The sequence below is a fragment of the Leuciscus leuciscus genome (genome assembly GCF_965113295.1).
Source record: "Leuciscus leuciscus genome assembly, chromosome: 6".
NCBI classification, from domain to species: domain Eukaryota; kingdom Metazoa; phylum Chordata; class Actinopteri; order Cypriniformes; family Leuciscidae; genus Leuciscus; species Leuciscus leuciscus.
Genome location: NC_138730.1, coordinates 10243740 through 10315828, shown reverse-complemented (window position 1 = coordinate 10315828; position 72089 = coordinate 10243740). Strand labels below are relative to the sequence as shown.

Genomic DNA, 72089 nt, shown 5'->3' with positions numbered 1-72089 from the left:
AGTCTTGGAAATAATATGTAAGCATGTGCAAATAAGCCTGTATAGTAAATCAAGTTCTGTTGGTCTTTGTGTTTAAGTGAGAAATTAATTCATTTAAATTGAAAGATCTCAATGTTTATAAGATCTTTCAATTATGTTTAACAGTTTTGAGTGTATAAAAGAGTGTATAAAAATGGGCTCTGAGTTTTGGCAGTGGTTGTGTCTAAGTGAAATATGTAGTTTGGAAGATGTAGTCACTGAATGCATTAATACAACATTGAATGACACAGACATTTGCAACACTTCTACAGTAATACCGTAGTAAAATATATTCAGAATCTAAAAAATTAAATACTATCAAAACAATTAGATGTAGCTGAACACATACAGGTATTAATCTTTCAGTTTCATCACCATCTATAAAAAGGGGAAACTTGGGGGAAAATGTGTACTGTACTGTAAACAATGACCATGTAACATATAATGCTGTGAATTCTGAACAACAGAAAACAGCAGAAATATTTTATAATGCTTCCTGTTATTTGTGTTTTTTTATTTAACGTGTGTTTTTTGGGGGTAAAACCTTTTCTAGTGTTCTGGAAGAATGAGTTGATCTGACACATGAATGAAGTTTCAGTGCATTTTGAATGTGAAATGAACTGCTGTCAAGCTGTAAGTTGGTTTGGAGAAGATATCATGGTCTTTTAACCTGACATCATTTAAGACATCATTTAAGACTGTGGTATAAATGATTGAATGATTTAACCATAACTCATTACTATCCTTGATTTCTAAAATAGGTATTTTTCATGTGTATGTAGACTAGGGTGTGTGATATTGAGTTGTTGCACTTCCCCCCCACACACAATTTACATATCAATGCAGGAAGGCCTTAAAGGCCAGTGTTTTTCTTAGGTGAGAGCCAACAACCCCCAGAGTCCTGTTACCAATATCTGTGCAACTTCTCAAATACACTAGAATAAACTAGAGAAAACGCTGGGATTTACCCTGCCAAATTTATTTTGTAAAGTTTTCTTTTGTAAAAATGTATTTAAAAAATAAATAAAACAAGAATTACACTATCTACTGTTCACTGCAGTTAATGTTACATTATCCACGTTTACAATACTGTACAAAAATATGAAACTGAGATTAACACTTGTATAGGTGTTTAGTTAAATATAATTTTTTTGTTTTTGTTTTTTTTAGATTCAGAATTTAAAACATCTGCAAATTGGCCTGTATAGAACATAAATGTCTGTTGGTGTTTGTGTTAAGTGAGAAATAAATAAACTCACATAAGCCCCGTTCACACAGAGATTCCGGAAAATACACTGATAATTTGTCCCGCGATTGTTTGATTTCTGTTCATTCACACTCCCAGGGATTTTCTGAAATCAGTATTATATATTATAATATAATATTTAAATATAAAATCTTGTTTACTTGTTTAGCACTATGTTCGCAATGAAACTAAATTAATGATTATTCCAAACACAAATAAAATGTAAGTTTCCCAATTCTAAAGTCACTTTTTCAAAACTCTCTTCACACAGTGATCACACCATCCGTCTATGTGAGCTAAACTGTGGATCACTGCTTTGAAAGATGTCATTGAATGCATTTTGTTCCATTTACATTCATTATTCTTAAACACAAACACCAACAGAACTTTATGTTCTATACAGGCTAATTTGCACATGTTTACATACTCTTTTTAAAACTGTTAATAATAATAGTACTGTTAAACTGTTAAAAATAACAAGTAATTTCAATCACATTGAAATAGATATTCTGATTCTAAAATATAATATAATCAAAATAATTAGATGTAAGTGTTAGTCTTTCATTTTCATCACCATCTATACAAAAGGGGAAACTTAGGAATATTTTAGTACAGTAATGTTAAAAAGTTAGTTTGTTAGTATACTTTACTTTATTGCCCTTTTTCAGGAAATTTGTCTTGGACTCAAAGCTGCATTAGTACACAACATATACATACACACACAAACCAAAAAGAGTTTTAAAAAAACGGCATTACTACATCTTGCTATTTAACATATTAATAGATACAGGAATAAATGATTTTTTTGTAACGGTTCCTCTTACTCAGTGGGACTCTATACCCTCTCCCTGATGGCAGAAGCTGATACATTGGAAATAAAACATGGCTTGAATCACTCACTATTGTCTGTGCATTTTTTTTAAAAATCCACGATTCGTAAATTGATTGAAGTGATGAGTACTCTCTTACACCCATAACTTAACATTGCAGTTTTCACAAGACGTACAAGCTGTGATTTTAATTGGACCAAAAGATTGCCATATGAAGTGTGCATCCAATAATTTAAAAGACTACCTAAAACGGCATAATGAAATAATTGCATAATTCTCTGATTTACACCAAACAGCCTAAGTCTTCTTAAAAAATACAATCGTTGCCGGAATTTTGAACAAAGATAATCAATGTGGGCTTTCCAAGTAAATGAACGATCAATGACCACACCTATATACTTATAGGTATCCACCTGCTCAATATTATCATAGATGATAACTGGGCTGTAATCAAAAAGGATCATGTAACATCAACTGCAGTGAATTATAAACAGTAGATAGTGTCATTCTTGTTTTATGAAAGCATTTTACAAAAGAAAACATTGTGTAATGCTCCTGTTGTTTGTGTTTTTTTTTTTTTTTTATGAGTGACAAAGTGTGTTTGTTGTTAAATCTTTTCTAGTGTTCTGGAAGAATGAGTTGATCTGAGACATGAAGTTTCAGTGCATTTTGAATGAGAAATTAACTGCTGTCAAGCTGTAAGTTGGTTAGGAGAACTGAGTGAAGAGTTTTGAAAATGTACCTAAATATTGAGAAATGTGTCCTAATGATTGTAAAAACCTGTAATTTAATTTAATTTGGCAGGGTAAATCCCAGCGTTTTCTCTAGTTTATTCTAGTGTATTTGAGAAGTTGCACAGATATTGGTAACAGGACTCTGGGGGTTGTTGGCTCTCACCTAAGAAAAACACTGGCCTTTAAGGCCTTCCTGCATTGATATGTAAATTGTGTGTGGGGGGGAAGTGCAACAACTCAATATCACACACCCTAGTCTACATACACATGAAAAATACCTATTTTAGAAATCAAGGATAGTAATGAGTTATGGTTAAATCATTCAATCATTTATACCACAGTCTTAAATGATGTCTTAAATGATGTCAGGTTAAAAGACCATGATATCTTCTCCAAACCAACTTACAGCTTGACAGCAGTTCATTTCACATTCAAAATGCACTGAAACTTCATTCATGTGTCAGATCAACTCATTCTTCCAGAACACTAGAAAAGGTTTTACCCCCAAAAAACACACGTTAAATAAAAAAACACAAATAACAGGAAGCATTATAAAATATTTCTGCTGTTTTCTGTTGTTCAGAATTCACAGCATTATATGTTACATGGTCATTGTTTACAGTACAGTACACATTTCCCCCAAGTTTCCCCTTTTTATAGATGGTGATGAAACTGAAAGATTAATACCTGTATGTGTTCAGCTACATCTAATTGTTTTGATAGTATTTAATTTTTTAGATTCTGAATATATTTTACTACGGTATTACTGTAGAAGTGTTGCAAATGTCTGTGTCATTCAATGTTGTATTAATGCATTCAGTGACTACATCTTCCAAACTACATATTTCACTTAGACACAACCACTGCCAAAACTCAGAGCCCATTTTTATACACTCTTTTATACACTCAAAACTGTTAAACATAATTGAAAGATCTTATAAACATTGAGATCTTTCAATTTAAATGAATTAATTTCTCACTTAAACACAAAGACCAACAGAACTTGATTTACTATACAGGCTTATTTGCACATGCTTACATATTATTTCCAAGACTGTGTTATTTAATTTAAAAACCTAAGCTAGACTGAAATGTGTAATATTTCTACCGTATACCACATTGATATATATTATTCTGAAATATTATTTTTTTAAATCAGAAAAAATAAGATGTAGCTAAACACATACACAAGTCTTAGTCTTTCATTTTCATCACCATCTATACAAAAGGTTTGTACATTAATGTAAACATGAACCATGTAACATAAACCTCATTGAATTCTGAACAGCAGAAAATAGTGCATATTGCTGCCTGTTGTTTGTGTGTTTTTTGTTTTGTATATTTAATTTATGTTTGTTGGCTGAAACCTTCACTAGAGTTCTGAAAGAATGCCTTAATTTGAGACATGAATGATGTGTTTTGGTAGTTTTATTGTATGTTGGTTCATTAATGTTAAGTAATATCACTTAAATTAAGTGTAACAATTTTTAGGTCAGCATTTTTTCACCATTCCATGCCCATTTCCACACAAGTTAGTGTACATGCTAAAGATAAGCAGCAGCAGTATGCATGCACATGTTATATTCATTTCATTACACAAATTTACTTATTTTGTCCACTGTTTGATAATAAAGAATGACACGTTTGATTGCTTTTACATTTAGCAGTATCTCTGAATGTGATGGCGATGTTCATAATAACACTAAAACACCAGTCTCAGACAGCTACATAGTATCGGCCTGGATCTGGCCCACATCTGGAATCCACACAGCCCGGATGTGGGCCGGATCTGGGCCAACACTATGTTGCTGTCTGGGTTTATTGCCCTAAAAAATACACTGTAAAAAAAATACACAAAGGTCAAAACTCAATTTTATGTTGATTGTTGCATTTAAAATATTCAGATGGTTCAACTAAAGTGCAAGTGTTAAAATACATTGAGAATACTATGACTAACCGGTTAACTGACAGTAAGAATTTTGATGTATTATTACAATCAGTGGTTTCAAGTTTAATTAATTTATAAAGTACATTTAAAACAGCCACAAGACTGGCCAAAGTGCTGTACAAGACAACTAAATACGTATCCTAAATATACACACTCTAATACACAAAAATATAATATAATATATACATTTAAAAAAAAAAAAAATCAATACGCCAGAGAAAACAAATACCTTTTTAAAAGAGACTTAAAAATTGTTAGGGAAGATTCGACTCTAATCTCTAATGGCTTGTTTTCACTGAGCGGTACGGTACGGTACGGTATGCATTTATTTCCGTTTCCACTGTCAAAAGTTGTGAATGGTACCAAAAAGCCGAACCTTAACACTTTTTGGGTACCCTTCCGTTGGGGTACCAGCACAGTGGTATGGTACTAAAGGGTGGAGCTAGACTAACTGCAGGACGTTGATTGGTTGACAGAGAATCGTCACTTGCGCGTGCTACAAGGGGAATGACAACATAAGAAGCGCCATCTTTTAATTTACAGTTGACATATAATACTACTGTTACTGTGTCACGAAATGTAAATTTAAGAGTTTTTCAGGCGAGAATGTAGTTGTTTAAAGCTCAAATCTGTGGTTTATTTATAAAGATTTATGAAAATTTGATCCAGGTTGTGAGATCCAGGCAATCACCATTTGTGTGGCTATAATGTTTAAGATTTCTTTAAATGAAAACGAAAAGAGGCAGTGTGGTGTTTTATAACATATTTTGTTTTATTGTTGCCTAAAATGTACATACAGAGATAACCGGAGTAGCAGAGCGAGCTGACTGACGCTTTGAAGAACGTGCTGTTCCATTAGCAGAATTACCGGACTCGCGTCCTCGGGAGTCATTCTCCTGAGCTGGACTTGGCAAGTCCAAACTGTGCGTACTTGCTATTGAGAAACGCCTAATGTTTCTGCTGATATGGGTGCTTGCAGCATTTTGGTTCTGCTAGACATTAGCGCTGCTTTTGACACTATATGTCATATCATCCTCCTTGACAGGTTGCGTGTTTTGTTAGGCACCTCTGGCATCTCTTTGCAGTATATTTATTTGGGGAAGAACAAATCGGAGGCAACATTAGTACAGCAGGGCGTCCCGCAGGGGTCAATACTAGGACCTACTTTGTTCTGCATCTATATGTTGCCGCTTGGTGACATTATTAGAAAGTACGGTACGGGGTTTTTCCTTGTTATGCTGATGACATGCAGATCTATGTTAGCTCACTCCCTGATCCAAATCTCGCAATTACAGCTCTTACCGTATGTCTGGAAGAAATAAAGGTATGGATGCATGACAACTATCTTAAGCTTAACAAATCAAAAATGGAACTGTTACTTTTTGGTATGCTGACAGATTTGCACAAACATAACTGTCTAAGTCTGTTTTCTGATTCTGAATTATTGTCTCCAGCATCACAAGTGCGAAATCTAGGTGTTATCTTTGATCCGCATTTGTCATTTGATGCCCATATCAAAATGGTTTCAAAATCTGCATTTTTCCATCTTAAAAATATTGCCAGAATGCAAACTTATTTATCCCTGTCAGATGCAGAAAGGCTTATTCATGCATTTAATACATTCATATGATAGCACTTTATTGCGTGTAATTCACCTTATTCCGCCCCGCCCACTTTTAATACTTTGCGCTTCCGCAATTTGTCATCCGACTTCCGCTAAACTGACACGGCACATCCGGGTGTAAATCGTAAAGTACACCACAACATTCCGATCGCTTTACATTGTGTTCGTAACACTGTTGGTTAAATTGTTCTATCCTCTTAATCCAATTGTTATGGCAGCCCCTAACTGACCATATAATACTTGACATATTTTACCGTTAGAACAATAGAATTACGTCTAGAAACTAGCGTCCTTTCAGACGGAAGTTGAGGTCCCTCTCAGCCCAAAGTAAGATGACAAAACGAACGTAATGGCGTCACCCTCGTGGAAAATAAGGTGAATACACATGTCATGCACCCTACAACACTAATCCTAACCAAACATATAATACATATTACATATTACACACCATTACTAAACCTACCCTAAACCCACCCATGCGTATCATATGCACACAGAAACTCCTTTTCGCGTATAAATTGCACAATAAACACAATGTGTGCTATAGAGACACATTTAGTGTGACCGGGTTGGAATGACATACCAATTTCACAAATTCACGTTTATGTTGTTTACATGCAGATGGTAAAGGCATCGTTTTCAAAACCTTGCACTTTGAAACTCGTTTTCAAAAGCTTGCATTGTCAGGTGAAAATTGAAAATTATGTCCTGAAGTGTCCATTCTTTATTGCACTTTAGTTTTGTTAATTGTTCATTTAAGTTGGCCTATTTATTATATATACAGTTATATATACACTTTTATTCTGGTTTACTGTGTTCACAGAAGCACTGCGGGTGCTTGATGTGTGAATCCTCATGTTCTGTTGTTTATGCTGCTATTTGCACATGTAAATCTACATTTTTTAGGTTTTTGAATTGGTCACAGACACCTATCTATTCTAAGTCCATTTAATTCTAATCTAACCTTCAAATCATGTCAGTTAACTGATGATGACTGGTTAACAACCATCAGCTTTCAGTCAGAAAACAAAATGTTAAATGAACATCCCTACTTCATATATTTCAACTGAACCAACTAAAAATGTTCAGTGCAGCAAGTCGACATAACATTTTGAGATTGACCTCCAAAATCTTTACAGTGTGTTTGTGATGGCAAGAAATGTACAAAGCAGCCAAACACGTATCGTTCTTTACCATCCAACTGGGGACGCGAAGTTCATTTTGATTAATAAAATCATTATTCACTGTATAAAGTATGCTTTACGCTATACTAAATATAGGTCACTATAGTGACCTGAAATCGTTACCTTAAAGAGCTATTTCTGTTTGATTAATCCTATAAACCCTAAAGGGACTGCATAACCAAGCATAGAAAGTAAAAAAATTATATTATGAATGATAAGAGGATATTCTCGCCTCTGCTTTTGAACTGTTGCTGCCGGACCGTCTGTATTTTTTACCCCGTTGTAGATTTAAATGGTCTTTCCTCAAGCAATTCAATTCAATTTAGTCTGTCTTTATTTTGTAACTATAGTTACAAAATAAAGACAGACTTAACTGTTCACACACACACACACACACACACACACAGTTCCATTGCAGGCTATTGCGAGTCCCCTCTTGTATAGGTAGAAATCGTTCAGAGATGATATTCCATCTTGGCATGTTTAAAATATTATTATTTTTTTGCATATTTGAAGTTATATTATGAAAAAAGACCTTAAAAGAAAATTGTGTATTTCATTTTTGTTTCTTCAAAATGACCAGATGCAGCAAGTCAACTCAAAAGTTTTGAATTAGATCAAGAAAGGTCCACTGTTGGATGGTAACGAACGACATATGTTTGGTTGCATTTAAATTTAGCAATATTTCAAACACTGAATATCTCTGTACATCAACATCCTAGAAACAAAGGAAACAGAAAAATAAGGACATGTCTATTGATTTTTTTTAAGAGTAGAAATTATGTTTTAATTAATAGGCAGCCAATACTATCAGTCACATTATTAATATCTTAATAATATAATAATAATTACATTATAATTATGACATTGAGTTGCAGATCCCCTCTTGGCATGTTTTTTTTTTTATATATATATAAAAAAATGCATATTTGAAGTTATATTATGAGAAATATAATATAATATATATGGTAACCCTTTATAATAACTGCATCCTATTAATCATTAGTTAAGCATTGGTAAACAGATAAATCATTATTCATAAAGCAGACATTAATAAGCAGTTTATAAATACACCTTTAAACGCTGTATTATTGAGTTAGAAGCATATCTATAATGTGTTTAATAATTGCATTTTCATACTTTATTAAATATTAATTATCAATTTATCATTTCTAAATGAAGTATAGCATTATTTACAAACCAGTTATTTAGGTGTTTACAGTGATTAATAAGATCACTTAGAAAGTGTGAGTAAATATAGTAGATTCAGGGAGTTATAAAGCATTTAGTAGTGGTCAGTTCACTATTTTGCGAGCTCATCTAAAGTGAGGACTAGTTATGCTTTGTAAATAATTTATAAAGGAGATTTAAAGACTCAGTTATCTTCTAAACAGAAAAAGGGAACAAACACACACAGTGATAGAGAACATAGAAATATTAACAGCCTTTAAATCTCCTTTATAAATGCTTTACAAGGCATAACTAGTCCTCACTTTAGATGAGCTCACAAAAACTCGTTTTCAAAAGCTTGCATTGTCAGGCCCCCAAAATGGCATTTTCGTTGAAATGAACGGCCAAAACGTTTTCAGTTTTCAGTTGAAAATGATGTCGTGTAAACAGACCCTAAAGCGTGTATTATTTATTGCACTTTAGTTTTGTTAATTGTTCATTTAAGTTGGCCTATTTATTATATATACAGTTATATATACACTTTTATTCTGGTTTACTGTGTTCACAGAAGCACTGCGGGTGCTTGATGTGTGAATCCTCATGTTCTGTTGTTTATGCTGCTATTTGCACATGTAAATCTACATTTTTTAGGTATTTGAATCGGTCACAGACTATTCTATTCTAAGTCCATTTAATTCTAATCTAACCTTCAAATCATGTCAGTTAACTGATGATGACTGGTTAACAACCATCAGCTTTCAGTCAGAAAACAAAATGTTAAATGAACATCCCTACTTCATATATTTCAACTGAACCAACTAAAAATGTTCAGTGCAGCAAGTCGACATAACATTTTGAGATTGACCTCCAAAATCTTTACAGTGTGTTTGTGATGGCAAGAAATGTACAAAGCAGCCAAACACGTATCGTTCTTTACCATCCAACTGGGGACGCGAAGTTCATTTTGATTAATAAAATCATTATTCACTGTATAAAGTATGCTTTACGCTATACTAAATATAGGTCACTATAGTGACCTGAAATCGTTACCTTAAAGAGCTATTTCTGTTTGATTAATCCTATAAACCCTAAAGGGACTGCATAACCAAGCATAGAAAGTATCTATGAAGAGAGAAAATAAGCGTTAAATAAGAAAAATAATGTTATGAATGATAAAAGGCGTAATATATAATATACTATATAATATACTATATATATATAGTTACATAATGAAGACAGACTTCACTGCCAGTTCACTTCACTGTTCACACACACACACACACACACACACACAGCTCCATTGCAGCCAAGTCCCCTCTTGTATAGATAGAGATCGTTCCGAGAGTCCCCTCTCGGCCAGTGTAGAGCGACATTGGTCTGTTAGTAATATAGATATGTATGTGTGTGTGCAATGACACATAACAATGGCAAGTAAATTGTTAGGGACTGCATAACCAAGCATAGAAAGTAAAAAAATTATATTATGAATGATAAGAGGATATTCTCGCCTCTGCTTTTGAACTGTTGCTGCCGGACGGTCTGTATTTTTTACCCCGTTGTAGATTTAAATGGTCTTTCCTCAAGCAATTACATTCAATTAAGTCTGTCTTTATTTTGTAACTATAGTTACAAAATAAAGACAGACTTAACTGTTCACACACGCACACACACACACAGTTCCATTGCAGGATATTGCGAGTCCCCTCTTGTATAGGTAGAAATCGTTCAGAGATGATATTCCATCTTGGCATGTTTAAAATATTATTATTTTTTTGCATATTTGAAGTTATATTATGAAAAAAGACCTTAAAAGAAAATTGTGTATTTCATTTTTGTTTCTTCAAAATGACCAGATGCAGCAAGTCAACTCAAAAGTTTTGAATTAGATCAAGAAAGGTCCACTGTTGGATGGTAACGAACGACATGTTTGGTTGCATTTAAATTTAGCAATATTTCAAACACTGAATATCTCTGTACATCAACATCCTAGAAACAAAGGAAACAGAAAAATAAGGACATGTCTATTGATTTTTTTTAAGAGTAGAAATTATGTTTTAATTAATAGGCAGCCAATACTATCAGTCACATTATTAATATCTTAATAATATAATAATAATTACATTATAATTATGACATTTAGTTGCAGATCCCCTCTTGGCATGTTTTTTTTTTTTTTTTTATAAAAAAATGCATATTTGAAGTTATATTATGAAAAATATAATATAATATATATGGTAACCCTTTATAATAACTATCCTATTAATCATTAGTTAAGCATTAGTAAACAGTTAAATCATAATTCATAAAGCAGACATTAATAAGCTGTTTATAAATACAGCTTTAAATGCTGTATTATTGATTTAGAAGGATATCTATAATGTGTTTAATAATTGTATTTTCATACTTTATTAATTATCAATTTATCATTTCTAAATGAAGTATAGCATTATTTACAAAGCAGTTATTTAGGAGTTGTCAGTGATTAATAAGATCACTTAGAGTAAATTTAGTAGATTCAGGGAGTTATAAAGCATTTAGTAGTGGTCAGTTCACTATTTTGTGAGCAAAAGTGAGGACTAGTTATGCTTAAAGCATTTATAAAGGAGATTTAAAGACTAATTTATCTTCTAAACAGAAAAAGGAAACACACACAACACAACACAGTGATAGAGAACATAGAAATATGAACAGCCTTTAAATCTCCTACATAACTAGCATAACTAGTCCTCACTTTAGATGAGCTCACAAAAAATAGTGAACTGACCTCTACTAAATGCTTTATAACTACCTGAACTACAGTAGAAATACATGTTAATAAAGCATTTATTAACACACTAAGTAACTATTACTATATGTCTGAATAATAAGTGTATGATGTATGAATGTACATTGAAATAGTTGAATCATTTACTCACACTTTCTAAGGGATCTTATGAACCACTGACAACTCCTAAATAACTGCTTTGTAAATGATGCTATACTTCATTTAGAAATGATAAATTGATCATTAATAAAGTATGAAAATACAATTATTAAAAACATTATAGATATGCTTTTAAAACAGGAATAAAGCATTTATAACTGCATTTATATACTGCTTATTAGTGTATATTAATGCTTTATAAATTAATTAACTGTTTACTAATGCTTAACTAATGATTAATAGCGTGGAGTTATTATTAAGTGTTACTGAAAGCTCCTGAACTAAGCAGTTAAACAGCAGCTCTACAGTCTCAGAGCCTCTCTAGGACAGCAGCCATTCAGACAATAGAGAAGTGTGAACGACGTGTGTTAATGGGCCACTGCAGTTCCTGCTCCAGCCTACAGGAGCGCTGCTGAGTATGGACTTAAACACACACACACATGTAAGTCCCCACTTGGTCAAAAATGTAAAAAATTAACCAGAGCGTGTTTTAGCTGATTTTAACATGTTTTAAAGCATGACCAACAGGGGACTTGAAAAATGTCCCCACTTGGCTCGACGGTCCCCTGTTAGTGAGTGTGTAACGACACCAAGGTCCCCTCTTAGATAGATAGACGAGTACACACACACACACACACACACACACACACACACACACACAACACACAACACACACACACTTATACACACAAAAACACACAAATGAACGCGTGTCATTCCAAAAGCTAGTTTTGGGAAATGTGTGAAATAAAAGCAATTATTCATCAATGTAAGAAGTGCACAGCGATGAAAGCATGAGACTGTAAGTCATCAAGGTTGCAAAATAGACACACTCACACACACAAACACACATAGGGAAATATGAGACTGGTGAAACTGTAACAGAGAAATGTGAAAATATGTGAAATAAAATCAATGAATAAAATAAAGGAGAGACATTGGATCCAAAATGCAAAAGTCACACACCATGTCTCTCTCTTGAACACACAGAGAGAGAGAGAGAGAGAGAGAGAGAGAGAGAGAGAGAGAGAGAGAGAGAGAGAGAGAGAGAGAGAGAGAGAGAGAGAGTAATATCAAAGGATGGCATTATTCCCTAGTAACCTCCAGGCCTATTGCAGCACCTGTTTATAAAAAAATAAGCCAATCACAGCATCTGTTGACACACACACACACACACACACACACACACACACACACACACACACACACACACACACACACACACACAGAGAGAGAGAGAGAGAGAGAGAGAGAGAGAGAGAGAGAGAGAGAGAGTAAGATCTAAGGATGGAATTCTTCCCTAGTAACCTCCAGGCCTATTGCAGCACCTGTTTATGAAAACAAAAGCCAACCACAGCATTTGTTTATGAAAACAAAAACTTGGGGTATAAATATTGCCACTTTGAGCCCAGCCCACAGTTCATTCTCCACAAATTACAATGGCTAAGAGATATAGTGCTCAGGAGACTCTGGATTATTTACTGCAAAGCAGTGATGAAGAGGGAACAGAGACAGTCTCTGAGGAGGAAGATCTGACAGAGGCTGACCCAAACTACATGGATGAGGATGAGGAGGCAGAGGAGGAGTCAGAGGAGGAGTCAGAGGAGAGAGAAGGCCCTGAAACTTTCCTATCAAAGAACAGGGAAATACTGTGGACTTCAATTCCTCCTCCACAGACCCAAGGGAGAGCACGGGCAGAGGAGGTCAGAAAAATTGCCCCTGGACCAACAAGGTACGCCATTGTAAGGGCTGAAGACATCAAATCTACTTTTGAACTTTTCTTCACAAGCTCTATGCAACAAAAGCTACTTGACATGACCAATTTAGAGGGGCAGCGAGTGTTTGGTGAAGGGTGGGCTAATATTGAACATGAAGAAATCCAAGCATTTATTGGGCTGCTAATTTTGGCTGGGGTTTTGAAATCTCACAACGAATCAGCTGCAAGTTTATGGGACAGTGAGATGGGAAGGGCAATTTTCCGGACAACCATGCAACTCAAAAAATTCAAACAGCTGACGAGGATTTTGTGATTTGATGACAAGAGGTCAAGAGCTGTGAGAAGGGAACATGACAAACTGGCACCAATAAGACAGATGTGGGAAGACTGGGTCGAAAGACTACCAATGATGTACCGACCAGATGCAAACATTACAGTCGATGAGAGCTTGGTGGGGTTCAGGGGCAGGTGCCCGTTCAAGCAGTATATGCCCAAAAAACCTGCCAAATATGGCATCAAAATATGGGCAGCGTGTGATTCAAAATCGAGCTACTGTTTGAAAATGCAAGTTTACACAGGAAAACCTCCAGGGATGCCACGTGAAATAAACCTGGGAAGGAGAGTAGTCCTGGACATGGTGGATGGATATGAGGGACATATTGTCACTTGTGACAATTTTTTCACTTCATACGCTCTTGGCACAGAGCTCCTAAAAAGAAAATTAGAATGATTGGCACAATCCGCAAGAACAAGCCAGAGCTGCCAAATGCTCTGACCAACACAAGAGGCCGGGCGTTACACTCATCTCTGTTCGCCTTTACAGAGACACATGCAATCGTGTCTTACCTCCCCAAGAAAAGTAAAAACGTCCTTCTGATGAGCACTGTCAAAAGCGATCCGGCACTGAGTGAAAGAGACGACCAGAAACCGCAACTGATCTTGTCCTACAACAGCACCAAAGGGGGAGTGGACAATCTTGACAAGGTATTTGCTACTTTGTAATTTTTTATTGATATAATATATATATATTATAAAAAATGATGATTATGATAATAATAATAAATATTAATAATTATATATATATATATATATATATATATATATATATATATATATATATATATGACATCCATTGATAGTTCAGTCCACTACATGCCATGTATCTTAGAATAAAAAAAAAATATTTTATGCAATTATTTATGTGTATATATATATATATTATTTTATTTTTTATAAATGTATGTATATATATATATATATATATATTTCATTTATATGAAAATATACACTGCTCAAAAAAATTAAAGGAACACTTTGAAAACACATCAGATCTCAATGGGGAAAAATGTCATGCTGGATATCTATACTAATATGGACTGGGTAATGTGTTATGAACGAAAGGATGCCACATCGTTTGATGGAAATGAAAATGATCAACCTACAGAGGATTGAATTCAAAGACACCCCGGAAATCTAAGTGAAAAAATGATGTAGCAGGCTTGTCAATTTTGCTGAAATTTCATTGCAGCAACTCAAAATGGTACTCAGTAGTTTGTATGGCCCCCACGTGCTTGTATGCATGCCTGACAACGTCGGGGCATACTCCTAATGAGACGACGGATGGTGTCCTGGGGTATTTCCTCCCAGATCTGGACCAGCGCATCACTGAGCTCCTGGACAGTCTGAGGTGCAACCAGGTGATGTCAGATGGACCGAAACACAATGTCCCAGAGGTGTTCTATTGGATGTAGGTCAGGTGAGCGTGGTGGCCCTTCAATGGTATCATTCCTTCATCCTCCAGGAACTGCCTGCATGCTCTCGCCACATGAGGCCGGGCATTGTTGTGCACCAGGAGGAACCCAGGACCCACTGCACCAGCATAGGGTCTGACAATGGATCCAAGGATTTCATCCCGATACCTAATGGCAGTCAGGGTGCCATTGTCTAGCCTGCAGAGGTCTATGCATCCCTCCATGGATATGCCTCCCCAGACCATCACTGACCCACCACCAAACCGGTCATGCTGAACGATGTTACAGGCAGCATAACATTCTCCACGGCTTCTCCAGACCCTTTCCTGTCTGTCACGTGCTCAGGGTGAACCTGCTCTCATTTGTGAAAACCACAGGGCACCAGTGGCGGACCTGCCAATTCTGGTGTTCAATGGGAAATGCCAATCGAGCTCCCTGGTGCTGGGCAGTGAGCACGGGGCCCACTAGAGGACGTCGGGCCCTCAGGCCACCCTCATGAAGTCTGTTTCTGATTGTTTGGTCAGAGACATTCACACCAGTGGCCTGCTGGAGGTCATTTTGTAGGGCTCTGGCAGTGCTCATCATGATCCTCCTCGCACAAAGGAGCAGATACCGGTCCTGCTGATGGGTTAAGGACCTTCTACGGCCCTGTCCAGCTCTCCTAGAGTAGCTGTCTGTCTTCCTGGAATCTCCTCCATGCTCTTGAGACTGTGCTGGGAGACACAGCAAACCTTCTGGCAATGGCACGTATTGATGAGCCATCCTGAAGGAGCTGGACTGCCTGCGCAACCTCTGTAGGGTCCAGGTATCGCCTCATGCTACCAGTAGTGACACTGACCCTAGCCAAATGCAAAACTGGTGAAAAACAGTCCAAAAAGATGAGTAGGGAAAAAAATTTCAGTGGCCTCCACCTGTAAAACCATTCCTGTTTTGGGGGTTGTCTCACTGTTGCCCATCTAGTGGACCTGCTGTTAATGTCATTAACACTAAAGCAGCTGAAACTGATTACCAACCCCCTCTGTTACTTAACTGACCAGATCAATATCCCAGGAGTTTAACTGACTTGATGATATTCTCTGATTAAAAAGTGTTCCCTTTATTTTTTTGAGCAGTGTATATATATATACACACATCATTTCATAAAATTCTTTTTTTTAATTCTAAGCAAAATGGCATGTAAAGAGAATTGAACTATCACTGGATGTCAGCAGTAATACTAAATGTTTGTGTATGCTTTTTTGTGATATTCCAGATTGTTGCAACCTACACCTGCCGGAAGAAGACAGCTCGCTGGCCCATGGCAGTGTTTTACAAAATGGTAGATGTGTCAGCATACAATGCATTTGTGATATGGAGGGAAGTCAATCCCAACTGGAGGCAGGCCGATAGCTTCAGAAGGAGGCACTTTCTGGAGAACCTAGGGAGAGCGCTCGTGTTCCCCTTTATTCAATCGAGGCGGCATATTCCACGCACCCCAGCCTCTCATCAACTCATGAAGAAAGTGCAGGAATGCGATGAGGATGCAGTTTCCTCCACGGCTGGTCCCTCCCGAGCTGGTCCCTCCCCAGCTCGTCCCTCCCCAGCTTGTCTCCCCAGCTGGTCCCTCCCCCACCTGGTCCCTCCCCCACCTGGTCCCTCCCCCACCTGGTCCCTCCCCACCTGGTCCCTCCCCAGCTCGTCCCTCCCCAGCTGGTCCCTCCCCACCTGGTCCCTCCCCACCTGGTCCCTCTTAATCCAAAAGGAAGAGATGCAAAGGGTGCTTGCCACAGGAGTTGAAAACGGGTTGAAAACAAATTACCATTTAAACCAACCAAACAAACAAAAAACTTGACAAAAATAGTCTTTGAGAATCTGTTATTATATATTAAAATCAACAACCTGAAAAAAATAGGCAAATATGTGCAAAAATCACTAGAATTCACAAGCCTTTCTCCAGAGAGCTGTAAATCCACTAGAGGTAAAAATGTGCTATTGCGTGATAAAAATGCTCAATGTGTCCACCGGATGGCACCAAACTCATTTCAAAAATTGCTTTGATAAGGCCAAGGCTGTACTTTAACATGAAATACAGCTTTAATAATTTGTATTATTTCATAAATATTAATTATTATCATAAAATTCACTCAAAACACCCCCCCCCCCCCAAAAAAAAATATTAAAAAAAATAAATAAAAAATTCATCGATTTTAATGATTTTTTTTTTAATCTTAATCCTGCCCTCCGGGTCATTTTAGACCCGAAGACCCCGAGTGTGACATAATATTGAGGAACCCCAGAGGGTTAATGATGTGGTGATGTAATTATTGTTAATTTGTTTGGTGTTATCTCTACTTTCATCAACAGGCCAACAGAGCAGGAGCAGGACCCAAAAACACCACATCATGTGACTTCTACAAGTAAGTCACAATGGATTAAAATTGTTCTCTTCATTGCAGTAATACTTTTGGCTCTGGGTTTAGCATGAAATATTGACTGCTGAATGTAATGGATTACAGTACCAAGTATAACACCTTTTTTACTGTAATTTCACAACCATCTTGTTTTAGTATTTCATTGTTCCTTTAATCCACAGCACATATACCAAGATCTATGCACCAGTTGTCATTGACAGCAGTTGCTCTGATGTTGAGGAAGTAGAGCATTTTCAGGAGGAAGACAGGTACTTTGATAGAAATAATGCTGTCAACCTTTGTTTTTTTTTTCTTCTTTCCCTCTAATGACATATTAAATAGTTCAAGCTACATTGGGCATTTATTTACCTGGTTTCTGTTGCCATACAATTATTAAAGTAAATATTTAAATTGTATATTTTTTTTACTTACCCCTTAACAGAAATAAAATCTGGCAGAAATGATTGAAAGCTTGCAATGTGTGCTTCATGCTTATGCCCATCACATTTCATCACACTCATATGGTGTTCTCACTGTAATGGGGCCCATAAAAGATTTATATTTTAATTATCCGCATAAAAGGCAGTGTTAATGTTTCTCTTTCTTGTGTTGCAGAGACACAGATATTGGACTGACGGCTGCAGACATTCTGTCAAATCTGTCATTCAACAAACACAAAAAGCTGTAGCAGGTTAAATATAAACCGTGCTAATGTCTGGGATGGTGCTCTGAGGGGATTCAAACGTTCCTCATTTGACCCCACCTGCAGCCTTTTGGTCAAATTCACTGATGACATCGGGCAAACAGAGGAGGCTGTGGACACAGGAGGGCCTACGCGGGAATTTCTGACACTCTTGATGGACGCCATTAAAACCAGTCGATTTTTTGAAGGCAAGATGATGGCAAATACCTGTCATTTGATAGCAAAGGTAATTTGCTTTTTGTCACATTTTGACAGTATTATAAATCAATTTGAACTAACCGTGGGACATTGCCATTGTTAGCTGCAGAAGGTGATGAGTATTTCCATGTTGGAAGAATGGTTGCGGTCTCCATTGTACATGGTGGTCCAGGGCCTCGATGCTTTTCCCCAAGCTTCTACCAGTACCTGGTTGGTAAAGTGAAGACCATTGAGGCCCCAATTGAGGATGTACCTGATACTGAAGTCAGGAATGTTCTCCTTGAGGTAATTATGTGTTTCTAAGCATATTCAAGAAAAAATATTTTTTTTATATTTTGATGAACAATCAACAATATGGACACCCCAGTAGCTTGAAAAACCATTGTGATACTGGAATAAAGCCAGTGACTTCCATGCTTTGTCACTAATATGTACAGTCTAAATGCCAACCAATACAGACTCCTGTCAAAGAGAAATTTTAAATATTCTATAGTCTCATCCTTTGTGACATGTATAATGTAATTTTGTATATTCAGTGTTTTTATTTTACTCTAGATTAAGAATGCTAGAACATTGGAAGAACTCGTGGAACTCGCAGATAAGCACTCCAGCATGCTTCAGACAGCAGGATGCTATCGATGCCTGAGGACACTGGAGGATAAGGAAAAAGTTGTGGATGGTTACATCCAGTGGTACTTCACCTACCGCAACCATGTTTCCTTCCAGAGGTAGGTCACTCTGACTACTTTGTTAGAATTCAAACAAGAATTTGAATGAAACTTAAATGAGTGTCTAACAAATGGTTAAGTCAAAAGTGAGTCCTACTGGCAATAGCAGTAATAATAACCCAACCCGGTTATAGGTTCAAGGATGGCCTGGCTACCCTCAACTTTTTTAACGCTCTGGAACAGCATCCCTCCATTTTCCTGCCCTACATGTGTTACAGTGCGGAAGACCTGACAGCCGAGAGTGTAGAGTCACTGTTCCGTCCACAAATGAGCCCAACTGGTAGCTCAAATCGCCATGAGGAGGAGAGAGTGCTTGGCTACTGGCTGGACTACTTAATCGCTGTAAAAGGTATAATTTTCTTTATGTTGTTTAAAGTGAAGTCCACAAATGGATGATAAATCTTAATGTGTTTCATTACTCCCAACCCCCACAGAGGAAGGGTCAGGGATGTCCCTGGAGGACATTCTGATGTTTGCAACAGGCCTGAAAGAAATCCCAGCAGCAAAATTAATACCACAGCCTCAACTCACATTCCAGAAACACTCAAGGTTTCCTGAGGCTAATGTCTGCGCTAACACAATAAAACTCCCGATCTTACCCTCATATGAAATCTTTGAGGAAGCCATGAATTATGGAATCAAGAACGCCCCTGGATTTGGGCTCCATTGAGATGTCAATCAGAAATTAACATTCGGTGGCAAATTTGCATTACTGTTGTTACTGTTTGCATTGCACTTTGCTGTTAGTACTGTTACATTGTTTACAGAAATCCAATGATTTTTTTATAAGAAAAGGTGCAAGTTTCTCTATTTGGAAACTTTTTGTGGCAGATTTGCATTGTTGTTACTGTTCGCACTTTACTGTTTGTACTGTTACATTGTATACAGAAATCCAATGATTTTTTATAAGAAAAGTTGCAAGTTTCTCTATTTGGAAACTTTTTGTGGCAGATTTGCATTGCTGTTACTGTTCGCACTTTACTGTTTGTACTGTTACATTGTTTACAGAAAAGGTGCAAGTTTCTCTATTTGGAAACTTTTTGTGGCAGATTTGCATTGTTGTTACTGTTCGCACTTTACTGTTTGTACTGTTACATTGTTTACAGAAAAGGTGCAAGTTTCTCTATTTGGAAACTTTTTGTGGCAGATTTGCATTGTTGTTACTGTTCGCACTTTACTGTTTGTACTGTTACATTGTTTACAGAAAAGGTGCAAGTTTCTCTATTTGGAAACTTTTTGTGGCAGATTTGCATTGCTGTTACTGTTCGCACTTTACTGTGTCAGTACTGTCACAGTTTAAAGAAATAAAATAATTTTTATAAGAAAATGTAAGTTTGTCTATTCTGAAACATTTTGCAAGGGCCGTCAGAATGAAGTTTATTTGTTGTTGCATAAATTGGTCATGAAATGTTACCGATCTAGCATGAAAGTCACCATTAGCTTCAGCATACCGTATTTATCAACACTAGGTTAACCCCAAAAACATACATTGTGATGGTGGAAAAAGTAAGGGAAAGTCATTGCAATCGATTAATATCTTTGCTTTTAATTTAACCATGTGTCAAACATTAAATGTGTCCATATCAGTACACCACACTGGAGGCAATGCTGTCTGAAAGAAAATAAACTGGCTACACGTCAGTCAGTCAGTCCTCTCTCTCTCTCTCTCTCTCTCTCTGTCAGTCCTCTCTCTCTGTCTGTCAGTCCTCTCTCTCTCTCTGTCAGTCATCTCTCTCTCTCTCTGTCAGTCCTCTCTCTGTCTCTCTATCAGTCCTCTCTCTGTCTCTGTCAGTCCTCTCTCTGTCTCTCTCTCTCTCTCTCTGTCAGTCCCCTCTCTCTCTCTCTCTCTCTCTCTCTCTCTCTCTCTCTCTCTCAGTCCTCTCTCTGTCTCTGTCTCTCTCTCTCAAAGACCAGCCATTTCCTTAAGTCTAATGTAGTTGTCAACAGCAGCTGGCCAGTTGATGGGTGGAGCGAGCTGGCTCTGTCTCTCCAAGTTGGCAAAATATGCTTGGAGGTTAGCATCTCCACACAAACTGTTTGTGGGTGGCAGAACGTCTTTGAACTCCTGTAACACTTGGGGATCCACTGGGAATCCACAATCCCTTCCACCAAACCTAAGGCCGCACAGAAAACACAACAGTGAACTCATTATGAATAGTATTTAAATCTCAAAGTGAAAACAACCAAACATTTATTGAAAATGACAATACAGGTGCTACATACAAACCTGTGAGACAGGTGGTACATGGTCTCCGGTTTCCCAGATGGACAGAGAGACTGACGGACAGGCCTGATTGTATGGTTATTCCAAAGCTCTCGGTGCTCATCTAGCTCTTTCTGAAAGATGCCCAGGAACACATACCGTACAAGGCACTTGTGTTCATGGGTGCCGTTGAAGTAGTGTCTCTCTCTCAGGTCACTGAATAAATCCATCCAGAACTGTGTCCTAATAATGGAGTTAAAGTATACACAGTGATTTCAGTTTTGTATAAATGTTTCTAACACGAATACTTAAAAAATTATGTGACAGTCTTGGAAAACAACATTCTGCACTGCATTCACCACACTGAAAAAAGTGATTTTGGAGAGTGGTAAATATAATCTGTGGAAACCATATAAAATGTACATGATTATTGCAGCCAGCCAACGAATTCTAAAGTAATGGGTAAATTCTACATATGCTACCCATTCGTCAACAGTAAGAACCATCACATAGAAAAATGCAGTAAAATATACCCCCAAACCGTGAGTTTTTTTTGCTTTAAATTGCGCATGCGTCAGCCCGCGTTTTTGAGTGAGTGTGGGCGACGCTGGATCCTCTCTCTGGCTGCCATCGAACAGCAGAAGTGAAGGTAAGCTATTTACATAGGAGTGCTGTATATTTTTAATTATGAGATATTACACTTCACTTGTATTCGGCTTTCGTTTGTTTAACATGCCATAACTTGAAATTAAAGTTTGAATCTGTCGCTGGCGTCACCATGGCCCGGGACACATCAAGCCAACGGTCGGCCGTTGGGCAACGTCGGACCGTCGGTCAGGCAACTTGGTTTATTGTGTTCCACGCGTCGGTTTGATGTGTTCAAATAAACAAATTGACCCCAGGCCAACACGCATTCTCATCCAAAGGCGTCATATACTGACGCTTTTGACATTTCGTCTACATCCGACGCACATGGCACCCTTTAGCGTCAATATTAGACGCAGATAAATATGGGCCAGAAGGCGCCTCCTAGCGGTCTAACCCTAACCCTACCCCAGACCTAAACCTACCCATAATCTGTGTCTCATATTGACGCTAAAGGGTGCCATGTGCCTCGGATGTTGACGAAATGTCAAAAGCGTCAGTATATGACACCCTAGGATGAGAATGCGTTGCAACGTCGCTGCGTTGCAAATGTGTCTGCTTTCGTCGCTGCTAGTTCTTTGCCATCGGTTTGTTGTGTCCCGGGCTTTCACCGTCTGCACAACTGCCGGTAAGTTGAAATGCCGTCGTGGTGTGCTTTTTACAAGATTAGTCAGCATGCATGACTGTGTCTGACCGCTGGTTTTAAGGTTAGAAACTAGTCAAAGCCAGCTTTTTCTAATATATTGAATGGGCGCAGGATTAAAAATAAAAACATAGTAACATTACCACTGTATCCCACGAGTGTGTGTGAAAACACCAACTGTTGCTGCACCTAAGTTTTTTAAGGAATTGTGGGATCACGTACAACATTTTAGAATTGATTTTATATTATATTTGTTATTGTTAGAACATCAGTGCTTAATAAATGTTTTCATAATTTTGTAATATGTTCTATGAAGCACATTACATCTATGAAGCTAATTATATGAAGCATGAATATTAATATATGTAATTGCAATGCCTTTATTTAAGTCAGTAGCTGCTACACAGTCTGTTATTTCTGCATGACCGGCCCTTGTCAGACAGACAGACTGCCCAGATCAGAGGAGCACTGATAAACTACCATATTTCCCCAATTAATCACCGGTCTGCAAATAGCCGCCTGGTTCTTTTAAACGTCTGGGGTTATAATCGATCACTGCGCATGCGTCGCGATTGAGTGCGTTGTTGTGTTTGGAGCTACGTCGAATTAATTCATAAACCGTGATTTTCTTCTTTACACTCTTTTACAAACAAACACTTTCATTTTTACAGCGTGTGAACATATCTGGAATACTATTCTATTTAAAAAACAATTGGATTGCTCTGATATCGCTACTTATATCCAACTTTCCGAACTTCCGCTACTAGCCTTAGCCCGCTAGCATTGCACGCGTGGCCGCGCCTATTGATCGTCTTTTTTACACCTGTATCACTTAAAGCTATAATTCGCCCTTATAGCACATCTGCTATAATGGCGAATATATCGGATGTGTGTCTAACGTCACCTTTGAGTGCAGGTGAGGACACGTTCGAGCTGCATTCTGTGCAGCTAGAGTTGGACTCGGTGGAAAAGCAGATCCGCGACCTACTAGAGAGACAAGCCGAGCTGCGAGATCGGCGATCAGCGCTTGAAACATCACGCGCCGATGCTCACAAGTCAGTGGTTAGTAACCTTTTGACTCCGACCTCGTCTACTCCGTGTTTTTCTCTGCACAGGACGCGAGCAACCAGGACGCGATCATCCCTGGTTTCATTCACTCCGGCACCGACACAACACCACGGACCCTGGGTGATTCCACAGCGGAAGACGCGAGCCAGGACCAGAGCAAGGACCTCTCCGCCCCTCCCGGTTTTCGAGATCTCCACCCGGAACCGCTTCTCCCCTCTTCGCGAGACGGGACGCGACGCTGTGATCATCGGCACTTCCATCGTCCGGCATGTACACGCTACCTCAGGTAAAGGTAAGGTGCGCACTCACTGCTTTCCTGGTGCTCGTGTTCTCGATGTGGCTGCGCAGGTCCCCGAGATCCTGAATGGTGACGAGCGCATCGGAGCTGTCGTGCTACACGCGGGAACGAACGACATCAGGCTGCGGCAGACAGAGGTTCTGAAGAAGGACTACAGGAGCCTGATCGAGACGGTACGCAGCACATCGCCTGAAACAACGATCATCGTGTCTGGACCGCTTCCCACGTACCGACTAGGACATGAAAGGTTCAGTAGATTATTTGCTCTAAATGAATGGTTAATGTCATGGTGTAACGAACAGAGACTGCTCTTTGTAAATAATTGGAATCTGTTTTGGGAGCGACCTAGGCTCTTCCGTGCTGATGGACTTCACCCCAGCAGAATCGGAGCGGCTCTTCTGTCGGACAACATCTCCAAGGCGTTGCACACCATATGACTAGTAAGTCAAAGTCCAAATCACACTCTTTGCTGTCCAAATTTAATTGATATAAGTACCAATGTAGAACATTATATTGAAACTGTGTCTATTCCTCGTTTAGTGAGGTCAAACATTAAATCTACTGTAGGATCTAGGAAAAATCTAATTGTAATTAAACCAGAAAATCTCAATATTAGTGAACAAAAACAATTTATAAAGCTAGGTCTTCTAAACATTAGATCACTCACACCTAAGGCAGTTATTGTAAATGAAATGGTCACAGATAATAGTTTCGATGTACTTTGCCTTACTGAAACCTGGCTTAAACCAAATGATTATTTCGGTATTAATGAGTCTACTCCTCCTGGATACTGTTATAAACATGAGCCCCGTCTGATTGGTCGTGGTGGCGGTGTTGCAACCATCTATAAAGACATTCTTAATGTTACTCAAAAACCAGGTCACAGGTTTAATTCGTTTGAAGTACTTGTACTAAATGTTACACTCTTAGATGTAAGAAATAAATCCCTATTATCTCTAGCCTTGGCTACCGTATATAGACCGCCAGGGCCTTACGCTGATTTCCTAAAAGAGTTTGCAGATTTTCTCTCAGACCTATTAGTCAATGTCGATAAAGCATTAATTGTTGGAGATTTTAACATACACGTAGACAATCCAAATGATGCGTTAGGGGCTGCGTTTACAGATTTATTAAACTCCTTTGGGGTCAAGCAAAACGTCACCGGACCAACACATCGTCTTAATCATACGCTAGATTTAATTATATCACATGGAACCAATCCAAGCGATATAGATATTATACCACAAAGTGATGATGTCACTGATCATTACATGGTAACTTGCATAATACGTACTGCTGAAATTTGTCATGTTGCGCCACGTTATCGACCAGGCAGAACAATCCTCCCATCCACCATAGATAGATTCTCAAATAGCTTACCTGATCTATCTCAGCTGCTCAGTGAACCCAAACAAACGGATGAACTAGAGGAAATGACTAGCACTATGAGCAGCATTCTCTCTAGTACATTAGACATCGTTGCACCAATTAGATTAAAAAAGGTCAGAGAGAAAACTAAAGCGCCATGGTATAACAGTGCTATGCATGTTATCAAGAGAGAAACTCGTAATTTAGAGCGTAAATGGAAACTAACTAATTTAGATGTCTTTAGAATTGCGTGGAAAGACACGTTATAAAAAGGCCCTAAAAGCGGCCAGGGCTGAGCATCTCCACAAACTAATAGAAAATAACCAAAGTAATCCAAGGATTTTATTTAACACCGTGGCTAGACTAACAAATAAACAGACGTCACCCGAACAAAATATACCGTTACAGTTCAGTAGTAATGATTTCATGAACTTCTTCACTGAGAAAATAGAAAGCATCAGAAACACAATTGTAAATGTACAATCTTTAATGGTGTCTTATGATTCAGCCTCAATTATCGCCCCGCAAGAACAATTACAGTGCTTTACAACTATAGGACAGGAAGAGCTAAATAAACTTATCATTGCATCTAAACCAACAACATGTTTATTAGACCCAATACCCACTAAACTACTGAAAGAAGTGTTACCTGTAGTGGAAGAGCCTCTCCTCAATATTATTAACTCGTCTTTATCTTTAGGTCATGTTCCAAGAACATTTAAACTGGCAGTTATAAAACCTCTCATTAAGAAACCACAATTAGATCATAATAATCTAGCAAATTATAGACCCATTTCAAATCTTCCATTTATGTCTAAAATATTAGAAAAAGTGGTGTCCGCTCAATTGTGCTCTTTCTTGCAAGAAAATGAGATCTATGAAAAGTTTCAGTCTGGATTCAGACCGCATCATAGCACTGAAACTGCGCTCGTTAAAATTACAAATGATTTACTTTTAGCTTCTGACCAAGGCTGTATCTCAATACTAGTTTTACTTGATCTTAGTGCTGCGTTCGATACTATAGATCACAAAATACTCTTAGATCGACTACAAAACTACACTGGTGTTCATGGACAGGCATTAAGCTGGTTTAGATCGTACTTATCAGACCGCTACCATTTTGTCTGTTTAAATGGGGAAAAATCGAAGATAACGTCAGTAAACTATGGAGTGCCGCAGGGATCTGTGTTAGGCCCTCTGTTATTCTCAATATACATGCTGCCGCTTGGTAATATTATAAGAAAACATGGAATTAATTTCCACTGTTATGCTGATGACACTCAATTATATATTTCATCACGACCGGATGAAAACAATAAATTATCTAAATTGACAGAGTGTGTTAAAGATATAAAATACTGGATGACGTGTAATTTTCTGCTATTAAACTCAAATAAAACGGAGGTATTACTTATGGGTCCAAAAAACTGCCCACAAAACCTCTTACAATGCAACTTCAATTTAGAAGGATGTCCTGTTCCTTTATCCACTACAGTAAAAGACCTGGGGGTTATACTAGATCGCAACTTGTCTTTCGAAAATCATATTTCATATGTTACAAGAACAGCCTTTTTCCACCTTAGAAACATTACTAAGCTACGTAATATGCTATCTGTCTCTGATGCTGAAAAGTTAGTTCATGCATTCATGACCTCGAGACTAGATTACTGTAATGCTTTATTAGCTGGTTGTCCTGCATCCTCAATAAACAAGCTACAGTTAGTCCAAAATGCAGCTGCTAGAGTTCTTACTAGGTCAAGAAAATATGATCATATAACACCAATTCTATCATCTCTACACTGGTTACCTATTAAGTTCCGTATCAATTACAAAGTATTACTAATGACCTATAAAGCCCTTAATGGTTTAGCTCCTGGGTATTTAACGGAACTTCTATCGCCCTACAATCCATCACGCTCTTTAAGATCACTAAATTCGAGGCTTCTGGTACTTCCTAGGATATCTAACACCACTAAAGGAGGGAGGGCATTTTCACATTTAGCTCCTAAACTCTGGAATGGCCTTCCTGATATTGTTCGAGGCTCAGATTCGCTGTCCCAGTTTAAAACTAGATTAAAGACGCATCTCTTTAGCCAAGCATTCACATAATACTTACCTTTTATACTACAGTTGAATCAGATTGAATGCATTAATATTAGGAACAGCAGCTACGCTAATTATTTCCCATCTGCTTTTCTGTTGTTATCTCGGGACGCTAGTCCCGAGGTAAATAGAGTACGTCAGCTCCAGTTTGTATCCAGCCTCTCATGGAAACTTCAGATGCCCCAACACCCATGCAGAGACGACTCGAAGCCCGTGAGGAGACGACTCCACGCCCGTGAGGAGACGACTCGACGCCGGCGATATGTTATGCCCTAAATTAATGCATGATTAACTAACTGTATTTTTCTATGTACATTTTTTTTAAATGCACTTTCTGTAAAGCTGCTTTGAGACAATATGTATTGTGAAAAGCGCTATACAAATAAATTTGAATTGAATTGAATAATCCATTTTGCGTATTAAACACCCACCCGAATAACCAAAGGGGGTGATTATTTGCATTATATTGAGGTAAACCCCAAATCATCTGTACAAAATCTAACCCAGGTACATGTCTGATAATTTGTTTTGTGTAATTTTTGTTTTTATTTCTGTTGCAGGCAGAGTCTGTGTATGTGGACACTCACTATTTGCCCTCTCTTAAGTTCCTCTTGTCTGTCCTCCACAAGCAGAGACTCACTGATAGACCACTGTTACCAGTTCTAGTGTTGACACATCCACCCACGTCCCCACCACAAGTGTATCCTGTACAGGTATGCAAGTTTTCCAAATAAAATAAAAACACATTGTCCTTAACCCTTAAAGACCTAGAAAATTTTTGGGGCGCCTGACTCACCTGTACTTTTCTTTGTTTTTCTAACCCATTCTAGCAGCAAGCATCAAGTGTCATATATCATTTTAAACAGGAGAACCTAATGTTTCCATCTAGCTCATTTAAAGTCCCAGTTTTACATTTATTTTGTCAGATAATTTATGAAATTAACAGAATTTTAAGAAAAACGGCAGCAAAAAATGTGGTGTTTTCAGTGTGAACTCAAACAGAACTTCCTGAAGTTTTTTTTTTTTTCTTTAGAAAGTTAGACTTGGTTGTTTTAGACTTCCAGATGAAATTTTGTCTACATGTAACAATCCCTCAGCAAGTTATAGCCATTTATTATAATATTATTCTAGGCGTTTTTGAGTAAAAACAGGTGTATTAAATTTACTGACAATGTAGATGTGTCCAAATAAGTTCAGGGAGTAAAGTAAATGGAAAAGTTGTTATATTACAACAGAACACTGACGCAAACATTTTTCTTCAGAAAATTATATTATAATTTGAACATGAACAACAAATGCAAACAATATAACAAGTAGTGACAACTGTGCAATATAAATACTAACAATACAATATACAGAGTGTAAATGAACAAATGGTTCAAATAATCTTCACAAACTAAATACAAAAAGGAATAAACAGTGCAAATGAACAAATGGTTCATTGAGGGTAATACTGAGTGCTAATGAACAAATAGTGCAAATAATCTTCACAAACTAAATACAAATAGATAAACAGTGCAAATGATTCAAACAATCTTCTCAAACTATATACAAATAGATAAACAGTGCAAATGATTCAAACAATCTTCTCAAACTATATACGTTACATAATATAATAACCAAACTGGATTTCTGTCGTGAGGCCTGGAGTAAAATATGAGGAGGACTCAAATGCAGTGAGGAGAAGTGAAAAGTTTATTAGAAAACTTCGTGAACAATATAATAAATTCCGTGACACAGTGAATAATCGTGAAGCCTCTCCGATCGGCGGTTCCAGAGAGAACAGGCCGCAATCCTGCGGACGTGAAGATAAGCAGAGACCACCGTCAGACAGAGAGAACCCAGGAATGTCCAGCAATAGACGAGGACAGGGACCAGCAGGTGAACAGTCCTGCACCGATCTTCACGTCTAGGAATCCTGAACACAGATCACTGGTAAGTAGCACAGCTAACACCAGCAGACCAGAAACACACACGCGACATAAAACAATCCACTGACAAACACTGGTAGACACAGCTGGGGATATATGGGGTAGAGGAAACGAGCGACAGGTGAGGAAGATCAGCTTGTGATTGTGCTAATTGCCACCCTCACAAGCTGCAGAAATGACAGGACCAAAACAAACAACAGAGAGGGACCGGTGACACACCCTGACCCGTGACAGATTGCGTGACGACAGTCCTAAGGTTTATGTGCCACCTTGTGACCCCTTGCTCCTATGCCACTGACTGAAGCAGTTTCTGTGGGCGACAAGACACAGTGCCACATCACACCGTGCGCACTTCCAAATAGTGCGCTTCTTGCAGAGCACGCAGCACCGCCGGCCCTTTGTTGCAGTCTCTGCTGACCTCAGTCTCTCAAATGAGGAACTTCCCTCCTCCTCTTCCTCATCATCCACACAGGCCAATGACTCAGGTAGGCACTGTGGCGCTCTGGGTGGCACATCACTGCCTTTTGGGACTCCACACAGCTCTGCAGACAACTCCTCCATGAACTGGCTGTGAGACATGGGCACAGTCTCTGATATCCGACACATCTCTTTGTACAAAAGATAGCTGTTGGTTGCAGCCATGTCAATGAAGTGGTACAGCAGTGTCCTGTACCACCTGTTGGACCTTTTAAGAACAGAGTAATACTGGAGGAGCTGGTCAGAAAGGTCTACCCCTCCCATGTATTTGTTGTAGTCTAGCACACAGCAAGGTGCAGTGATGCTTTTTTTCTGCCACCTCTCAGTTTCCTTGCTGCGCACGTTTCTGGTGACAGTGCCTCCATCAAAGGCTTGGTGTATAGTAGAGCAAACTGACACTTCTCTCGTGTCCATCCATTTCACAAACAACAGTTCCTGATGTCTGATCCATCGGATTGAACCCCTGGGGCTCCGTGATGTCAGTGCATTGTTCTTGGTGGTAGGTACATTCCTGCGTGAATCACGGAATGTACCACATGCAACAAAACCATTGGCATACAAGTCTGTAAAAAGTTTTGGGCTTGTATAGAAATTATCAACATATAAATGATAACCTCTGCCCAAGAATGATGAATCCATGAGGCTGCTGACAACATCGTACGAGAGACCCTGCCCTGAAACGAATCGGCTCTTTCCAGTGTAAATGGAGAAATCGCAGGTGTACCCATTGCTAGAGTCAGCAAGCACAAACAGCTTCACACCCCATTTAGTTGGCTTGGCCTTCATGTACTGTCTGAGCCCAATTTTAGCTTTTGTGGCCACCATTCTCTCATCGATGGCAATTTGCTTTCTAGGTTGCCAAAATGCCTTGCATGCATGCTTCATAGTTGTGTAAAGAGGCTGGAGACGCTGGAGAGGATCATACTCAGGGGTGCCCTTTTTCCGGTCATTTACAACGTCATGTTCTGGGTTACTCATGTGAACAGTTCTGCTAATTGCCATGAACCTATCTCTGACCATGATTGTAGCAGGGAAGTGTACACTTAGCTGCGATCCCTTCCTCCAGTAGTCTCTAACTTTTGGGAGTTTTACAAGTGCCATATAAATCATAAGGCCCACATACACCAGAAAAGTGACAGGCTGCAGCTCTTCCCAAACAAACTTCTTCCCCTTGGCATGCTCCTTTTCTGCATTCATATTGGAGTTGTGACAGATTATCTTGACAACTTTGTCACTAAAAAACTGTCTGAAAATTTGTGCAGAAGAGTATGTCACACCCACAAAACCCTGTAATCCAGGGGTTCTTTTTGGGAAAAAGGATGGAAGCTGCTGGACATTATCTGTCACCTCAGGTCCATTCCACTCAGCTCCTGGCTCATGAGATGTTGTGTCCCTTTCTGCTCCACTGTCTCTTCCCCTTCCTAGCCCCTTTCCTCTTCCTCTTCCTCTTCCTCTTCCTCTTCCTCTTCCTCTCCCTCTCCCTCTCCCTCTCCCTGTCAGGGGGGCTGCTATGGAGGAAGGATTTGGTGTGACCCTCTGTCTCCTCGGCGGGCACTCTAGAGGCCCATTCCACCCAGCTCCAGGCTCCTCTTGGGCATGAGGTGTTGTGTCTCCCTGCCACCTTTCTGCTCCATTGTCTCTTCCTCTCACTCTTCCTTTCCCAGTCAGGGAGGCTGGTATCGAGGAAGTATTTGGTGTGGCCCTCTGTCTCCTCTGCTGGCCCTCTGGACCCTCCTGGACAGATCTTTCAGCCCCAGTGTCTGCAGGAAGCATGCTGATGGGCAGTGCATCTCTTCTCTCATCCTCTCGACTACAATAAAAAGGGAAGAAAACATATGTATAAAATATATAATAACTGTATATAACATCTGATAAAAGGCATCCGTTCATATTGTGAATTTTTTTATCCTTTATTTTACTAATAATAATAATAATAGGTGTGTAACGATACCCTCGTGTCATGATTTGATACAGTGAACTGATACTAGTGTGATACTCCAAGACAGGGGCGTAGCACCAAATTTTGGGCCCTGGGTACAAACCATCTTGCTGGGCCCCCGTACCAAATACCATAGTGATACCAATGGGTGGGGTATTGCATTTTTATCATAAAAACACTTAAAATGTAAACAAAATAAGCCACACTCTGATTAATATATTTTTGTTTTATTGTCAAAAGTACAAGTTAATTGATGATTATTTGTCTGTTTAAAATAAATGCAGACTATAGAATCACAGGGTACACTAACCGCCAAACTAGACATTCAGTCTTTGAATTACGTTTTTAAAATTAGTCATTTTCAATCATTAAGATGTGCATTAAACTGAGAACAATTCTGTACTTAATGTAAGAGCGTGCGCGAGCTAATTTGCATAGCAATGCGGTAAAATAGGCGCTAACGATCTGTGTTTTTGCGGGTGTTAGATTTTGACAACGGAGGGAAATATACAGTGTTTTCATGTAAACATCTGATTTTTGCAGTGTAAGATTACGGTTAACACCTTTAAATATTACATAAATGTATTATTATGTATTTTTATTAAACTTATTGAGTGTAGGCCTATAAATCAGCAGCAAAAAGTAATTCTTGAAAAAATCTGCACAGTAATTTTATCAAATCTACACGTTAATAAAAACAAATTGCTATTAGTACTATTAGTATAAAATTCAATTAGGCAATCATACATTTCTCAATTTTATATTTATATATTAATGTCAAGAATTTAGAAGTGTATTTATATAGCCTACGCTACACTACACAGAAATAATACACAATTAAATTATGCTTATTTTAAATGCATTGAGCAGGCTAGGTATAAAAAAATATAGGCTTTTAATAATCTTTCAGTGCGCAAAACCATGATAATATGAAACGCTTCAAAACAGAGCGCGTATGCGCATCGCGGGTGCAGAATGATGTGCTCAAAGCAACATGGAGTCACAGCAAGTGTGCATTTAAAAGTTCACGGCACAAAGCGAAGACATGTCGAGCACACAAATCCTAGTGTTTATCCGTCCAACAGTTTATTGATCATTTGTTTCTTCAGTTTTAAATTCCAGTTATTGTGCGTTTGATGCCGATTCATAGTCTTTGTGCTGTTTGTGATCTAACAGGCACACGGTAGCGAGTCGTTTAAAAACAGCAACAAACTCCAACAAAATAAAGTCATTTTATGCAAATCCACAGCCTTTTCTCTACAGATCAAGCATTATAATGTTAATATATCATATTGGAGAGAGTTTTACCGTGCATCCTGCTGTAACCGACAGAGGCGCGCGCGCTGTTTGAATAACGTTAGTTAGCTGTTACTGAATGGAGATTGACAGCCGCAGAGGAGGGAAAACGAGTTTCCGTAAACTTTAATGATGTAATACGACATCTGTCCCTCACATTAAGCTATGGAATGGCCTCAGATGACTTTGTCACCCAAACTGACGTGAAAAAAGCGCGAGGCGCCGAAAAGCGCGCTGTTTGCATCCCTGTGTGATACTATAAAGTATTGGTATATTATTCAAACAGAGTACGAACATAAATGTATGCTATTCTACCTGGAGTAGATATTTATGTTAAAACAATGTCAATGCTCGATGATGCATTTGGAGCTCACCTTTCTTTTAAAAAAAACTGAGTGAGCAACTGCTTGCCCTCATTTGCCTTTCTCTCTTTAATCTTCTTTTCTTTTCGTTTTTGAGCCCCTTATTTTCCTTTCTTAAGGAAAAACATGACTCTTCCCCTGTCTTCCTAGTTCCTATCACAGCTCACTCCAGCTCCTCCTGTCTCTCATCAACTGATTCACCGCGGGTCCGTAGCAGAAGCACCTGACCTGCGAGTCGTACCATTTACATTCATTCGAGAGGGGTGGTGGGGCCCTGCACAGCATGAAAATGACTTTTTTATACCAAACCAGTGCCTAACTACAAGTTTAGTTTTGCACAGGAACTTTTTTATTTGTACATAAATTCTATACAAATGTTAGTGCATGTATATGTATGTATAGAAAACTGACTTCTAAGGGCCCCCCCCTGCCTCGGGCCCTGGGAACTCGGTACCCTTTATCCCCCCAGTCCGACGCCCCTGCTCCAAGACATATGGTAAAAGATTAACAACAAAAAAAGTACTGTTGATTAAAATGCTAAATTTCATATTACATTGTGGGTGTAAATTAATAATGCACAAGACAATGGTGACACCAGAATAAAAATATTCATGATTCTGAAGCTGAAAACAGAATTATTTTAGACAAATATACTTGCACTCTGTCATAAGTTAGATATATTTACTGGCCACTTCAGACATTTGGCAATATCAGGACCCACAAATATTCTCCCATTGCATTATAATACTTTATATATTGTATTGTATTATACAATACTTGAAAAACTTGATTTTTTTTTCCTCACACAGTAATTGTTATTTTGGGTGAACTACCCATGATACATATTGATGTATTTTTGTATTGTGATTTATTGTGACACGATATATTGTTACACCCCTAAATAATAATAATAATAATAATAATATTCAATTGTATTGCCTAAAAGCATATTCTGATTGTTGCTCCAGTTGGTTTGTCATCCTCATATTCACACAGACTTCTAAACTGTTGATTTGACACACACACTCTATCCCCCTGCCAAGATCACTAGCAAATTTGATGGTATGACCAACAGACTTTTTATGCAATGCATATAAAATAAATGACCGAATGGCAAACTACAAAAAAGGGCAATCCTCATCAAGTAATACACACACAACGCAATTCTTGCCATGAATTTTACTGAAAATGTTTGTTGGTGTGCGGTGCGCAGGGATTAGAAAACCTGAGGGAATTATATCCTCATTGTACAGAAATAGCAAGCAATGAATGATACACAAACTGCACAGTAAAATAAAATAATGAAATAAGGTTACTCACTTGTCTTCAAATGGATCAATCCCTTGAATGTAATCATCCTCACTGCACCAGGTATCTGCGTCAGAATCGGAAGATTCCACCAGATCATCCTCTAACGTCTCGTTCAAAAAAATCAATTCTAACACATCCTCCTTTGTGTACTGCTGTGTTGACATACTAATGCTCTTTCGTGTTTCGTGTTTTATGCTCTTTCGTGTTTTGTCCTCTTTCATGTTTTGCGCTATGGTCAAAAACTTTGCATCTGTTAGTTTTATGCATAGTTTTCAATGCATTGCGTTGTTCACATTTATAAAGAAACGTGATTGGTTGTTAAAAACACCAATCACTATGTTTATTTGTTGAGTTGATGACCGTTTGGAAGAATCTGGGCATGGGGGTGGGACTAAGCATCAACAATCGTTCCTGTTTGGCTCAGAGAAAGAAACCACATGTGTTTCCTTGACGAATCGCTGCTGCAGATTTTGATGACGCAATCACCGGCACTACGGAGCCACTGAATGACCAATAGAGACAACCTTGGTAACACTGGAAAGCTGAGAATCTCATCTTTACGGTGCATTTTAAAGCATACAGATTGGATTAGCGACTCAAAAGTTATTAAACATTTTAGAACGATAGTTATTTTATGCCGCGGGCGGCCGTATCGGTCTTTAAGGGTTAAAGGTATAGTTACCTTAACTAAAGTCCTCAGTTATGGGAAAATGAACTGGAAATGCAAGTTGTGCAAATTCACAACATCAAAAAGATTGGACCTGCTGAAACACAGCAGACTAATACATGAGCATTTAGGTCGAGTCCACTCCATACCCTGCTGCCTCTATGCAGATATTCCTTGCACAGTCAAGACATGGGGTGCATTAAGGACACATTTGTCAAGGCATCATTCTCAGTCAACCCAGCCAGGAAACATCATTTCGTTTACATGCATTGTCTGTAATTCATGCTCTTTTGACAATGAGAGGCATTTTTTTGAACATCTTGGTGGCCATCTAAAAAAGTTTGAAACTGTGACTTGTTTTTGAGGGTTGTGATTATAAGACCAACAAATATACAACATTCCACAGCCACAAGAGTAGAAAACACAACCCACAGTTGTTGGAAGATTTCAAGACTAATGTTCTTTATCAACACCAAAACAACCCGGATGAAGAAAGTGATTTTGTTGAGGATGAAAACGACTGTGGCTTAGTCCTTGAGGAGGATGAGGACTTAAACAAAATTATTACTAAAAGAGTGGGGTTGCTCTTCCTGAAAATGGAGAACATTTTTAATGTCTCAAATTCATGCATTAATGAACTAGTAGAGGAATTTCATTTCCTTACAGCGTCTGCATCTGGCCCCGTCATTAAAGAGATCATTCTGAGTACTTTGAGAAAACATGGCTGTACATTTGAAGACTCAGTGATATCAGAACTGGTCAAAGACCTTTGCCAGCTAAGCCCTGTCTGTGCTGCTTTACGAGTGGATGGGCCTTTCAGCAGTAAGTTCAGGAGAGAGCAATTTAGTAAGGAGCATCTCTCATCGATTGAACCAGTTGAGTACATACTTGATAGTACAGAGAAAAAATCATTTCAGTATATACCAATCCTCCCATTATTATCTCAACTTGTGAACAACAGCCGCATTCAAAACACAATATTACAAAACAAAAAGCCATCTGATGCCTCTTCTGGATACAAATCGTTTAATGATGGCTCTTTACTAAGAGAAAACAGCTTTTTATGTGAGGATGAACTTAAACTCCCACTCATATTATATATAGATGACTTTGAGATATGCAACCCTCTGGGAACATCCCGCAAGAAGCATAAAGTCACAGCAGTGTACTGGGTGTTCGCAGACATACATGCCACATTGAGATCTACACTGACTTCCATTTACTTAACCATTTTGTGCAAGGCAAATGATGTCAAACAGTATGGCTATGCAAAGGTTTTGGACCCACTGCTCAGAGATTTGAAGTCTTTTGAAGATGAAGGTATTTTTGTTTCAAGTCTGGGCAAAGTGGTCAAGGGCACTGTACTTGCTGTAGTCGCTGACAATCTTGGTGCTCACTCAATAGGTCAGCAGAAGGTCACCACTGCGGAGTTAAAAGACAGTGTCCCATCTCAGACAGACTCAGTAACTTTCATGCTATATCAGGTTATCCCCCTTATGCTTTGCATGATTTGCTCGAAGGAATTGTACCTGTGGAAATATCACTCTGTCTTGATGTGTTAATCAGAAAGAAATACATCTCTCTTCAGGAGCTCAACCATTCCATACGTTGCTTTCCTTACAAATGGAGTGACAAAAGAAACTGTCCACAACCCATTGCCCCTATTTCAACTTACGAAAAAGCGTAGGAGGTAACGCACACGAAAACTGGTGTTTGTTGAGAATGATGCCACTCATGATTGGTGACAAAGTCCCAGAAGATGAGCCTGCTTGGGAGGTTTTGATTAACCTTAAAGATGTTGTGGAGCTTGTCATGGCTCCTCTCCACACAGATGAGACAATAGGATACATGCAAAGTAAGATCTCAGAACACCGTTACAGATATTTTGAAGTGTTCCCAGAGGAGAAGGTTCGACCAAAACACCACTTTCTCGAGCATTATCCATGGCTTACAACTGTTTACGGGCCACTGGTACATTTCTGGACTATGCGGTTTGAAGCCAAACATCGATTCTTTAAAAGGATTGGGAGGCAGACTGGGTGTTTTAGAAACATTCTCATGACAATGGCAAGAAAACACCAATCAATGATTGCGTATCATACCAACAATTGCAACAACCAAAGGCCAGCACTGTCCCAGAGGACTCTTGTGGCAGTTGATGTTCTTAAAGATGGCATTGTAACAATAAACGACTCGGGGTAACTGTGAATTAGCTCAAGAATATAGGGAATTTTGGAAATATTAATAATTATGACTCATGGTCATAATTCATAAGTCGCATGTACATTTATTTTATCAATTATCGAGATTACCTTGTTCTGTAACTGTCTGATCACCATTCAATTCGTCCAGCGAATAAATGTAAGATCATTACAGTTAAGAATGGGGTATCCCTTTTCAAACTCCGAGAAAGTTTTATCTTCTGGCCACGAATATCAAACTTTCTGAGTTTATGAATTAAGAACTACTAAATGTAGTTTATATCGAGCTTGTAGCTTAGATCTTTTAGTTTCATGGACTTTATAAGGTGGGTTTTCAAACACAGAGACAATTAAAAATATAAATGGGTTTATTAATAAAATGGCACACACTAGAGGTTATATAAACTACAGATATAAACGTACGTAAAAATACAAACAAACAAACAAACATTTAACCAAACAAAACAGAAAACATAGCGTGATCAGAATGAAATGAAGTGAAAGAAAGAAAGATATAGAGAGAAGGGAAAAGCTAGTAATTATTACATACAGAAACCTAAGTTCACGAGACACCTGGAACAGCTTTTAGAGAGAGTTACGTTACTTGCAAGATTCTGTGCTCTTTCGGGTGAGGCTGAGGCTGAGGCAGGAAGCGAGGATGGTGTCCTGTTTCTGCTGCGTCTTCCGGTGTCGCGGGAAGCTTGAAAGGCTCACTGAATGTAATGTTACCGGAAAATAAGGTTCATCTCCCGGGATGGGAGAGGTTTAAAGTCTTTGTTGCAAGGGACGCAGCTACGACTCGAACATGTGCTCGCTCGATAGAGAAGACCAGAGCCTCCTCCAGATGTTCCTTTGGAGAAGCGCTGCGCCGGGGAGAAGAAGGTCCGAAGAGAGGATGAGTTGAGAGTTGAGAGGGTTAAGAGTTGAGTTGGATGAGAGAGAGCGTCTAAACTGAAGGTTCGGACTTTTAACAGTGTCTCGTGTACGCCTTCTTTTGCGTGGAGGACGAATCGGATCGCTGATCTGAAGCGGGGAGAGCTTTCTTTGTTTGTGAAGAAACCCCCCCCCCCCCCCCCTTGACTGTCATGTGAGAGGTCGAAAATAACATTCATATTTAGAAATAGGGTATTTCCTGGAATAAATGCATATTATTGTACTTTGCAGTCAAGATTCGACTCCGACGTGTTTTTGACACCTCGAATGACGTTTTTGCATGAAAGAAATACAGGGTTACATAATTTCCTCATAATCACTTAGCCTAGTGATTTTGATTAACATAATAACGATGCATAGATACCTCAGACATTATCTGGCTAATTATACACACATAAAAATACATATCACAAACATTGCTGTTGGATCACATGTGTGGAAATGTCTGGAATGTTGGCTTGCAGAAGAACTGGAGGAGCTGCAGCTTTGGAGTCATAAAGTTTATGACCAGGTCGAGGTCGGGTTACAAGACACTATTGAGGAACCTTCTTTAAAAATACATTTCAGAGCCAAACACTCGAAGATCATAACTATATGATCAAAACAACATTAATCACACATGCATACAAGGAAGTTCAGATACAAGCCTGAGTTACATACATTAAAGGATGTTAAGTTAAACACAAAAGGATGTTGGTGTGTGTGTGTATGTGTGTGTGTGTGTATCTGGAATGTCACGAGTCTATAAAAGTCACGGGGAGTCCATGCTGAAATGGGGGTTTTAGAGGGGATTCTCCAAAACAGGGTTTCCTTATGTGACTCAAATGTCCCTCGGGGGAGCCACAAAGATGCAATTTTGACCGTTCAAGCAGACTTGGAGGCGCCATGAACAAACTCGTTGTCTAAGGAGACAACGAAGGATGTGTTTGGAGATCAGGATTTACTAATTTGAACAGCATGTGACCGCATGTCATAGTCATTGTCGTTACAGCATTAAGGAGTCCTTCGCAAGGAAGTTCCCTGGGGAAGAGTTTGTGAACATGACAAATAAAGCAACCATTTTAGGCACAGACTATAATATTGGCATGATGCTGCCGTTTGGCTCAACAGGAGGCCTACCTGACTTTGGAGAAATCCAGCAAATAATCATTGTGCGTGAAACTCCTGTCTTTGTTCTGAAATTGCTTAGTGGTTGGTATTGTGAACACCTGACGAGTTTCAAAGTAGAGCCAACAGGAGAGACAGAAATCCTTAAACATTCTGAATTAAAAGAAACATACCCCTTGGCTGCATACAATACAGCAGATGGCCGTATGGTGACCCTTAAACACTTCATTTGCACATCAGAGTAAGTGTAATGGGTTGATTTTATTTATGTTGTCATATCAAATATGTGTGCACTTTTCAAGTAGATATTGAAACAATTACTTAACAGCTGTATGGCCAGGAATCCTGGCTTATTTATTTATTGTAATGTTTATTTAACAGGGACGATTGCCACAGAAAATGGGAAAATGTGATGCATACTTACTCTCCTTTCTTTTCCTCCTTTCCTCATCTACCTCTTCTTAAAATAATAATGACAATCAAAGATTATTTATTGAAATTTCCACTGAACTAAATATCTGTTTATTGCTTTGGCAGAAGAATATTGAAGCAAACCTATGCAAGTAAGCTCATCAACTATTAATAACCTGTCTCAATTTATTTTATTTCTCTGTCTCTACAGCTGAGGAAACACACACCAAACAACAACGGCGGTCCATTTAAGAGTCATTTTAGAAGAACACAACATTCAAAAGCTGAAACTTTGTTTCCATAGTTACTGAAACTTTTCAATTGCATGGGGAAATTGGACTACTATATCAAGACAAACACTTTTACAATGAGTTTTTCAGTGTCACCTCAACTGCTGACTTGTATGACAAGGCCACTGTTAAAGTGATCCTAAAAGAGCCGACGATAACCCTTGACCTACACCCAGTACTTGAATCATCTACATTGAGTTCAGTGAGCACCTATCCTGCAAGTACTACTGAAACGGTGGTCAAGTTCCAGTGACACCATTATTCTCCCTGATTCATGTCGCTCTGCTCCATGGCCAGTGCCATTCCAAGTACCGGAGTTTTCCCGAGACCTAGAACTCATCCTCGCAGAGGCAAACAACTCATATGATGCCACTGGAAGACACTTCATGGATGCCCGTGTTAAATCAGCAATAATGCAAGAGCTTGCAAAAGTAATTTTTTCTTACACTGCTTACCCAACCAATGAGCAAATCCTCTCAGTGGCTGAAGCCTTGGTTTCTAAGTTTCCGTGTCTTAGGGAGCCGGGATCATTTGCAGGCTTATATGGCTGGCAGCAGCGCATAAAAAACAAGATGCACAATTACCGTGCCAAGCTAAGATCTCGAAAATATTCTTACCCGGAAATTGAAATCAACACCTTAAAAAGGAAGCATCCAGGTGATGCAGTGCCTTCGAAAAATATAAAAAAGCCAAAAAAGCAGAGGTTAATTACCTCCCTCCGCACCCTACTGGTGAAAGCCAAGAGACTCTGGAGAAAGAGAGGCTTGAATTAATTTGTGAAATTACAAAGAAAAACAATGCAAAGATAATTGCAGATAAAATGAATAAAACCTTCTCTAGCCGAAGAGTTGAAGTGGTCAGCCTCAGCCCCTCTGTGGGTGTGTTTAAAGAAAGGTGGCCAGCATTATTCACTGAGGTTCAGGTGAGAATGTCTTGTAATTTTTTCTTCCCACTAGGATACATTCATGTGATTACTATGAGAGCTGGTCTTTAATTTAAAATGTAATTTTTGGTCCTTTTACTTCCTAGATCAAGGAGGAGTTTAGACGCATCACAACAGTTTCCTTGGAGGAGACATTCATGCGGAAGCTTTATGAGTACACACCAGGGCCCTCATGTATCAACACTGCGTACGCACAAAAACACGGCGTACGCCAGCTTTCACGTTCACGGTCAGATGTACTAACAGTGAAATTAACGTAAGAATGTGCGTTCCTCCACGTAAACTTCATGCCTGGCGTACGTACATTTGTCGTGATTTTTGTCCGTTGGCGACTCATAGAGGCAATAAAGTGAAGTGGCAAACATTACGAATTGTTCTATCGCACCACCAGCTGTCAGATATTGCTTATAATTTGTAATTGATAAATTATTTGACATATTATTGTCACACGAGTATTATTAAAATATTCTATTAATTATGCAATTAAGTAAGAACATAATATAAAGCATGTGCAAATTGATACAACCCGTCTAGCAATGGCAGCGTTGGCTTTATTAGAGGACATTTTCAATGGACGAATCCGGAGAGAACGAGTTTTTAGGGACCACAATGATTTTCTGGCCCACGATGATGACTGGCTTATCAGCCGTTTCAGATTTCCAAGGGCTATACTCTTGGAGCTCTGCGCTGAGTTGGGTCTGAATTTGGAAAGAGAGACATTGAGGAGCCACGCATTACCCGTTCCTTTACAGGTGCTTACTACACTTGGTTTCCTGGCAACTGGTTCTTTCCAAAGAGAACTGGCAGACCGCTCAGGAATAAGCCAGTCGTGTTTGAGCCGTGCAATGCCAGCTGTATGGGACGGGATCATCCGCTTGTCTACCAGGTATATAACGTTCCCATACGATGCAGGTGACCAGCCAAACATTAAAGCGCAATTTGCAGCGATAGCCGGTTTTCCTAATGTAATCGGAGCGATCGACTGAACACATATTGCTATAAAGGCGCCATCTGAAGAAGAATTTGCATATGTGAATCGGAAACATTTTCATTCAATAAATGTGCAGATTATATGTGATGCACAAATGCGCCTAACAAATATTGTGGCAAGGTGGCCTGGGTCAACCCATGATTCATATATCCTTACAAACAGCCTGGTTGGGATGAGACTCCAAGCTGGCAGGGTGCGCGATGGGTGGCTACTTGGTAAGTTATGCATTTAAATGTATGGTTCTATCTAAAAGTTCAATTTTTGTGTGTGTAATTATTCAACTGCCCATCAGGAGACAGTGGTTATCCACTAAAGACGTGGCTGTTAACCCCCCTCACCAACCCACAAACTGACCGAGAGCGCAGATACAATGATGCCCATTCTCGCACTCGGTCAGTTGTGGAGCGGGCGATTGGGCAGCTGAAATGTCGGTGGCGCTGCCTTGACAGGACCGGGGGGATGCTGTTATACCACCCTGACAAGGTTTGCCGCATCATACTGGCCTGTGGAGTGCTGCACAATGTCGCGCACAGGCATGGCATACCCCTTGGTGAGGTGGGGGCACCGCCAGATGACCCTGACCCAGGACCAGTATATGTGCAGCACAATCAACAAGCCATTCAGGCCCGTCAACGTGTAATTGCGACAATATAAATGGTACTCAGACACAAAATTCATTTTTTGACCAATTCCTTTAATGAATGGCTTATTTCTGTGAGTGCGTCAGTGACATTTTTCAGGTGACTGTTAATTTCTCCAATGGCCCCTAACAATTTGCGGCCAGATGGACGGGCTTCAGCACTGGGGGGAGCATTAGAGACACCGGAGACGCTGGACTGAATGGGCTCTGGCTGCTCGGGTGGTGCGGACTCTGAGTGCGTGCCAGTGGACGTTCCTGCTGTTGTTCCTGCGGTTCCTAAGTCCAGATAAACACAGGCACATGTTAACAGTTATTTGAGTCTGTTCCTTATTAATGGGTACAGGCATTTGCAATAAAAGCAGTGGATACGTAAAATCTCTGGTGTACTTTTTGCTACATTGCATGCATTTTAAAATTAAATGGTGGCTGGTAGGCTATATGTATCAAAGTTAAGGAAATACATTTGAAATTAGTCACCTTGCTGGCAGTCCTGTAGTATATCCGAGTCTCCCACATCAACGGATACGATTCCAGAGATTAACGTGTCTCCTACAATAGAGGCAACTCTCTGATCAAAGGGTGTGAGTTCATTGGCCCCTGTACCACCGCCTGTTCTGCCCACACTTTGTCGGTGCGCAGCAGTTCTCCGCTTAACTTCCACCTTTATGTCAGACCATTTCTTCTTCAGTTCATTTACGGTGCGACTCTCAGATCCCACCGCGTTGACGGCATCAGACAAACTCTCCCACTCTTTTTTCTTTCTTTTGTTATTAATTCCAGAGGACAAAGTTCCAAATAAAATATTTTTTCTTGTTTCTACCTCTGATTGTAGCACCTCTAATTCATTTTCAGTGAAATTTCGTTTCTTGCTTGCTTTAGCCATGTTCTTGCAGGTTTCTTTTGCCAAATTGGACTAATTACCATATTTAAATTAATTTAATTGAGGGAGGAGACAGGGTGTGGTGTTGTGCTTGTGCATGTGCGCTCAATTTCGCGTTAATTGGGATGTACAAAGAGAATGTATGTGGAATGCTGCGTACGCAGAGATTCATACATCTGATTTTTTTGGTGCGTACGCACATTTACAGCTTTGTCCGTACGCAATGTTTTAGTATGAATTCAACGCAAGCCTTTGTACATGAGGCCCCAGGGCCCTCATTTATCAACAGTGCGTAGAAAAGGTTCTATATTTTGTCCAACGAATGAAATTTAGAATGTGCCTAAGTACAAGAAGATCCGCATTTATCAAATGTGCGCACGCAGTTCTTACGCACATGAGTAAGCAATCATTGTTGATAAATACCACATGTGCGTAAGTACCATGCTCGTTCACATTCATGGTCATTAGCATTCGGAAACGCCTCCAATTAACCATATATGGTGACAACACTTCCCTTTAAAAATTACGTGATTGTGTTTTTTCCTCACTGCAATAATGGCAAAGAGAGCAAAGAAGAGGAACTTCACAAACACAGAATTAGAGATACTTGTAAATGAAGTTGAATCCAACCAACAGATATTGTTTAGTTCATTCACTGCAGGAGGAATTACAAATAAAAGAAAAAATGCTGCATGGGAGAATGTCACCAATGCAGTTAATTCCGTTGGGTCTGAGGAGAGAACTGTCCCAGAAAAAAAAAAAAATGGTTTGATATTAAAGTATTGGCTAAAAAACGTGTCACAGCACACAGACGAGAAATGTCCGCAACTGGAGGAGGACAGACAACAACGGAACTTTCCCATTGGACAACCGCGTAGCCTGCATCATCGGAGACACGGCTCTGTCCGGGATTACTAAGGACGGTGACACTGATGCTCTTGCGACAGAACAAACCGGGCCATCTAACACCCAAAGTGAAGGTAAAATAAACCAACCCTGTCAACACACCCATGTGGGGCCCATAAGGGATGGATATGGGCTGGTGAGTGGGCCCCATGTGGGCTGCCCAGATGGGGCCCAGTTAGTTTTGTCCGGGGGTTCCATGGTGGCCCCATGTGGGCAAGCCCAGATGGGCTGAAGGTGGGCTTTACATGGGCCCTAGCTAAAACCCACATGGGCAACCCAGGTTTCTCCCATCTGGGGCCCACACTAGCTGGGCCCCATGTGGGCTGATTATGGGTCCCTGCTATTCTACCCATATGGGTAATAACCATTATTATTATGGGCTAAAAAATTCATTTTTGGGACTTATTTTACAGTCAGCCCATACAGTTCAACAACTGTAAGATGTTAATATTTTTGTTACACAGCCAATATTCCCGGGTCTGGTGGACCCAACACATTATTAGGCTTTTAAATCAATACAGCCATAACAATTTATGTAAAAATACTTAACAGATGTTTACTTTAGCTCAATATTACCAATGGTATATACATAATTTATGGTTCTTATTCGCCATTTACCCCTGTGAGATCACAATTATGATCATATGATAGTTGTTGTGTTTTGTGAGAAAACAAGGAAATTCAATTATAAAAAATGTTTAAAAAAAAATAGAAACAAGATTTTTGATCATTATTGGTGCTCGTTTCTTAGAACTTAATCAGAACAGGTGAAACTGCTTGAAATGTAACGATTTTGTAACTTTGTGTGGGAATAGCAGTTGCAGAAAAAAAACATTCAGGCACACACACACAGCAGGCCCAGTTAGGAGGAGGACACAGTTAAGTTTCATAGCACCTACAATTATTATTCTCAGGTTCAGTAGAGCCGAACACCTCATATGTAATAGTTATGTGTAGGAGGGTGTACCATGTGCAGTCATTGAAAATAAGTAATTTTTTATGTTCTTCACAGAAAACTTTTTCTTTTAGCAAACATTGAAAACGGGTCCCACAGACCCGAACACAAGCTACAATAACAAAGAGACCAGTAATAGAATTAATTACGTTTTTATTTAAGTAAAATTTATGACAACATGCTTTTGCAATGTTCCCTCACTGTCACAGACAGAATTAGTTTCTTTCCACCTCAAAGGAGCATGAAGCCTGAAGTCCTTGTTGAGGGGTTGCCTGTCGGGCCTGTCTATTACCCCCCCGGTCCCTAGCACCAATGAGCCACTTGGAGGCCGCCTTCTCGGCATCTTTACGGGTGATTTGGCTGGTCATGGCGTTTTTCTTTAAGCCTCCTTCAAGAAACAAATATAACGGTCACTTACTTCATATGTGCCAACACAACTCTCAGCCAGGACTGTAAAGACAACTATGTTAAAGGAATAGTTCACTTTAAAATGAAAATTCTGTCATCATATACTCACCCTCAAGTTGTTTCAAACCTGTATGAATTTCTTTCTTCTGCTGAACAGAAAGTAAGATATTTAGAAGAATGTCAGTAACCAGACAGTTTCTGATCCCATTGACTTCCATAGTGTCAATGGGATCAGAAACTGTCTGGTTACTGACATTCTTCTAAATATCTTACTTTCTGTTCAGCAGAAGAAAGAAATTCATACAGGTTTGAAACAACTTGAGGGTGAGTATATGATGACAGAATTTTCATTTTAAAGTGAACTATTCCTTTAAGAAAAGCGCTATATAAATTAAGATTATTATTAGAAATACAGACATTCTCTTAAACACACAAGCTAAGCAACTGAGAGACATGTGCGAACACACTGCTTAGCCAGGACAACAAACGCTCCATTAACAATATTTAAAATCGACATGTTTATAATGTTAGGGTATTGTGACACCTTTCTATTATCGGTACAACTTAAAACATTATCCACATGCACACCTACCATATATTACTTCATACAGTTTTAAGGCCTTGAACTCTCTCTTCCCATTTCGGCCCAGAAAGTTATACTGCCTGGATAGGCCATGGTCTAGGAGGAAGGTCATCATCCTTTTTGTGGCCTCGTCAACAGTTCCCCCCCCTATGTCAGTCACAGCTGCAACCTGAGGGGGAACAAAGGCAATACAAAGCTATTTTATCCACAGTATATTGCTCACTGGCGTAAACCACTCAACATGAAAAAACTGCCAGAAGCATGGGTGTGAGCTAGGGGTGGAACGGTACATGTATTCGTATTGAACCGAAATGGTACGGGTGTCACGGTTCGGTGCATGAATATACACGGAGAATACACGGTATAAAAATAAATAAAACTTGCGTGCAAATTAATGTAATGCGAAACATTGTGCTTTTGTCAAACTGTAACCTACAACTGTCACCCAACCAAAATCTCTCTCACACACACACACTGTTTAAAAGCAAACAATATTTATCCAACCCCATTTAAAAACAGTCTGTCGGTGCCGTCTTTTGGACATTCATCATATTGCATTGGTTTTCATTTCTTGAACAGAGCACTAATCTGTTTATTTTTAAGTTACATATTCTACATTGATTAAAAAAGAAAAATCAAATGTTTTTAATGGTAGTATTATTTTATACAGAAATAAAGTATTTATAATTCAGATGAGAATAAAGTTAGTGTTAATTAAAATGATGGAAAACAAAAATATTGATCTGAAATATAGCAAATTAATTTTAAATTCATTCAGGTACAATTACCAAACATATCTAAACAAAGAAAAAAAATATTTTTGTCTTTTTATTAATTTAATTAATAAACTAATTATATAAAATTGTCAGTGCACTACAAATAAACTGGTTCTATGCCTTTACTTTATTAATAAAACTTATTTTAAAAATACAAGGCTTAAGACATTTATTTTACTTTGGTGGTACAGCCTGATATATGCAAAATAGGGATGTCAATTTTCACACATTTCCATGATCGATCGTCATTTAAATTAACGATCAATTAATCGATTAATCGTTAGCCTTAATACTGCGATATGCGTCTACTGCAGTAGCTATGACAGCATGACAGGGTCTGCAAATGCTGCTTAAAACGCTATATGTTCCTCACCAAATCAATTAGAATGGTTTTAAATGTAAATAAAGGGCTAGTAGGATTGTAAAATGTTTCGATGTGATTGATAATTAAATTAATTATTTAATAATCAAATATAACTACTAATACAACGTGTCACCAACGCCGCCTCATATGCGCTTAGAATGTGTGACTGTTGTGGACGCGCTCTTCCTGGAACAACTGCACGCGCTGAATGAATCTGCTACCGTTAAACTGGAGCACTTTGCTAGCACGTTATTTATCTAAAAGAAACGCATCCTATATGAGATTAATCAGATATATTCAAAATAAACATAATATTACAAATTATATCTGCACAAAATGACGCAAATTCATGCACAAGTGAACTTGAACTAATTTACGTGCCATTCATTCAGAACTACTCATGTTGTGGACGCACTCTTCCTGGAGCAACGCGACACGGCAACTAAACCCAAATAATTCACAATGTTTTATTACAATATTGTTCTCTTTATAATGTTATGTAATATTACAGTCCCAGTAGTCATTATTAGTCGTGCACTGCCGTTTGAGCTGCGCGCGCTGAAGCTGACGCTTTACTACAGAGTTCATTCTTAACCAAATGCATCCAATATGAGATACATCAGATATAGATAGGCCTACAGAAAATAAACGGTATTACAACTTACATTTGCACAAAACAAAAGGCTGCGAATGCACACGCAAACTTATAGTCATGATGAAGGTGTAAAATGGTCCCAAACATAACTTCGGCGCGCTCGCTTTACATGTTTCGCGGTTGAGCAGCACGCACGCACATGAAGACCTGCTTAATCGATGATCGATAAGTTGTATCGATTAAATGTATTATCGACAATTAATCGATCGTCGATTAATCGTTGACATCCCTAATGCAAAATAAAATAAAAATGCTTCTTTTTTTTTGCTTTTCCCTCCCTCGTACCGAACAGTGATGTCTGAGCCAAGGTATGAACCGAACCGTGACTTCTGTGTCCATTCCACCCCTAGTGTGAGCACACCTGGGGAGTTTCAGATCAAATTCACTGCAAGCCCCCCAATAACAATTTAATTGAGTTGCACTACCCTAGACTTAACATACATACCAGTTCGGACATGAAGTTTGGGTTTGCCAGTTTTTCTTCCATGATTTCCACATCCCTAACTGTCTTTAGGGGGAAACCCTCTGGGGTAGAAGAGACGGTGGTGCTCATGTTGCCACGCTGTTGTAGAAGCGTTTGTAGCATCCTCCCCTGGATTCTTTGTGTCTCTTTCATCTCCTCAAGCAGTGTTAAGATGCGAACAAACATGTTGTCCCTGATTTGTCTTCGAGGGGTTTCTGGTGACGTGGTGACGTGGTGATGGGTTGAAACATCGGCCCATCTAAGGTTACCCGGTGCAAATGAAAAAGTAGACAACACAATACGAAGATCAAGCACATAGCACACAACTCAGTTCGCGGGCAGAGACAGACACAAGAACTCGATTCACTACAGAAAACTCATTGCGCTACAAGGAGCTCAGTTCGCTACAGAAAACTCATTCCACTACAAAGAGCTCAGTCCACTACAAAGAGCTCAGTCCACTACAGAGAGTTCAGTTCGCGATCGAGAGAAAGCATGAATGAACACGCCATCCTTTTAAACCAGCTGGGTGGCCTCCGATTGGCTCTCAAGCGCCGCCTTAATGATAACTGACGTCCGACTCAGCCACTCACAGCAACCTGTGAGCAGAGAGAGTGAGCTAGAGACAGAGAGAAGATAATGAAATGAGATAATGAAAAGTGTAAGCACTGACCTGAGGGTGGATGGAGGCGGTGCAGGTGTCTGCACTGACCTGAGGGTGGATGGAGGCGGTGCAGGTGTCTGCACTGACCTGAGGGTGGATGGAGGCGGTGCAGGTGTCTGCACTGACCTGAGGGTGGATGGAGGCGGTGCAGGTGTCTGCACTGACCTGAGGGTGGATGGAGGCGGTGCAGGTGTCTGCACTGACCTGAGGGTGGATGGAGGCGGTGCAGGTGTCTGCACTGACCTGAGGGTGGATGGAGGCGGTGCAGGTGTCTGCACTGACCTGAGGGTGGATGGAGGCGGTGGAAGTGTAAGCACAGATCTGAGGGTGGATGGAGCCGGTGCACTGTTTAAAAATCCACACTGTAAAAATCTTGTACAACAACAACAACAAAAAAACACACACAAAAAAGCCAAGAATCAAACCACCCAACCAAAGGAAGCGATCATCACCAAAATGGTAAAAAAAATTACAGTGTGGAGGTGATTACCTGAGGGTGGGTGGAGGTGTAGGCCTGATTTGGCTGCCGGACCAATTGTCATCATCCTCATCCTCACTGGACAAAATCACTCGCCTAGAAATGTATAATATACAAGCACAATCAACGAGTTTTTCAAATTCAAATTTTCATCATCCATTTAGTAGTAGTAATTCAAATAGCCTCACCTCTTTTTGCGCTTCCCCCTTCCCGTCTTCTCTGTAGAATCGGACTCAGTTGGTACATCTGTGTTCTGTTCATACTCGACTAATTTTGTGCGGGCAATTTCATACGTTGCTTTGGGAAAGAGACAAATGAGTGGCAATTAGTTTCATTCAGAGCTAATTTAAACTGAATCAACAGTGAACTCATCATGTCAGATAATCTCATACAAATGGACACCTTACCGACTTTTCTCTTGACTGTCAACTTGTATGTCGCCCAGTCAGTGTGAGGGTCCTGTTGCTCTATGACCGCCTTTGCCATGTTCATCCTTGCTGGTGGCCAGTAGCATTCATCCTCCTCAGGCCCGATAAACCATTTGGTCGGTATAACTGCCAATCCTCCACTATTTATAAATTCTACTATTGCAAAAGGTAACATGCTTAAAGAAAAACAAATACATACAAAAAATTAAAACAATAAAAAAACAAAAAAAACTAAACAAATAAGTAGCACACTAGTGCAGGAGTGGCAATGCCACATATCCAGTCTTGAGTGGCAATAACACCATTTTTGTTTTTAACTCCTCCACGGGTAACAGCTGCAAGTCTTCAGATAAATTAAAAACAAAAAGGATTCCAAGACATGATGAGTCCATTGGATAGGTGAAAAAGGATTTGGCAGTTTCAAAGAAATTACACAGGACTTTAACAGTTCCAGAATGTGACAAAATGTTCCGCACAATAAGAATCTTTCCCCCTACAGAAAAACAGTCATCGCCACGAGAGGAGGAGATCAGTGTCTGTCCATCATTGTAACGCCTGTATTGTTCCCATGTTGCAATTGAATTAATCAATGGTCCAGAAAAGTGGAGCTGTTTAAGTGGGCTGAAAACTGATGTGGTCTTTTGGCTTGCCACTTTCTGCTTCTCATGGATCCGCCTGACGAGTTGTTGGACAGGGTTTTGAGGCCGACGGACAAGTTTTTTCAGTTTACCTAAGAATGTCTCAAAGGGAAAAGCTGAAACACTATCTAACGGACCGAATTTTCGTGCATCTTGAGCTAGGTGGATCAATGAATGCATGTTATAGCTGACAAATTCAGTGCCATAAATTGCAGCAAAATCTGTTACAAAGAGTTTCAAAATCTCCTCAGCATAGTCACAATTGTCAGGAGAACACAAGGCAGGACTCAGAAGAATTCTCATAGATACAGATAGAAGTAAAAAGTTTCTGTACATTATACTGGGGATATTATTGAGGAGAACAACAGGGCCAGTGTAAAGTAAAAATTGCCGAAGCTCTGTAGCTTTCCATGTGCTGAATTCAAACAAGGATCGTGGTTTCCTTGCAAAATTGCTAGGTAAATATTGCCTGATAGAAACCATATATGCTGACATTACAACAAAGAACTTCATAGATTGCCTGCATTTCAGCGGCCCCTTCAACCAAAGAAATATTAACTTACGCATTGCCCCCAAGCACACAAGGTGCATATAATCTAACACAAAACTGGTAACTAAACCTATACCCAGATCATTTAGGGGGGAGGCTGACAGTTGGTGCTGTTGATAGCCTTGCCTACCAAATTGCTCATCTGTCCTGAGCTCTGCTGATATTTCAGGATAAGCCACCTTCCCATTAATGTACTGGCCTTTTTGAGTGCACCTCTCACACCCATAATAGCCTGTATGGCCTTTGGAGCATTTAAGAAAGGCACGAGCAGGTGCATCACAAATAAAAGCATCGGGTAATGGTACCCTGAAATGTACACCATTGTACACAATACCACTCTGAGAAACGGCTTTCATATCTACAATGAATTCTTGTAAATACTCTTGCACATTTGCGGGTTTGGACGCACCCGAGTACACTCCAATTACAAAGACACTACACTCTGGAATTTCCTTAATCATACCCAGAATAGGCCACAGACTCATACTGGAGCTACGGAATAAGGGCAATCCATCGATGTTAATTCGAAGTGTGAGAGTATCAGTCACATTTGCTAAATGTCCTAAAGATGTTAGTTCAGCTATGAGAGCATTTTCGATTCCAAAGTGGTAGTAGGACCCCCCAGCCATATTCGCCACATTGCAAGATCTGTCAGTTGACATAAGAGTTCTGCCATCCATTGGGATATCAAGGCCCTTTCTCCTTAGGATTTTAAGAAGTGCAGACAGCGCTGTTTGTGGTATGTTGAATTCTGCAGCCCACTCTGCAAGCCCATGCGAATCATCATCATTATCATCTTCCAAGTCAGAACATTCATCTCCATGCAAATCACAGTCACTATCACAACCAGGCACCCAGTTTTCAGAATCCAAATCATCAAATGAGGAAATGTTAAAATCATAAAAAGAATCTGAGGAATTTTCATCTTCTAAATCATTTGATGAATTCTCAAAACAAATCTCATCACAAGCATCGTAGAAAGTGTCCGTGGAATCTTCGTTTTCAGTATGCTCTAACAAATCATCCAGTGGGTTTTCCTTTTCAGAATCATGTGCCAACAAATCATCAATCATAGACTCCTTTTCAAGTAGACGCAAATGTTCCTCCACTTTCGCTGATATTTTCCTCCTTTTAGTTCTTTCTGAACACGCCATTATTTCTATAAAAAAAAAATAGAAAATAAAAAAAGCATTTTAGTTTTTAGCTATGATTACAGGGGATCGGGAATGACAAACTCTAGAGTACAATTGCAATTCATATAGTTTGGTGAAGCTGGTATTAATGTGGCTGATTTTACCTACTGTTCTTCTAGTAGCCTTCAATTTGATCAGTACACTATTTTAAAGATAGCATTAATCTCTGTTAAGGCCTAACCTTTTACTACCGTGTGTCAATTGATTTCGATTAAGGCGAGACAAGGCAGGCAAAAACATCGGTTTTTTTTACTGGTCAATTTTGAGATTTTTGGATATTTGTCTTCAATAACATGTCTTCTTTCAGACTTGTGTTGAAAAAAAGTCAGAAATACACATTTAGGTCTTTATTGTATTACACTTTGTCTGTTTGCGTCTGTAGATTTCTCATAAATTCAACAAAATTTGGCGTTCTTAATCATATGCCTAATTTGCATATTTAAACATTAAATTACAGAAAACTTGTAATACATTTTTTTCTCATCTTAATGTAGGTAATCAACTGTTAAAGTTTCATGGTGATATCTCCTAGTTAACATTTTTACCCTATTCACCTGTAGTGTCTCGCCTTAATATGCGTGAGAGAGAGAGAGAGACACTGAGACAGCGCTCGTGTTGTTTGAAGACGGTGAGAGTGTGCGCGCGCGCGCGGCCGGGCGGGTCTCTCTCTCTCTCTGCTCGTTCGTGTTGTTTGAAGACGGTGAGAGTGGGCGGGCGGGTCTCTCTCTCTCTCTGCTCGCAGTCATTCACCGATCAAAATAAGGCTTTGGCGGGACAAAAAAAATTGGCCGCGAAAAAATGCAGGATAACCCCTGTATCAGTCGGCCTATGTAGCTTATAAGGTGCATGGCAATATGGAAAACACTGTCGATCAATCCACAATATTAAACGACGCATTAAACAATTCACACGTCGCCTTAATGTAACAGACAAATAAACATATTTATGTAGATAAATGAGTCCCTTATTACTATGGAAAACCCTTCCACGTCGCTATTTGTTCCATTTAAGAGGTGAATTCGCAGTGCAGGAAACTCCGCTTCTCTGCGTGCTCCCGCGGCCAGAGGATGCAAATCCTGGCGGGAATAAGTGCCTTGACACGACACCCTAGCCGATAAAACATTGCTGACATTCAAATGGACTTTCATCTGTGTTTTTGCTTTAACGTTAACTGTAAATACAAGTGCAAACATTAAAATGCCACCAGCTGGTAAAAGCGGAGAAATGGGCATTTTACAGCTTTTTTTTTTTTTTAACAGCTTGCTATGTTATGCCTGTTCGACTGCCTTGCTAACAAAGTTCACAACCAAATCCTTCTAAACAATATATTCAAGTCAACCACTCAAATTAAGCTCAACATATGCATGATATTGACTTAATAAATTAAACTCGTCTGTTCAACGCCATGCTTTAACCAGGTTTAATTAACGTTACCGAAGCTAACGTTACCTCACTGGTTTATATTCGCTAAAAGCTAGTTCCCTGGCCTCTTAACTAATACTTTACAAAAAAGCTTTTGGTTAACATTCATCATACGGTAAAATCATCCCCTGTTTATTATAGCCTACATTGAGGCAGATTCTTACCTGTCTTTTGTCCACACGACACCGTAATGGATGGATCCTTAACGGACAGCAGACTCAAAGGCGGCAAAGTTGTTGCTGGGCAAACTTCTTTCGCTCGGTGATGGGGGTGGAGCTTTCCGGATGTGCGCTGCACAGAGTGCGCACTTCTTACTTTAGGTTTTTAACATTTTGTGGGGAAACCTGCTTTGGCAAACTTGTCTGTTGAAAGTCGTATAGTGCTTAAGACCACTATTAAATTGCTATGGCTTCTAAATAGCTTAATAGTCTAATAAAATTCGTATAAAAAGTGGACCTAGCCCAGTGGCTATTGTTAAAAATAGCATCCATGTCTGACATAATCAATTTGGAATAATTATATATGAAAACATAATATCTAAAAATAATATATAAATATTAATATCTAATAATAAATAACAAAAACTAAAAATGCAAAAACGACAGAAATTAGAAATATAAGATATTATATTAGGCTATATTATATAATAGTATAAATACTATATATTTATATCTAATATCTATTTCTATTATATAGAAAACATAATATCTTAGGAGTGGAGCCCAGCTGGAGCCCACTTAGTTTAGCCCATCTACTGCCCATGTGGGGCCCAACAACAAAGCCCACTCTGAGCCCATGCCCAGCCGAAGCCCAACTAGCCCAAGTGAGGCCCATGTGGGCCCCAAGTGGACGTGTTTGCAGGGAACTGGAATAGGATATTGTGTTTGCATACATTTTATTTCAATTTGTAAACTTTTAATGAAATCATTCATAGGATAAACTCAATTAAATTAATGTGAACATGTGTTTCCTTAATAGCGACACCCGTTGTGCCTGAGGAGCTTGAGGAGCCGGGCCCATCCATTGCCCCTTCCATGCGCCGTGAGGCGGTGCTACAAAATCAAGAGGAAACAACAAAATCCATTAATGACCTAAAGGATCAACTGAGCAACATAACGAATGTATTGATTCAAATCAACGAGTCTCTGAAACAGATTGCCTCTTGCGCAAATACAATTGCTAATAAACCATAAACCGCTGACTAATGTGATTTCAGTTATTTGTTTCCACGAAGCTGCAAAACACAAAATGAAATCGCTGTAATGTTTCTGCACTCGACCAATGGCCAGACTTACCTAAAATTAGAGGTGTGAACCTACACTGGTCTCACGGTTCGGTTCGATTATCAAGTCATCGATTCAGTTCGATTCGATTATCTCGATGCATCACGATGCATTGATGATGCACTGCATCCTTATTTTTCAATTTTGCTTCACATGTACAATTTTGTCAATAAATACAAGCAATCAGATATATGAACTGAACCTTTCATTTTACCTGAAACACGCTTCTTGAATGTATCAAACATCAAATAAAACTCAAGTCTGGGCACAGAAGACAACAGCAGCATTAGATTAGAACACACTAAGTAAGTACTAAAAGTGCATAATGCAGGGAGTGTACTTAAATACTTGTATGGTGCTATATAGTGTACTTTCTTGTAAAACATTTAAATATTGACAAATGTATACATGAAATTAAATTACAAACCAAAATAAACAAGAGGCCAAACCTACTTGAATATAATCAATATACAAAAAACTAAATCTGCACTTCAGCAGTGTTTTTTAATACACAAAATAAAAGAAAACAAAATAACAGCACTGGGCACTGGAACTTCCTGAAACATCACAAACTGCTCAGCATGTAGGAATTTGTAAATTTTTCTTTAAGAACACTAACTGGTCCACATGCTCTGGTTTAAGAGTGCTTCTTTTAGCAGTGACCACTTCTCCTGCTGTGGAGAAAACTCACTCTGCAGACACGCTTGTGCCTGGGATACACAAGTATCGCTTTGACAGCCGAGAGAGGAGAGGAAACATGACCTCATGGACACACCACCAGTTCAAAGGGTCCTCAGTGAGAGGCAGAGATGGAGCTTTACAGTATGCCTCCATTTCCTCCTTAGCAAGGACATAGGGGGTCTTGGGTTCTACTGTACCTTCAGTGTCAGTGAAAGACTGTCCCAGCAAACTCACAAGCAGCGATGAGGCCTTTCGTTTGGGAGCAGCAGAGGGCCTGTCCTCCATGGAGGTTTCTTCTCCTGTTCCCTCGGGTGCTTCATCCACTTCTGTCATTCTAGGTGTACCCTGTGTTTGAACAACATATTTGAAAATACAATTAAACTAGGACAGTGGCAGTGCAGTCAGCCAATACAACAGCTCACATAATATATGAGGATTATAATTTTTTCCATTTTAATAAAAATAAATAAATAATAATAAATGCATTTAAATTACTTAACATTTGAACAAATTTTACCTACTATTAATATTATGAGCTTTTAATTTTATATAGCCTTTTGTACAAGAAACATGATAGAATTACCTCCAAGGATGCAGCCTCCTCTGTCAGTGCTCTGTATACCTCCGATCTCTCCTCTTCTGTGAGAAAAGGCATTCCCTTAAATCGGGGATCCAGGGCAGAGGCTGTATGAAGGATCCTCTTCTGTGACTCACTGTTGTACCTCTTCAGGAGATCTGTTCTGATTGCATTCTTGATCTCATGGATCATGTGCGAGTCTCCGTTGGTGTCTGACATATTCTGGAGGAGTTGCGCATGTAGAGGAGCAACGAGGGAAACTGTCGGATTGCGCTCTTCTGACATCAGTGTTGTTGCATCCTTCATTGGCTTTAATGCCCTCACAGCATCCTCTGCATTTGTTACATCTGTTTCAGTAAGAGTGCACAGATCTGTCTCTCCTTTTCTGACTTCTGGTGACAGCAAGGTGGCACAAATTGCAGGTTGTTGTTCCAGGAACCTCTCGACCATGTCGTATGCGCTGTTCCACCTTGTTGCAACATCAGTTATCAGTTTATGATTTTTCAGGCCAAGACATTGCTGTTTCACTTTCAGACAGTGGCTCGCTGTGGTGCTGCGATGAAAGAATGTTGAAATTCGTCGGATTCTGCCCAAAAGCCTGGAGAGCGCGCCCACTTTAAGCGCGCGCTGGGATGCCAGATTCAGCGTATGCGCGAAGCATGTTACGTGAGGGAATGTTCCGAGTTGAGCTGCAGCGATCATGTTCGACGCATTATCTGTTACAAGCACTACATCCTTATGTGATAGCTGCCATTCATCCACGACATGAGACAGTAGCTCTGCCAGATGAGCACCCGTGTGAGACTCATAAACGGCTCTCGTTTGCAGCACATGAGACAAAATCTTCCAGTCAGCGCTAATGTAATGTGCCGTTATTGTCACATACGACTCTGTCGCGACCGAAGTCCAGGAATCACATGTTATTGCAACTCGATGAGCTTGGCTCATTGACGCCATTACCTGGGCTATGGTTTCGAGGTAGAGTTCCGGGATAACTTTTTCTGAAAAGTGGCTGCGAGAGGGGAGCTTATATCGCGACTCCAGTGTTGTTAACAGGTGGCGAAACCCGGGGTTTTCCACTACAGAAAAGGGCCGTATATCCTTTGCAATAAAGGATGCCACTGCTCTGGTAATTCTCTGCCCTCTCACTGAGTTTGGCGGCAACGTTGATATAAGTTGATCAATTTTTGGCTGAGCTGGATCCACAATGGCACTGACAGGCGTTTGCAGCTCGGGGTGAAAACGACTGACGTGGTTTCTCATGTTGGTGGTATTACCTCCTGCATATTTTATTTTTGCGTGACATGATTTGCACACAGCGTGTGTCTTGTCAAGGTCGGGCTTACCGTGTTGTTGATAAAAGCCGAAATGTGCCCAAATGTCGGCTTTTAAAGTGGTTGGAGGATTTTTTATTGCACGCTCTGGCGTTTCGCCTCCCTCTGCCATTGTATGCCGCGACTAAGCACGCGGTGCTGACGTCAGAAATGCGTCAGTACATTATAACCGGTTATGGGCTATTACTGAACCGAAACCGAATCGTCCTCGTCTGCATCGCGATGCACCATAGAAACGATTAATTTTGACACCCCTACCTAAAATGTCTGTATGATCCTCTGTCTTGTCTGAATGCCAGCGGCATTAGGAGGTGGCAGGGGCACTGCATCGGGCATAGGGCCGTCTGGTCTTGGGGGTTCCTGCAGAGGGATGCCCTGTCTGATGGCCAAGTTGTGTAGCACACTGCAAGCCATGATGATTTTGCATGCTTTTTCTGGCTGATACTGCAGTGTCCCTCCCGTGCTTGACAGACACAGCCATCGTCCTTTCAGCAGGCCTATTGCGCGCTCAACTGTGCTCCTTGAGCGCGCATGGGCACGGTTGTACGCCTGTTCCTGCTCGGTCCTCGGGTTGGTTAGGGGGGTCATTAGCCATGGCTTTAGCGGGTAACCTTGATCACCTAATGATGAAATAGTTTTAAGTAATTGTACATAGCCCTACAATAGCATTTTAAACATGTTGTAGCCTTAAATTCACCAATGAGCCAGCCATCCTCAACAGCGCCTTCTTGGAGACGCACACCCACAGAGCTATTCTGCAGAACGAACGAGTCGTGTGTTCCTCCAGGCCACCGCGCAACGATTTAATAACAACAAATTTGCATCACAAATTATTTGCACGTTAACAGAATGAAACCCTTTTCTATTTACATAATTAAATTCGTTGGTTGATGGTGCTTTTATGGCGATGTGGGTGCAGTCTATAGCTCCAATTATGTTTGGGAATCTAGCAATGGCATGAAAGTCCCGTTTTATTGCGGCTTGTTGAGGATTTCGATAAGGGAACTGGATGTAGGTTGGGGCCAAGGAAATAATTGCATCCAACACTGCCGGCATGATCCTACTCACTGATGGCTGGGATATACCACATATGTCTCCAACCTCACGCTGAAATGTGCCAGTAGCTAAAAATCCAAGGGTGGACAGGAGTTGGATGTGCACGGGAATGGCTTTCGTGCGATTTGTTTCTCTCTCCAACACTGGTCCTAAATCACGACACAAATCCAGCAGTACATTTTTGGGAAAGCGGTACCTACTTAGAAGCCACTCTGTGCTCTCGCCAAGCAGATCAGCGCGATCTTGGAAAACGCGCTCTCTGCGGAGCGCATTGTTTGCCAAATCTTCCAATAACGCAAGATAAGCCATTGCACTGAGACAAATATATTTCACATCTGTCTTTTATAGGGTTTGACACCAATTAAGCATCGTGTTTAAAACTAGACAAATTATAAATTGAGTGTTTTAAAGGAAACACAGGACATATGTGGATTGCTTAATGCTTACTGTGACACTCTTAAATGCTTTTTATGTGTAGTGTCGCTATTCTACCACTAGATTATCTGCGTAAGCATGCTCAGAGGTGTGCTTATATTTACACATATTTCTACGTATAAGTACAACTTGGTGAATCCCACACTTTGCGTGAAATTGTTCTTACGCACTCACTACGCACAAATCTGTCCGTACGCACCATTGATAAATGAGGGCCCAGGTCTTTTGCGGCTAATGCGTGCCAAAGGAGGAGCAGCTGGTTGCAAGATGCATCCTCTGTTGGACACTTTAAATGATGTATGTTATTTTATTTTTTCACAAATATGTAATTATTGATATGAGTGAATTAAAAGTAAAGTAATTTGTAAACAATTGCTTTGTTGTGCGCAAAGTTGAGCTCCTTACCTACTTAAACCTTTTAACATCAGTGTGTGAATTCGGTCTTATCCATCCATTTTCTTTACTGCTTTGTCCGTTCGGGTCACAAGATTTTTGAGCCAACCCAGCATTTATCAGGCGAAGGGGCAGGGTTCACTCTGGACAGGTCGCCAGTCTGTTGCAGGGCCGGAATTCGGTCTTAGTATAAGTAAATCACTCCCCACTCCGCTAACAGTCTTATCACTAAATTGTATCTCCCTACAGACACAGAACATTGAGAAAAAAAGAGATGCTGTTGTCTGCTGCCTCATTAAGTACCTCGGTGAAAGACAAGAAGATCTTTTCCATGACTGCCAGGTATGTCATATTGATAACAGATTTTTGATTAACTCAAGGGATCCTCCTCTCCTCTCCTCTCCTCTCCTCTCCTCTCCTCTCCTCTCCTCTCCTCTCCTCTCCTCTCCTCTCCTCTCCTCTCCTCTCCTCTCCTCTCCTCTCGTATCCACCTTCTCCTTTTGCCTTCCACTCCCCCTCTGCTCTCCTTTTAGATAAACTGAAATATATTGAAACAGCATCTTAAATAAAATAAAAATGTGTATGCTTTTTGTTTGTTTCTTTTTAACATGTAGGAATGTGAGGACTGCACAATCACCTTCATCGTTTTGTCTGTGAAGCACAATGTCATGGCTGAGGAGGATCCATCAGATTTGTCTATTGTGATCGAGGGAAACCAAGTGATGGAAGGATGTGGAAGCCGGACAAAGGCATGCATACTGCTGATGGGACTCATTTATGCAATCAACATCGAATATCCAAAGGAGCTGAAGAACACGTTTGAAGCTTTTCAAAAACTTTTTTGGGAAATTGACGGGGCAAAACTACTGAAAAAGGTCCACAGCCTCAAAAATCTCTCAGCCCACTCCATTGCTCTGTGATTTCCCCCAGATTGACAGAAAAGGAATACCAATAGAAAGTGGCCTGAAGAATTTTGATCTCTCCTTCTACCCTCTTTCCCTCCCCATTTGTTTGTTTCTTTTATTCTCATCCTATCTTTGAGAGTGAGAGCAAACTCAAAAACTAAAGAATGTTGGTGTTCTGTTTTATCTTTATCCAGATATTTGATACTGTACATGCACAGAAACAACCATGTGGAGTTTGTGTGTGTGCTTTTGATTTTTAAAATAGAGTAAGTGGCATGTGTTGTTTGCAGTAGCCAATTATCCAGAAACAATATTTGAAACTGAGTGAGTTATAAAACAAGTCAATTCGTTCATTGTTGTGTGAAGCTGTTGTACTTTATTTAGCACTTTATTCTGTGTTTTTTGATAATTTGGTGCATCATTGCTGCATATAAACAAGGCTGTTCGGTTATTTGTTATATGAATGTACCTGTACCACAGATTTGGTCAGTCACTGTTGTGTAAATCTGAAGAGACACAAAGAGTTTAGTCTAAGAGCTTAGATACAAGAAAATCTTAATGTGATTGGACATCCAGCACTGCTCTGGGCTGGGTTTCCCGAAACCTTCTTAAAGCTACGTCGTTCTTAAGTCATACCTTAAGCTGTACCTTATCGTTAATATGTGTTTCCTGAAACTTTCTTAGTTAAGTATACCTTCTGTAAGTCATACTTTCGGAAGGTTAGTCTGGACCACTCTTAGCTTTACCTTATCACTGTTGCAGGTCTATATGAATATAATTCTGAAGTTTTAATACACCCAGACAGTGTTCAATTAGGCTAATTCAAGTGTTTTCATGCAAAGAATAAAATTGTCATTACACTGATTGTTGTTAGAATTTTAATTATATTATTATATATAATTCAATTTTATACATTTATTTTAATTAAAGAGCGCTTTTAAAGGCCAGTGAAAGCATAGGCTACTGTCAGTTAAGTCCTATTCGGACGCTAATATTGTTTATCATGGGCTCGTACGGTATTTTAAACATTTACAGGGGTAAGTCGGTTATTTTAGTGCCGTCCGAATCCACAATATCAGTGTTTTTTCTCACCCAACCCGCGTAAAAATCCCTGGTCAAATTAGTACCTACTGTTTTTTGACAAACAGGTCATATGGTAATTTAATTGCCGTCTGAATCCACTTCTCTGCGTTTTCAAGAAGAGATTCAAAATTCACTGTTTAAATCCTTTTTGATCACTGCCGATCACCGTACGTGACGTACACTTTTATTACTGAAATGCTTGAAAGTATTTACAAGAACAATATTTCATCGCAGCTCCACCTCAGCGAACAAAAATGGGAAAGAGAAGAAAGCACATAAAAAATGTAAATGGTTATTATGGCAGCAATATATGATACAATTTTTAAATATGTAGGCAATGCTATTATAGGCTGTTATAGTTCGGATTATTTTTTATAATATCCCATGAGTCCTAATAAATGCAATTTCAACTATTTCTAAAGTGCTTTTTTATAAAGAACACCGCTTTCTCACATAAACAGCCCCTGCAAGAGAGAATAATTGATTCTCGAGCCATCGATATCAACCAATTCAGCACCATCGCCAAGGACAGCACCTCAGAAACCTCATATACTGATTGGCTTCATTGCTCTGTCTCCTCTCCACCAGTAAGCTGGTGTGTGGTGGGCGTTCTGGCGCAATATGGCTGCCGTCGCATCATCCAAGTGGATGCTGCACATTGGTGGTGGTTGAGGAGATTCCCCCCTTCTATGTAAAGCGCTTTGAGGTCTCAGAAAAAGCGCTATATAAATGTAACGAATTATTATTATTATTATTATTCTCTCCTTACTTCTCTTTTCCGCTCTGATCTGGATGTCCTAAAACAGGGATATGTTTTATTATCCAACATTATTAAAACAACATTTGATAGATCAGTGGGTTATAAAACAGGTTCATTACTTGAAATGTTGTGTAAAGCTGTTGTGCTGCACTATATTTTGAGATTTTCATAGGATTTTTTGGATTAAAAACATTAATCTGATGAACCATCTGAATGTCTTTATTGTGGGGGGTACATTTTACCTTCTCTGAATAAGTAATTGTTATTAACTGATATTAATTAACTTTGATTTGAAGAGATCATTTTTACCTAATTTTAATGAGTAAGTAGCTGTTGAATATATACATAAATGTGAGGTATTGTTACCCAATTTATGCAAGTATTTAATAGCTTTTTACTTCAGATAGTTTATACTCAATATATGGGATTAAATCTACCCCACCAAAGTCGATGCAAATTGTTACCTCACATTTATTGGGTAAATTCTATAGATTAGTTTTTACAGTGCAGCAGAATGTTGGACTGTCAACACTTGGTTTCTCGTTATTACAATTTGAAACAACCACGCACACTAATCCTTTTACTTGTCATAACTATTGCACAATCGACAGTACACAGCCTAATCCATGAATGACGCTCATATAAATGCATTGTATGGTGCCAAATATTATGCTATAATATTACAGAAATATCAAACAGTATTGAAAAATATGTATGTTTGTGTGTGTATATGTGTGTAAGTCTTCTATTTCACACCCTCTATAACATCTAAAAACGTACCTCTGTTTCCTGAAAAAGGACCACCAGCTTTCAATCCTTTGATTGGCAGTTGAAGTGCCATACATGTGGCTGAGAGAACCCGCAAATTCATCGGTGTGGTCCTCTCTTAAAGAACAGTGGATGGCAGCCATGTCTCCGTTTTCTGTCCCGCAGTCTGTCCGAAGACGAGCCGGAAGGCCACAGCTCGAAACACACTGCAGGTAATGGTGAGCTATTACTGCAGGGTCATTGTTGGTGCTGCCACTACTGAGCCACATAACCCGCCTTGAATACCCATCGATGCAGCCACTGATGGCAATCCCAAAGGGCTTGAGCTTGTCATAGCCATCCACGTGCCACACCTGATTGGGTCCTGCGGCGCAATAGGATCGCCTAACAAATCTGCGCCTATGACGGAGAGATACTCCTGTTGGATTTAATAATCTGAGGTTCTTGCATGACATTGTCTCGTTTTACTGTCAGTGAATGCTTCTGTCGCAGGGTCTGCCACATAGCCCTGTAGCCCAACAGCCCAACAGCGTTGCTCCCAAGTTGCACAGCACAAAACGGACAGAACATTTCAATCTGAAAAATAAATAAATAGTTCAGATATCAGGACAACAATGTACAAACGCCAGTAATGAATCTATTTAGTGACCAGAAGCGAGCTAGCCAGCTAGTTCCCAGCTAACAACGTTGGCAGTGGACTAATACGTTATGGGGATAATATGTTGAAAACACGGTATCAGAGCACATCGACAAGTCTGTCATAATAAAAAAGAACCTCTTGTAGCCATAAACAACAAAAGCGCACATTCACATATCGCGAAGACAACCGGATGGATGCGGGTCCGTCACTGATTATAATCGTGATAAAATCGTGAATCGTGATTTTCCTGAAAAAAATCGTGATATGATATTTTTGCCATATCGCCCACCCCTAATCCGTCATCTCTTTCTGTCGTCTGGTTCTGTCTCTTTCTGTCATTTGGTTCTGTCGTCTCTTTCTGTCGTTTGGTTTTGTCGTCTTGACTTTCGTCTTGTTCTGTCATTTGGTTCTGTCGTCTTTACTGTCGTCTTGTTCTGTCATTTGGTTCTGTCATCTTAACTGTCGTCTCTTTCTGTCATTTGGTTTTGTCGTCTTAACTGTCGTCTCTTTCTGTCATTTGGTTCTGTCATCTTAACTGTCGTCTCTTTCTGTCATTTGGTTCTGTCGCCTTTACTGTCGTCTTGTTCTGTCATTTGGTTCTGTCATCTTAACTGAACTGTCGTCTCTTTCTGTCATTTGGTTCTGTCGTCTCTTTCTGTCATTTGGTTCTGTCGTCTCTTTCTGTCATTTGGTTCTGTCGTCTTAACTGTCGTCTTGTTCTGTCATTTGGTTCTGTCGTCTTGACTGTCGTCTTGTTCTGTCGTCTTGACCGTCGTCTTGTTCTGTCATTTGGTTCTGTCGTCTTAACTGTCGTCTTGTTCTGTCATTTGGTTCTGTCGTCTTAACTGTCGTCTTGTTCTGTCATTTGGTTCTGTCGTCTTGTTCTGTTGTCTTGTTCTGTCGTCTTGTTCTGTCGTCTCTTTCTGCCATTTGGTTCTGTCGTCTTGTTCTGTCGTCTCTTTCTGTCATTTGGTTCTGTCGTATTGTTCTGTCATTTGGTTCTGTCGTCTTTACTGTCTTCTTGTTCTGTCGTCTGGTTCTGTCGTATCTTTCTGTCATTTGGTTCTGTCGTCTTAACTGTCGTCTTGTTCTGTCATTTGGTTCTGTCACCTTAACTGTCGTCTCTTTCTGTCATTTGGTTCTGTCATCTTAACTGTTGTCTCTTTATGTCATTTGGTTCTGTCATCTCTTTCTGTCATTTGGTTTTGTCGTCTTAACTGTCGTCTCTTTCTGTCATTTGGTTCTGTCGTATCTTTCTGTCATTTGGTTTTGTCATCTTAACTGTCGTCTCTGTCATTTGGTTCTGTCATCTTATCTGTCGTCTCTTTCTGTCGTCTCTTTCTTTCATTGGTTCTGTCATCTTCTCTATCGTCTCTTGCTGTCGTCTGGTTCTGTCGTCTCTTTCTGTCATTTGGTTCTGTCGTCTTAACTGTCGTCTCTTTCTGTCATTTGGTTCTGTCGTCTTTCTGTCATTTGGTTCTGTCATCTTATCCGTCGTCTCTGTCGTATCTTTCTGTCATTTGGTTCTGTCATCTTAACTGTCGTCTCTTTCTGTCGTCTGGTTCTGTCGTCTCTTTCTGTCATTTGGTTCGGTCTTCTTAACTGTCGTCTTAACTGTCGTCTCTTTCTGTCATTTGGTTCTGTCGTCCCTCTGTCATTTGGTTTTGTCGTCTTAACTGTCGTCTTGTTCTGTCATTTGGTTCTGTCATCTTATCTGTCGTCTCTTTCTGTCATTTGGTTCTGTCGTCTTAACTGTCGTCTTGTTCTGTCATTTGGTTCTGTCATCTTAACTGTCGTCTCTTTCTGTCATTTGGTTCTGTCATCTTAACTGTTGTCTCTTTATGTCATTTGGTTCTGTCATCTCTTTCTGTCATTTGGTTTTGTCGTCTTAACTGTCGTCTCTTTCTGTCATTTGGTTCTGTCGTCTCTTTCTGTCATTTGGTTCTGTCATCTTAACTGTCATCTCTTTCTGTCATTTGGTTCTGTCGTATTGTTCTGTCATTTGGTTTTGTCGTCTTAACTGTCGTCTCTTTCTGTCATTTGGTTCTGTCATCTTAACTGTCATCACTTTCTGTCATTTGGTTCTGTCGTATTGTTCTGTCATTTGGTTCTGTCGTCTTGTTCTGTCATTTGGTTCTGTCATCTTTACGGTTGTCTTGTTCTGTCGTCTCTTTCTATCATTTGGTTTTGTCGTCTTAACTGTCGTCTCTTTCTGTCATTTGGTTCTGCCGTCTTAATCCCCTGGGGTCGGGCGGTATCGCCGGCGATACCAGCTCGCTTTTTTTTTTATCAGTTCAAAAGAGATTCATTTTGCTCTGTTGACTTTGATATTACAAACACGTTTCATACATCAATCGATTCTGTTAAATGTGTATTATTTTTGTGTATACTCACAATAAAAACAAAGTGTTTTGCTTTTTGCCAAATAAAGAAAAATAAACACGAAGCGAGTTCTGCCTTCTCTCTGTCAGTGTAGTCCATTCTGAAACGCGTCCGAAAATGAACAATAACTCAGCGAATACTCAGTCAAACAGGCATACAGACACACAGGCATGAAGCTTGAATTCTCTTCTTTTAAATGAAGTAATTTATATAAAAAACTAATATTCTCAGTTCATGTAATCTGTAAGAAAAGAGCGAGATGTCAGTCGTTCTCATCTCAGCTCATTACGTTTTAATCTGCCCCCACGGAGAGCGCGCGCTATTCAAATGCAAATTACAGAGGCAATCCACGCAAACCTGTGAACGCCCCCATATCAGCTCGAGAAAACACAAGTTTAATAAGATCATTGTACTTGTTTACACCGTCTCGCAGCGCTGTGAGGAATAATAATAATGGAAAATGTACCTCAGAAGTGCTGGTATTTCGAGGAGCAACGGATGGAATACTGTAGTAAGTTTTTTTTCATTCTCAAGTAAATCGCGTTTCTGTTTGTGAATGAATGAACGGCAGAGATGCGCTGTTTACCACAGCTCGCAAAAAGACAGTTTAAATTTAAATCGCATTTCTGAGTGTGAATGAATTATGATGTTTTAGCAAACTGTATTGCTATACTAAGATGAGTAAAAATCTAATTAACATTTATATGCCCTAATATTTCATAAAAACAACGTTACAGTCAGGCGTTTCTGTGTGTGAATGAATGTTTCGTTTTTAGCAAACTGTATTGAGTAAAAATCGACTGAAATATGTTGAAATAAAATGTATTTGTATAAGCAACGTATTAAACTGCAAATTAACATTTATATTTCTTATAATAAAAACGAAAGACCTATGTTACAGACATATGAAAAACAACATTTCGTTGATTAGTTTTGGATAGATTATACATTTTTACTGTAAAATATCTGCCACCTCAAATAAGCTTTTGTTTGCCAATTTTTGCTCATATGTTAAATATAGTATGTTTTGTCAAAATAAAGTAATCAAATAATCAATTAAATCCTTAACTTTGAAATATGTATGATAAAATGTATACTTTAGTTTTTACAAAGAAAGAATACACTTGAATATTTACAAGGTAGATGTAAACAATCTATTAAAAGGTAAATATAATCCTTTTCTTTATTAGTGACAAATTTGGGGAGAGGATAAATATTCCAAAACTGAAAATACAGTATGAGAATTAACTGCACAATTACTAGACATGTTTTCCTTGGATATTATAGGCCAATTTGCAAGCACAATTTGTAAAAAAAAAAAAAAAAAAAAAAAAAAATTGAGATGCTTCCAACTGTTGCTCTTGCATTCTTTCTTGTGGCTATTCATGGGTTTCATCAGGTCCCTTTCCACAGGTGTATAAAATCAAGCACCTAGATTATGAATGCAGACTGCATTGTGCTTGATAATACACCTGTGGAAAGGGACCTGATGAAACCCATGAATAGGTGACACACCTGAATGAAAAAAAAATTGACATGCTTCCAAAATTTGGTAGAATATATATATATATATATATATATATATATATATATATATATATATATATATATATATATATATATATATATTGCTCTTGCATTCTTTCTTATGAAGAAAGACGTCATAACGTTTGGTTATGACGTGTGTTATGCGCCGGCTCAGCCGCATCGAACTTCCGTAACTTCTGTAAACACATGTATGATGCGAAAACAAAACCATTGAGCGAAATACCGGAGTGAACATGGCTGTGAACGACTTGCAGATTATGTGAAGTAAATCTACGCATCCACGGTACAATCTTAGCGTCTACGTCATGGCTCTCAGCCCGCCCTCTGTTCGTTGATTGGCCGGCTGTTTTGAGGCCGGAGGAAAACTGGGAGATAGGTCGCTATCTCAGACTGAGTACAGAAGCGAACTGAAATTGAGCGGAAGTACGAAGTCTGACGTAGTCAGGCTAGCCTGGATCATAATCATACACTGTTCACTCGTTGGCCAGAGGAGAACTGGCCCCCGACTGAGCCTGGGTTCTTCCAAGGTTTTTTTTCTCCATTCTGTCTCCTGATGGAGTTTTGGTTCCTTGCCACTGTTGCCTTGGCTTTTGGCTTGCTTAGTTGGGGACATTTAATATTCAACAATATTATTGATCTGCCTTACTTAGGGTGGACGTTGACGCAAGTTTCTTCTAGAAACAAACTTTGTTGTATTATTTTCACGTTATCACTGTGAAGCTGCTTTGATACAATCTGTATTGTAAAAAGCGCTATATTTATATAAAGTATTTATATATTTAAATAAAGGTGACTTGACTTGACTGATCACAGTGATATCACTCTCTCTTAGGACCAATGGCAGCTCACCTTCTACCAGAACTCATGGGACGTTTAACAATAATATGTTAAAATGTGAATCCTTTTGTAATTATGTTTTTTAATGATTAACAATGTTAAAATTAACTTTTGTCTGAATTAACTTCAATTGGCAAATGGGAATGGGTTAAATTTAGCATTAAAAGATTGCCAATTAAAGAAGCTAAACGAATTGTAAATGCTAGAACATTAAGGCAGATAACAATTAAATTTATTTTGGTAATAAAGACATCCTTTGAGAGAGAGAGAGAGAGAGAGAGAGAGAGAGAGAGACATTCCTTCTATAATGAAAAAAAAAATGAAAACAACAAATTGGCCTGAAATTAGAATCTTGAAGCACTAAAAGATCGTATAGATGAAGCTGAATTATCGCCATCAATGAAGCATGGTTTAATTATTCTAGATCCAAAGTCGAACAAGGATAAATTATATTTAGACAACAACTCTTATGTAACGATTTCAAATCGCTTTCTCGTGTTTTTGCAAATAGACTTTAAAAAGGCATTGGTGAAATTATCAGTGAAACACAATCAGCTTTTATCAAAGGGAGAAGTATTATAATTATTTAATTCCTCATACAAGCTTACTTCTATTTCCAGACTTTTTTCGAGGCGTTTGATACCCTCGAACCTTTTCTGTTTAAGTCTTTAGTATTTTTTTGTCTTTGCTCCAATGCTTTGTAGAGTAATTTCCATGTTCTATAATGCGATTTTTAGAAGTGTTTCACGTAACTTAGGTATTTCACAATTACTTTTTAATCTTGCAGTCGAATTAATGTCTCTATTCATAAAAAATTTTAGGACAATGTAGTGATTACAGACTTTATTAGGAAAGAGGTAGAAAAGGGGAATTATTGTGGCATGGTGTTAATGTCATTTGATGTGCATCAACCAGAGAGTCTAATTCTCTCCAAAACTCTGTGTTTGGATCTTGTCTCTCCAGAGGAGGCAAGGCTGTGAGAATAGCTTGACATTCTCCTGGTGTGAATGGTCTCTCTTCTGTCATCATTTCAGATTGTAAGTCTTCCTTTTTAACAACAGGTGAAGAAAATTCAGGACCGATCTTGTCAACTGTGATCATGTCGTCATCTCTTGTCTCATCACCCCAGTCAGGCTGTTTGGCTGGGCTGATTTAGATCTTATTATTGGAGCTGCTTGTGCAGATGCAATGTACATCTTGTCAACTGGACCTCCATTTGATCTCGAAGCTTGAGGCTGTGTCAGAGGTTTAGATGAACTTGTATATTGTTCAGGCAAAGCTGGATAAATTGGGTTGTAAGGAGGAGGCGTTACTGTGGCTGTGGATTTCACTGGTGGTTGTGAATATTTTCTTTCAGCTTCAGTTATTATATTTGTCCAATCTGGATCAAACGAATCATCATTAGTTGTATTTTCTCCATCTGAACATTTAATAGACATGATTTTGTTCAACTTGTTAAATGCTTAAATTTGAGGCTTCATTGCTTCAGCAAGTGGAACTGGACCACCATTTATATCGCAACAAATTCCACCTTGTTTCACAATCCAATGAGCTGCCAGTATTGGGAATGTTTTTGATTTTATCTTGTCTTTTTGAGACTCAAACCAGCGTAACTGCATCCATAGTTGCATTTATGTCCAGTCCTTTTTTCAAAAGCTTAGCTTGTTTCTTGCTCTTCCTTTCCAGGAACCAAGCAGATATTGTTCTGCTATTACAGCCACTTTCTGCCATTTTGCTAAGTTACTTTGTGTCTGCTCAGAACAGCAGGGATATGTGTGTGTGTGTGTGTTCTCAGAACTGACCGATACAACCCTCTAATGTCAGAATGTTTATTTTTAAACCACAACCTTCTTGGGGCTTCTTTGACCGATACAACCCTCTAATGTCAGAATGTTTATTTTTAAACCACAACCTTCTTGGGGCTTCTTTGACCGATACAACCCTCTAATGTCAGAATGTTTATTTTTAAACTACAACCTTCTAAGTGCTTCTTTTACCGATATATTTAAAGATATCTTTTGCATTTCTAATCCAAACAACGTCAAACTTGGCGCTGCACTTTTTGAAATCCATCGGACTAACGGTTCGAGAGATATGCGAATAACAGACACACACACACACACACACACACACAGACAGACAGACAGACAGACATTTCTGTAATTTATAGATAGATTCAAGAAGCGTGTTTACTTTGAGCAGGTAAAATTAAATGTTCAGTTCATATATCTGACTGCTTGTATTTATTGACAAAATTGTATACATGTGAAGTAAAATTGAAAATTGAGGATGCAGTGCATCGTGATATAGAATTGAACTGAATCGATGACATGATAATCGTAATCGAACCGAACTGAACCGTGAGACCAGTGTAGGTTCACACCCCTAATATCAAGACCACATCTCAACACAAATTCAAGGCTGCCAATATTTTTTTAACCATATGGACCCAAAGAGTATGGACCATATCTTGACCATATCAAGATAACCAAAGATTTTTTCATACTTTTTATTTTAGGGTTAAAATTGGAATATTCTCTATGAACAACATCTTTGGTAATCATAACCCCTATGTACTTAACCTTGTTTTTCACTAGAATGCCCTCTTCTAAATCACAATTATGGATAGCCATTAATTCACACTTTTGAAACTTTAGGGTTAGACCTGATGCCTTTGAAAAGATAGAAATTTTATCAATAACTAATATATAACGTCTTTCTTTTTAAGAAATATGAGTGTCGTCTGCAAATTGGCTCACAGTAAAGGTCCTTTGAATGTCTATGAATGAATGAAAACTTTATTGAACAACAACAATCAACACGAAGTGTTCAAAAGGATAAAAACACAAAAAAGCCCAAAGGCTTGTTTCCATTGTGGTCCTTAAGATGGAAGATGAGTAACAGTACATGGACTAACAACATTGAGGACAATGAAGAAAGGGGGCATAAAAAAAATACAAATAAAATAAAACAGATAAAAACACAAATAAAAAGAACGAAACAAAGACTAAATTTCCAGATAGACAAGCAGACACACGAGCAGAATACAGTAT

The 72089-nt window shown here is 39.2% G+C and overlaps 4 protein-coding genes and 2 long non-coding RNA genes across 11 annotated transcripts; 3 read left to right on the top strand and 3 right to left on the bottom strand.

Moving 5' to 3' along the window:
* The first annotated feature begins 17495 nt into the window (after window positions 1-17495).
* Window positions 17496-20109, top strand: LOC309501601 (G2/M phase-specific E3 ubiquitin-protein ligase-like). Of its 2 annotated transcripts, XM_082173743.1 has the most exons (7): window positions 17504-17541; window positions 17718-17804; window positions 18151-18464; window positions 18540-18721; window positions 18992-19164; window positions 19299-19513; window positions 19599-20109. In XM_082173743.1, exons 4-7 carry the CDS (start codon window positions 18575-18577, stop codon window positions 19832-19834), a joined length of 771 nt encoding a protein of 256 aa, XP_082029869.1. In that variant the 5' UTR covers window positions 17504-17541; window positions 17718-17804; window positions 18151-18464; window positions 18540-18574; the 3' UTR covers window positions 19835-20109. The 2 variants fall into 2 exon arrangements, with proteins under 2 accessions (XP_082029868.1, XP_082029869.1); XM_082173742.1 differs by lacking the exon at window positions 17718-17804 and having other exon boundaries at window positions 17496-17541.
* Window positions 20110-22588: 2479 nt separating this feature from the next.
* Window positions 22589-41526, top strand: LOC309501863. Of its 2 annotated transcripts, none has more exons than XR_014207011.1 (3): window positions 22589-22640; window positions 28053-28205; window positions 41258-41520. It is a non-coding gene; the product is annotated as an uncharacterized lncRNA (long non-coding RNA). The 2 variants fall into 2 exon arrangements; XR_014207010.1 differs by lacking the exon at window positions 22589-22640 and having other exon boundaries at window positions 27939-28205; window positions 41258-41339; window positions 41447-41526.
* LOC309501750 (piggyBac transposable element-derived protein 4-like) lies at window positions 29672-35475 on the bottom strand. Its single transcript, XM_082173988.1, has 2 exons — window positions 34818-35475; window positions 29672-31710 (listed from the first exon to the last, which is right to left on the bottom strand). The coding sequence occupies exons 1-2, from the start codon at window positions 35027-35029 to the stop codon at window positions 29682-29684; spliced, it is 2241 nt and encodes a 746-aa protein (XP_082030114.1). The 5' UTR covers window positions 35030-35475; the 3' UTR covers window positions 29672-29681.
* A 388-nt stretch (window positions 41527-41914) lies between the features above and the next one.
* Window positions 41915-44136, bottom strand: LOC309500486 (uncharacterized protein; the record flags this gene model as incomplete). Its single annotated transcript, XM_082172096.1, has 3 exons — window positions 43469-44136; window positions 43083-43267; window positions 41915-42058 (listed from the first exon to the last, which is right to left on the bottom strand). Exons 1-3 carry the CDS (start codon window positions 43872-43874, stop codon window positions 41915-41917), a joined length of 735 nt encoding a protein of 244 aa, XP_082028222.1. The 5' UTR covers window positions 43875-44136.
* Window positions 44137-45633: 1497 nt separating this feature from the next.
* Window positions 45634-55214, bottom strand: LOC309502120 (uncharacterized protein). Of its 4 annotated transcripts, none has more exons than XM_082174370.1 (8): window positions 54519-55214; window positions 50531-52898; window positions 50312-50420; window positions 50136-50219; window positions 49655-50017; window positions 48964-49600; window positions 46733-46892; window positions 45634-46120 (listed from the first exon to the last, which is right to left on the bottom strand). In XM_082174370.1, the coding sequence occupies exons 2-6, from the start codon at window positions 50724-50726 to the stop codon at window positions 49498-49500; spliced, it is 855 nt and encodes a 284-aa protein (XP_082030496.1). In that variant the 5' UTR covers window positions 50727-52898; window positions 54519-55214; the 3' UTR covers window positions 45634-46120; window positions 46733-46892; window positions 48964-49497. The 4 variants fall into 4 exon arrangements, 3 of the variants coding, with proteins under 3 accessions (XP_082030496.1, XP_082030497.1, XP_082030498.1); XM_082174371.1 differs by having other exon boundaries at window positions 48964-49580; XM_082174372.1 differs by having other exon boundaries at window positions 48964-49990.
* Window positions 55215-59936: 4722 nt separating this feature from the next.
* LOC309500236 lies at window positions 59937-60858 on the top strand. The gene is made up of 3 exons (XR_014206508.1): window positions 59937-60017; window positions 60363-60455; window positions 60728-60858. It is a non-coding gene; the product is annotated as an uncharacterized lncRNA (long non-coding RNA).
* Window positions 60859-72089: the final 11231 nt, after the last annotated feature.

Bases quoted from the DNA above. Each gene is read 5' to 3' on its own strand.
- LOC309501750 (XM_082173988.1), bottom strand. From the start codon at position 35,029: ATGAAAGAGGACAAAACACGAAAGAGCATAAAACACGAAACACGAAAG. The intron at 31,711-34,817 runs GTGAGTAACCTT...TTTTTATTGTAG, and splicing joins ATTGATCCATTTGAAGACAA to TCGAGAGGATGAGAGAAGAG.
- LOC309501601 (XM_082173742.1), top strand. From the start codon at position 18,575: ATGGTTGCGGTCTCCATTGTACATGGTGGTCCAGGGCCTCGATGCTTT. The intron at 18,722-18,991 runs GTAATTATGTGT...ATTTTACTCTAG, and splicing joins TCAGGAATGTTCTCCTTGAG to ATTAAGAATGCTAGAACATT. The intron at 19,514-19,598 runs GTATAATTTTCT...CAACCCCCACAG, and splicing joins CTACTTAATCGCTGTAAAAG to AGGAAGGGTCAGGGATGTCC.
- LOC309502120 (XM_082174370.1), bottom strand. From the start codon at position 50,726: ATGTTACCTTTTGCAATAGTAGAATTTATAAATAGTGGAGGATTGGCA. The intron at 50,018-50,135 runs GTAATCACCTCC...TTGTTGTACAAG, and splicing joins ACACCTCCACCCACCCTCAG to ATTTTTACAGTGTGGATTTT. The intron at 49,601-49,654 runs GTCAGTGCTTAC...CTCTGTCTCTAG, and splicing joins CCGCCTCCATCCACCCTCAG to CTCACTCTCTCTGCTCACAG.